The following is a 72,089-nucleotide window of genomic DNA, read 5'->3' as shown; positions in this document are numbered from 1 at the left end:
TTCTGACATCTTCTAATCTTGAATCTAATCTATTAAAATTCCTTCAGCTGCCCCCTGAAAATCACAGGTTTCTTTATGGTGTTTATTTGCCCAAAGGAATTGGGGCAGTAAGTGACTTTCAGGCCTTGGCACTGCTTGGATGACTTGTATTTGAGATGTTTGCCACCAGTTTTGTCTGGGAGGGAGGGGCACTTAGAGAATCTCTAAATATGAAGAATTATGGAAGAAATCAGCCTTCCCCTGTGGGAAGGTTAAATCAGTTTCTTTGCTTATTACAAGCTCTCTTCTAGACAGTAACCTGGGTTGGATTTTTGATTTGGATTTCACCAGGGCATGGGATGCTTACAGCAGCACTAGGCATGAACAAACTGCTCCAGAGTGACTCACTGGTGTCATTTTAGGGCACTGGGTTACTTTTTCTATCTGGTGATGGATTCAAACACCTTTGCTTGGAAGTCTTTGAAGTCTTCTCATACTGAAGGCCTGATATTTATGGTAAGAATATAAAAAGGATAAGTACAATTAGATTTAAAACAACTGATAATCTGAAAAATGCATCTGCAAGGCATTGGCTCTATTCATGGTAAGTATAAAAACTAAATACTTTGAATGATTAGAAAGGAATCAGTTCATTAAGCACTGAGTATGGCTTCATCAAGCATACTGGGGTGATCAGTCTTGACCTAGGAATGTCTCAAAGGGTCTGTCTATGCTAGTAAATTGAACATGCCCAGAAACAGTCTCTGGCAGGGAGGCCAGCTGGCATGAAACAACCCTGGTCTCTTTGAGCAGCCCCTTGTCATGACAAGACAGGGTGGATGCATGCAAGCTGCTTGGGGTGGCTTCTGGAGTGCTCTGGCCCTTGAATTCTGCCCGGGAACACTCCAGAGGAGCTCAAGTTTGCATGGGCCAAAACCATGTTAGGGCTGCTCAAATGATTTAGCAGAACTGACAGTCTATTCTGTGCCTGGGAACACTCCTGAGTGCAGTTTGATATATTTGCCATTGTTCCAGCTGGGACATACAAGTGTTTAGGTCCTTGTGTTTAGGTCCTTGATAACTTGATAACTTGATAACCTTGATAACTTGATAACTTGATAACCTTGTGTTTAGGTCCTTGATAACTGGGGGGATGTTGTCTGACCCAGCATCAATCACCTAAATACTGTTGAAGATGGAGGAAGAAATGCTGTCTCTGAGTAACCTGGACATTGGTAAGTGGGAAAGATGGGTCCCGAAGAGGTGGAGTCATACTGCTGCTTCCGATGCAATGCCATGAAGCTTTGGAAGTGTGGAGAGAAAAGGGCAGGAGTGTCCACAGTTAAGTGAACAATGTTTGGTGTGCCTGAAGACAGGAGGTGGCAGCGTCCTGTGGGCTTTGCAGCAGCTGCATGGTGTCTTCTGGTTTCAAAAAAAGAAGACGGAGTAGGGCTCTGTCAGAGACACAGCACAAGTATGCACATGGGAATGCTTATGTGTGCTCATGACCCTGGTCGGCAAACACTGAATGAGACAAGTCACTTTTGTTATAAAGGATCACTAGACCCTAGCTTTACCAGCATGGCCTCACTTTTGGCCCTTACACATCTTTCACGTGCATAATTTACTCTGTTCCACAGCATGAAAGGCTGTGATGAAACGGTAATCTGGTCTATCATCTGCATGTGTGTATGCTCATAAACCATACAGAAACATAAATATCATAGGAAAATTGTGTTTATTCAAATTTTTACATTTATGTGTATGTGTGGCATGAGGCCAAGTACAAACTCCCTTGGTGGTAACACACGCACATAAACAACGGGACCATCTGTCCTCTATGTGACTTTAATTACAGTCTGTGAATTTTAAAGTGTCACTATTTGTTAGAAACTGTACATTGAAATATAAGAATTGCCCTTAAAACAAAAAACTGTACATAAGGTGTGAATTAAAATGAGTGGTTAAATATATTAAAAATCTCTTTTGTAATCATGTGTAGGCAATGCTGGCCTGACATTACTCTGACAGTCTCAGGAAACCAAACTAGACAATGTGTCCTTTTCTTGTGTGTGTGTGTCTAGTTACCCTAGAAACCATAATCTTTATCTCTGAAGCAATGGGAAGCTGTGAAGCAGGCAAAACCACAGGAGTTTCTGCCAGGACCCCTCCTAATCCTTCTCTTATGTTATCAGACATTTAGTAAATTACTTAACGCTTGGTATTAGATGAAGTTCAGTAGATATTTTGTAATCACTCTGGAATTTGTGGGTCATAGTCTGTGCTCTGATTCAGAGGTAAAGTTTATGGTTGACTGTGTTACTTAATTGCAATTATATAGTTATATGAGCCAGAGTCACAAATACAAACTAAGACTTTACAAACCTGCAGCTCTTTCCAGGAGATTTCAACATGCCTTGTCACATTTCATCCCAACAATGGGTTCATTACGGAGCAAAAATATTTAGTCCCAGCCTCAAGCTAGGAAGCTGGGACATGGGGGATTTGTTGAAGGATGCAACAGGAGTCCCAGCAGAGCCTTCTCAGGTCTCCCAACACTTTCTCCTGGAGGCACTGCTCACACTGCCAGTCAACAAGATGTCAGGCTGCTTTGTGAGACTGGCTGTGAAACCTTGTTGTCTCATTCATTTTGTTAATTGGCTTGAGAATGGGTTAAACTATTTACAGAGATATTGTCTCCCTAGACTAACAGAACTAGGTCTAAAAGATGTGGGAAGGACTTGCCTAAGGTAAACACAAGGAAATTGGCTTTTTACATAGCAGTGAGGGACAATAAGTATTTAGGCAATTGGTTACTCTTTAGCTAAAGAGTGCTGATAGGAAGCAGACAGATTTAGGGAACTGCTGGTAGCGGAGTATTTACACAGATTCAAAATGCTTTCCTGCTCCTTGGCATCCCTCCCATTATGGAGAGGTACTGAACAAAGGAAAGATGCATATTGGATTTTTTATCTTACAGGCAAAAGGCTTTCTTTTCCACTCCAAGAACAGAAACATCTTGTCTTACAAATACTGGGAAGAGTTTTAAAGCCTGGGGATCTCTATAAAGGGGCTGGCTGGAGTGACCTGGCTTGAGGTTTGGGAAGCAGCTGTCTGAGAGGAGATCAATGGGTTGGTGGAGGTGTTCCTGGGTACACAGGATAGTGGTCCAGCTTTCACTTTCATGCCAACGTATCCCTTACTTTCCCTCAGCCCATCTTTGCTCCTGCTGTCCATATCTGCCTAGGCCTGTTGCCCCAGCCCTTACAGTTAGAAGGGGAGCAGTGAATCTTTCAGAGTTAGGAAGAAAGAAAGTGAAAAACTTTTAAAGGCATTTGCTTACCAATTGCTGCGGAATATGGTCCAGGAGCTATATACCATGGCCTGATAATCCTGCAGAGTATATGCCTTTGTCCTGCACTACCTATACAGATGAGCTTTAGCCCCTTCTCACACAAGTTGTGGCTATTAGCTGATTGCAACCCTGAGTGGCACACTCCTGTGTTTATCTCTTTCTGGTTAACTTGGCAAAACCCTGGAAAATACTCATGTCATAAGGTAAGACTTGATGTGTTGTGTTAGCTAGGGCTTTGTTAACTGTGAAAGGGTTAGTCATCAATGCTGACATATGTGCTCTTCTGAGACAGCCTCTGTATGTCCTCTTCTAGCAGAAACATGCTTTTCATCTTTGATCCTGCAAATGGCATTCTTGAACAGCTGGGTGCATGCAGATGGTGTCACAAGGGACAGCCTTGCCTTGTTTGTGGGTGTCCCAACACCCTTCCTGTTACCGGGGGTATTTTATGTCTGGATTTATTGGCTACTCTGCATTTTCAGCAAATCAATTCGAGATTGTAGAAATAGATCCCTTCTCCCTGCCTCCCACCCAAGTGAAAATACTATCTCTTTGGTCACAGAGTAGGGAAGTCTGTCTTTCCTCACCTGATGTTTTTTCAGATTTTTCTGCCAGTCTTCTTGTGATGGACATTGGGTTTTCTTGATTTTCTATACAAAAGTGGAACTTTTTTTTCAAAGCAAAATGACTTGGCAATGGCCAGGAAACCCACCTGCTTGTGTCCTGGCTACAGCACTGCAATGAGCTGGGCACTGTGGGATGAAGGGAAATCTGCTTGGCTTAAAAGCAGCTACTTGTGGGAGATGCTCTGGTCATGTGCAGGGATGGAGGCATTAATAACACAAATGGTGAGTTTGGCACCTCGAGAAACATAGGAGCTTTTTTCCAGTTGGAGCAGACCTAATGCAAAGTCTCCAAGGCTGGAGAAAGAGTTTCCTCAGAAGCCAGAGGAGATTTTGTGGGATTTCTTTAGTGCCCACAGTTACTGGATTTGGTCAAGGCTGCAAGAAGAAACTAAATGTTTTTCTATCTCACAGTCTTCCTCCAAGAAAACACGGTATTTGTGGCCAAACAACTCTGCTGAAAGGAAGCAATTTCATGATGGAGCACTGCAGAGTACTGAAATAAAGGGCCAAAATTGTAACTTTTACTGAAGCCATCAAAAGTATTGGTTCATGGACAAACAGAGTTTACTTTCTCTTAAGGATGCTTGAACAACACGATAGGCAGAAATCAACTAAGATGACTTGAAAATCCTAATACCACACATATAAACAATACAACTTTAATAGTTTTAAATTGTCATTGTTAGAATTTATTTAGCATTCTTTTCTCATTATGCTGTATTAGTTTCTCTGTAGGATAAAAAGAAGAAATGTAAGTGTTCACTGAGTTTTCCACTGTCTAAACGGTAATGTTGGCATTTTAAAAAAAATGTATAAAATACTTTCCAGCAAGTTGCAAAGAACTGTATTGGCAGAGAGGGAAATGACATTTCTTTTTTATTCTCTGCAAAAATAGGAAGAGACTAGCTACTTAGTGATCTTGACAGCCCAGTCTGAGGATTCATAATGCTTGTGAAGAATTAGATGCAAAAATCTTAAATTTATATCTTTCTGTTCTTATGGCCACGAGAACTAGTGATCCACCCATCCTCTGGGGCTGTTAAACACCAGCAGCACCTCTGATGGAGACATGCTCAACGAATGTGCTTTTAGCACTGAGTATATCTAGGGATCAGGTGCGTGGACCAGGGCTACAATCAGGCTAGGAGAGACAGTTGTTACTCTACCTCAGCATCCTGCATCGATTAATCACCTTATAAAATGTGTCACAGCAGTTGCAAGAAACCCTGCAGCAGGCATGTGTGGCATAACTAACCTACCTGAGGAGTTTCTCTTTGCTTTCCTGGATATGAGAGGGTTTCCTTGAGTTCTGCCTTTCCCAGACTAGTCTGTGACCAGCCTCAGACTATGTGTGCCTCAGCCATGGCTCAGGGAAATGCTCTGCCTCCACCTCATTTTTCACCTGAGCCTGCAGCAAGAGACAGATGATCTCAACCCATGACCTGCATGCATGCAGGACCTGGGAAATGGTGCATATAATAATTTATTGGTATGAAGAGCTGAAAACGACTGCCTATCCAGCCTGTTCAAGCATCACACAGTCACCATATCTCAGATGGGCTGAGATTGGAAGGGGCCTTTGGAGATGGTGCAGTTCAACCTCTGCCCTGGCTTCCAGCACGGTCAGCCACAGTGGGTTGGTCAGGGCCATGTCCAGTCAGGGTTGAGTATCTCCAAGTATGGAGATGTTATAACCTTTCTGGACAACCTGTGCCAGTGTTTTACCACCTTTACAGTAAAACATTTTTGCTTATGTGGAATTTGTTATTTATCAGTTTGTGCCTGTTGCCTCTTGTGCTGTCACTGGGCCCTGCTCTGGAGTCTGAATACGTCTCCACGCTTTCCCATCAGGTCATTGTCTGCATATCTTCAATTTAGCTTTGATTTAAAAATAGACAAATGTTTCTTTTTTTTAAATTATCTGCTGAAATGGCATTATAGTAGAAGGGAGGTTTTAGTGCAGTTTACAATCCACGTGTATGATTCACATAAGCTAGTAGAGGCTGGCTCTGACCCATATAACCAAGATTTGGTACTAAATTAAGAATAATGTATTATCATATACCTACTGAATTTAGAGTCTCCCGTGGAACAGGCAGTATCTATCAAATTACAGAGTCCATGTTGGACTTAATGATCTTAGAGGTCTTTTCAAACCTTAATGTTTCTATAATACTTTCACGAGGACTTTTACTTTAGGAACCCTGAATATATTGGCCATATACATACACGAGCTTCAGAAATACAGTCTGCTGCTCCACCATGTAATATGTGCTTTCATAATACATTAAAGTAAGGATCAGTCTTTTTATAATAAGGCAAACACCTAAAAATCAGTGTTATTTTATAGACAGACTACATCTTTCCAACAGACAAGGTAGGTTGTCTCTGGGGCAGGTGGTTGACTGGCAAACACATTAAAATATGTGAGGTTTGGCAAGAAAATATTTCCTGTTCTTATCCAGTAAGTGACACTTTGTGCCAGTAGCTAAGATCTTGATTCTGAATCTTTTTGGTAATGTAATGCTTACAAAGAAATTAGTAGGAAATGGGTTCATGAAATGGAGCAGGAGCTGTTATGTAGACCTCTAGCCAGCAAAGTGCAAATCTTGCTAATAGTGCATTCTTTTGGCACTTTTAGGCAGGGAAGGTGTTGCTGAAAATTCTAAAATGACATATGAGAGGTTTTTAGGAGGCATATGTTTGCGAGTGAGTAGTGTATTGTGTTGGACACAGAGAGTAGAAGACATGGTTTGTTCACCACTCAGTGTATAGAGATGAAATGCAAATCATCAAGACAGGCATCAGCCCTTATGAAAATAATTATTTCAGGCCTCAACCTTCCTGTTGTGTTTCAGATGTCCATACCTCTGCTTTGGGCTCACTTTCAAAAAATCACATGCACATTGTTGTGCAGCTGGACGGTGAAAACAATGGTGCTCTTGAGATTTCTAAGATCAAAAGACTGTTTTTATTTGACTTGATAGTTGTAGCCAAATACCTTATATTTCTGTAAGGATCTGAAAGAAGAAAGTACTGCTCAACCTCCACATGTTATTACCTAAATCATCATACCAAAGCTGTAAAAAGAATCTGCTGTGAAGGCAAGACAGACTAGCAAATGGTTAACTGCTGGTGTACTGGTAAATTAAAAAAGGTATTAGTTAACCTGCGTTATAGATCAGAAAGAGAGAATTAGTTGCTTATGTTTTGTCTTGACACTTCCAACACTACTCCTGAAAAAAAAAAAAGGGTGGAGGTTGCCTTGACTGTGGCCATTGTTCACAAACATTCTCTCAAACAGGTCTATGTGGGCAAGAAGATCTTCAAAACAGGGAGAATTTTCTAGTGAATTTCTTGAGAATTCAACCCTCAGATTTATCTTTCTTTCCCTTTTCTATGCATTGCAGCTACAACTTTGTTTTTGTCCCCCCTCCAGTTTACAAAATAATTATTTTCAATCAAAAGTTGAATGTTATCTCTTCAAGATATTCACTATTCAAGAAAATGCTTAAAATAGAGCTTCACTTTTTTGTCTTTGAATTAAAAAACTGTGATCATAGTTATATAGGCCTTAACTACAAAAGGATTCATGAGCTGTAGAGAGTTGCTATGTCTATCTGGTCAGTGTACATTCAATACTGCTTTCCTCTGATCAAACACAACCTCTCTGCAGCCTTCCCAATAGGGTGCCTTTTGTTAAAAAAGCCCTGCTAGAAGTGTTCAGGAGCTGGAATCTCTCTACCTTCCATGAAACCATATCAAACCAAATTAATTCAAAACTTGGTATTAATCAGCTTGAGAAACACAAAACTATTTCTACACAAAATTCATACATTTTTAAATCTACAGGAATGTCTGCACACTCCTGTGAAAGTATACCGTTACATAAATCCATGTTCTCCGGTCAGGACTTGTTCCTGAGTGCAAAGCCAGTGAGATTCAAGGTCTAATTGTTATTGCTAAAAGTCTTACATGTACATCTGATAGAGTCAAGTGAAAACTTTGATTTTGGTTATGAAGATTAAATGGGTGGAAGCAACCAACTATTCTACTGTATAGTCTCTGAAGAATAAGAAGTTGTCTCTCCCATCTGGAGGCAATCATAACTCTATATAATTTAATTAAATTATCTTGTTTGTGTCATATAAATGTCTTTAAATGTTAGTTGCTGACAATGTTACAACATCTCAGGTGTTTTTGCCTGTTTCTGGGGAGATAGAGTTACTTGGGAAACACTGTGATAGGTGAGTGTGGTTTAAGAGGCCCTCCCAAGGCTATACGACTAGTTAGATGCACAGCTTAAAAAGCTTTCACAAAAGCTGAAAGAAACCTTTTCCTTTTCTTTGGATCTCTTTATGTTTTGGAGGCAATTTCTGAAATAACCTTCATAAATTTTCCCCTTTTTCCATGACAGGAAATTTTTCTCTACCTGATGCCTCATACCTGTTCTTCCTAAATGCTGAAGGTGTGCTTTGAATAGACTCATGTTTTGAGTCCAGTTCATGATGAAAGTATTGAAGAGCCTGGGCTAAGAGTTGTTGTTACTGCATGACTGAACCAACTGTCAGCAAGGAGAAGATCAGGCTGTATCTGACTGCTCTGAGGACATTACAGGCTTGTGCAGAGAGGATGCTCTGTGACCCTGTGAATAATGGAAGGATGAGATTTCATAACTCTTTCATCAAGGAAAGGTGATGAGGCACTGTGATGTTCTCCAAAGGGACTTTGTTAGACACTGCTGGGAAACATACTCTTTTGAAGACATTGGGAGCAAAGCAAAAAAGCTCCTTGTTTCCCAGGGGAGAAAGAAAGGGCCGAGAAAGTAGTGGGTTGAGGAAATGTTCATGAAAGGTGGCTTTTGTCAGCAACTTTCACCTCTTGGTTGATACTGGGCGTTGGAGTGACTTACACAAACAGAGCAAGCTGCACGGCATTGCACTTTGCTGACTTTAATCACAGCAGTGGTTGCCTTTTGCAGGTTGTGGTCAGTTTTTGATCAGTGAATTGAGACATATCACTCCTGTTGAAAAGTATGCAGTGAAGAGGTAAAAACATTGCGTTACAAGAACAGAACCTGCTAATCAATCAGTAATGTCTATAAGGCAGTAATATTTAGGAGAATGTAAATTTATACCAGAAGAAAGTATGCCTAGACTAATTAAGTACAACAGATTAATGGTTTAATTTACTGGCAATTGTGTAGCCCATGGGTTCTCGTTTGCTCAGCTGAGGGAAAAACCTGGGTTGTTGGTTCTTTTTCTTGCCAGGGGAGAAGTGACAACAGCTGCAGATTTACGTATCTGTCACACTTCCCTCCTATGGATGAGGAAGGAATCCAAAGGGAGGATTAAATAAGCAGAATTACTTAGGGGAGATATATGGAAGGGCAGAGTAAGCTGATGTAGAGCTTTCCAAAAGCTAACTTAGCTGGTGGAGAAACTTCCTAAAAGTGACGACTGTACAGATGACAGGGAGAAGTTCAAGCCTGTAGAGATGGGAGACTACTTGGACTGGAAAAGCAAATGACTGTGAGATAGCAAGAGGCAGGAACAAGACAGACAGTCCTCTGAAGACCAAGAGTATAGTTTTCAGCTGAATTCAGGACAGTGTACACAATCAGCATAGGGAGCACTGCCATGCAACTGTCTTTGTCTCTTGAGGTCTTTTATGCAGCCTCTATTTGAAAATACTCAGCAAGATTTAATCATTTGGAAAAAAGGCAGCTGATTTGGTACACAATGCATGCAGTTAAGATGCTTTTGTATCAGAATTTTAATCTGGTTTCATGCCTATCTGCTAAACTATTACAGTAGTTGAAGGCTTTCTTCTTAGAGTTGCATTGTGGTATGTGACTCTTGCAGTGTGGTGTTCTGTCAAGTCACCTAGCATGGCAGGTATCTGACTGGAGCCTGCATCACTTCCCCAGCCCTTCCACAGAAAGGTTAGGACCACCTGGGCAGGAAACGGGACTTTTGTGAGAAGGGAAAACTGGTATGCAAGAAGGAATAAGAACAGGATTTTTAGAAAACTCTAAAATTGACTTCTTTGAATCAAAGACCCAATAAATTGCCTTTATGCTCACATTTCATCAACTTCTCTAAACCAAAGCTTATTAGCATGTGTGAATATGTGCATACAGAATTACAGGTGTACACCTAGAAAGCACCCCTTTCCCTCATACCCAGCTCTCCTTTGCAGCACCTGTAGGTGCTGACTGTATGCTGATAAGGATAGTATAAGAAGCTGCACAGGACAGAATAGACATCTGCATTGGACTTGAATAAATCTTTCAAATCCAGCTGTGAGGTAGAGAATTATTATCAAATTAAATATTATATTATGCAGTAAACTACTGCAAATGTTCAGAATACTACGTATATGAGGAGGAGTGCTGGAGAATTTTTTTAACAACAAACTGGAAATAATTCACAAGGCCCTACAATATTCTATGGATAGACAATCACTTTTTCTGTTCATGGCCCGGACTGACAGAAAGTTGTGTGGGAATAGATAACATTATTCTAAATCTGATGAAGTAAACCTGGTAGAGGGCCAAACTATATTAGCTGAAACAGTAGCAACTTGTGCTAGGACTGTACTGACCTGTGCACAATACTACTTGTTGGCTTGGAGCAGGAAGAAGACTCAATTCTGCCTGACTGAACAATATCCAGCAGACAATTCAGCACTGAATCTACAAGAACTTACCATAACTGGTTAGATGCATTAGCAAAATGCTTTTAAAATCTTTCTTTTGAAAGACTGATTTTGCAGTTTAACGTGAGGATTTAAGAACAGCCCAAACATGCACTCCTAGCTGATATACTGATTTTGTGCCCCCTGACATGGATGCCAGAAACCAGATGGTTCCTAGTGCATTTGGTATTACAAGTCCATAGGGGAAGGCTCTGTGCTGTGCGTTGGCAAACAGGGACAGAGAATCTTGTGTAGGTGATTTTACTGAGCAATCACTTCAGAAGAGGGAGTCACAGGGATGTAATCATGCAAGCTGTATTTTTTTCTGTCTTACACTGTGATAACAAGGGGTTACAAAAGAAGTTTGTGGTGTGGGACAGAAACAAATCCTGATTTTCCAGAGCATTAAATAGAATCCAGATTTCTGGACCACCCTTACTCTGACAACTAATGAGCAGAGTGGCTAGAATGAAACACAGGAAAAATTGTTCTAAGTGAAATAATCTTGACATCTAAATATACCATATAAATACTTTTTCCTTGATCAGTCTGACTGTCATAAAGTTATGCTAATATTCCAACTGTGCTAATGAATCCCTTACTGTCCTTTCACCTCTCGTACAGTACATCCCTAGAAGTACCTGGAGTATGCTCAGGGTCTCCTGATATTGATAATGGAATGACCTGCCATGCAGCCAGCACATGCAGCCCAGTTGTGCCAGCACTATACTCCACTGCTCACTCCAGCTGGGGCATGGGACTCTGCTAAGTTCAGTTGTGTCCTTCTCACCCTCAGCTCTATCAAAGGACACAAGGCATTTCAAAACAGAGGCATACATGAGCTAGTAGATAAATGTAAATCTTTGCTTTTGTTTAGAGCCTAACCAATAATTTCAGCCTTACCTTCTCACTCTTTTTTTTTTTTAATGTCTATTCTGAAAGGGCTTAAGAAACAGTCTTTAATTATCCAGTAAATAGAGTCTCTTGCCACTAAGGAGGAGATTTAGAAGATGCCTTTAATTACTGGAACCAGATTGATTGCAAATAGCAGTTTGCTCCCTGTTCCAGTGAAGTGAGGTTCTGGTAAAGTATTACAAAAACCTTTCATTTGCATCATCCCTCTACTCCAACAGAAGTTACTAATACATAAAGAGAGGACTTGTTTAAATCCACATATCCATGTTGTTCTGTTGTTTGAACTGGAAATGCAAGGTGAAATTGGATTCACATGATGGCTCATGAAATTCAAAGTGGTATTCTCATGGCTGATATTTTGTTATGCGATTAAAGTCTTGCAGTGTGTCTTGGCAGTCCAACTGAACAAGTCAGAAATTGGCCAAGAACCTTGTTATGTTAAATGGATGTCCTAGGTCAAGGTTTATAAGTAGTTCCAAGAACCTCCTAACTGACAAGCTCTTTCTAGGACTCCTAGTTTGAGCTGGTTTTCTTGTCTTACAGAGTCACAGAATGATTTCGATTGGAAAAGACCTCTGAGATCATTGAGTCCAGCCTTTGACTGATCACCATGTTGTCAACTAGACCATGACAATAAATTCCACATCCAGTTGTTTCTTGAAAATAAGTCTTCCAAGTAAGCACTGAAGGCTGTCAATGTATTGCTGTTTTCTTCCCATGCTTTCTCTTCCCTGCTTAGTATATAAAATTATGCTAATTTAACTTCTCTCAATGCCCCTCCTTTTTGGAATTGGGTTTAAATTTTGCTTACCTGCTTAGTGTGAAACAAGTCTTCTCCGCCTGACTGCATAAGAAATTCACAAGTCATTAACAGCTTATGTTTAAGTACCTGGTGGGAATATGCAATCTGCCTACAGTGATATGTTTTGCTAAGCTGGGGAAAAAAGTGTATTGCATACTGCAAACTAAGAATGATGATTGACCGAGGGAGATAGCTCAAGGACTTTACTCTGTCCCAAAAATCATTTATGCTTTCCTGGAGAAAGTCCAAACTCGTGTAAAATACTTCCATTTGAAATGTCTGATCCCCTCCAGCAGCAGCTTCACTGCGTTGCTTACTCTTAAAGCCAGAAGCTGTTCTTAGAACAGGTTTGACCAGTTACTTCAATTCAGAGAACAGTTTAAATAGTTATATTCTAGTGTTGTTGGATTAATCTGTCTGAAAATACCCCTATTGCTCCAGTCACCACCACAATACACTAGGATGAACCTTTACCTCTTCAGGAGTTACTAAGCAGCACTGATGCCTGGGTTTAACCCAAACACTGCATCAGTAGCAGTAGTACCCAAATTCCCAACTCTACAAGCCTGGCATTGAGAAGAACTAAAGGAGTGTCAGGAAAGTGTTTAACTGGAACAGCTATGGAAGAACACGATGAGATCCTGTGGCTCTTTCTTCAGGGGAATGCTCTCCTGCTCTTTCTCTCTCTGTTGCTTCAGAGTGTATGTCAGTTGGCTCTGCTTTTGGATGCAATTTGAAAACGGTTAGTAAATAATGAGCTGTGGAGGTGAAGGCTTTCAGCTTTTAGTAATGGCCAAGTTATAGAAGGAAGTGAGAGGATCAATTGCTGAACCGGAAAGGGAACAGAGTGGCATTTCATTGTAGATAGTGGAGAACAACACAAACAGAAAACATCCAGGCCTGCTAGGATTAATGGTTACAGTATCTCTAGCTATTATTAAATACAATAAAAGCAAGATGTAATTTCTTACTGTTGTAATAACATATATCAGTATTTCTCACCTTACACAATGAGATCTGTCTGGTGCATGCAGATGTGCCAATGAAAATTCCTATGCCCTGAGCAAGATGTCCAGCATGAGAAAGAAACAAACAAGAAGTGTTGTCAGAGCACAGAGGGACCAGAGCATAAGAAACAGTGGAGAGATCAAGTGGAGATACATTTTTGGGGCTCTCTGTTATACTGGTGTGGAGGAACTAGACATCAGGCTAGGGTTGTTGATTCTTAAATGCTCATTGTGATGCCTACTGATGCATTTCCAGTTCTTTTATTCTCCTCACAAGAACGTGATGGGAATGTTCTATTTTCCTTGCCTGTCCAAAATCTTCTCAGAATCACATAGACTGAAAACAGATCAGGGAAATGCATCAGCCTCTTATTTGGTGAACCAGCCAGATTTTGGCAACAGTGTCTATCACTGATTTTGTATCACAGATTTCTACAACAGCTCTTGAAGTTTCTAATATATTATTCCAGACTTCATACTGCAAATACTGATGTGCACTTTGGTCTCAAAGGAATTATGATCAAGTTTTCACTAGAGGAAGAAAAAAGGTTAACAGCTGAAAGTGATTTTCTTAGATAAAATAATAGCAGGAAGGTTGGTGGCTTAGTCTCTGGGCTCATAGATCTCTGGTTAGAATTGACTGAATTCTTGTTTGCCATATGTGAGCTGAAAATGGATTTCCCAGTAGGCTGGTGTCAGTATTGCAGAGCTGCATGAGAGTTCTCATGGATATGTGAAGAAGTCACTGAAGATAACAGATTACTCTGCATCAGCTGGTCTGCAGGTTCCCACGCCTGCTCCTTCTCCATAGTAAGGGTGAGGTAGTTAGAAATTGTGTGCCTCTTCATGAAAAATGGATGAACTACTTTGCATTTTTCAAGTGGTACTGTGGGATGAAAACACCCATGAAGGGGAAGTTTCTGTGGGAAAAAATTGGTGACTACTGGCTTGCTATCCATATCACGTGTCCTTCTACACAGGATTATCCTCCGGAATACAAAGCAGAGTGCAGAAAATGCCTATGGCAACTGTGTTGTGTTGCACCTCATGTGATGTGGTCCATAGTAATGGTTACTGGTTCAGATATATCTTCTCTTGGTTAGAGGAAAGATGGGTAGTTCTGGGGCTATTATCCAGCTGACTTTGAGAATATCATAAAACGGGCAGTCACCACAGTGCCAGCTCTCTCTCATTTAGTATATTGGCTGCCAGTGGTCTTTAAACATATACTCCATACAAAGGAAAGCACAGAGAATTCCTCAGCTCTTTGAATCCTTTAAAATATGGCAACTATTTCCATTTCAAAAATTTGTTCTTTCTCAGTCCTATCCTAATAGTAATCAGGCTGGCTAGATAAGCTATTGGTCTTTCATCTATATAATATGCTTTTGGCCTGAAGCCAAAACATGGTTGCTCAGTAATTCAGGAAAACCAAACTAAAAGAAACATCCACTGCTGACATAATTTCTCAGACTTTCCTTTGTGTGTAAAATATTCAGTCTAGCTGAAAGTTGCAGTAACTTCTTCAGGCAGTGCCTTTTGCTCTTCTGTTAGGAGAAGACTATTATAAGGATTATCACTTGAAGGGACAAGGTGCTTATTCTGCTCTCATTTCCACCAGCCTGGATCAGGACTAATTCTATTGACTTCAAGGATTTAGTCGCAGTGAGGGAAGAATGTGGGTGAAAAGGTGCTCATAAAGCTGCAGCAGCATTTTGCTGATTAGCACTGTTAAACACCAGCAATCTGCTGTTACCAGTGAGTGACTCTCTAGAATTAGTGAGGGTGCTCTGAACACAGCAACAATCAAGACCTGCACTTGCATGAGAGCAATGCTTTTAAAGGGATATTTGATAAAATGTATACCAGAGACTTTCCCTCCTCGTGTTGCCTTTTGAAAACCCATTTCTTCTGTTCTGTGTTGTTTATATGTTTCTCAAGCACTGATATTTATGGTGCAGTTTAACATTTCACTTCCTATCTTACTTCCATCCTGTCAAATAAAGTTTCAAGTAACTGGAGCCACTTGTCTTTCATGATCAAAGTGATAGAGAGACTTGTGTTCTCAAGCTTTCTTGGCAACATACCAAGAACAACCCCTTCTTGTGTGTAATATATAAAATATGGTTTGTTGCATGGATATATGTGTTTGAAGAAACGGTAACTGCATAGATTTGGGGAAGGTCATGAGAAATATCATTGAAGGAATACAAGAAAAACTAAAATTGGACAGAAAAAGACCTAGCTTTGCTATAGGAAAACAACAGAGATTCATGAACTGTGAGATCGGAGAGGACCTTATGATCCTTAGCTTGACTGGCTATATAATTTAGGCTGCAGATTGTCATTTAGTGTTTCTTAAAGTGAGAATTACTTTTGCTCTTCATAAGCTTTCTCAGTTTGTGATATTTGCTCAGTAATTTATTTAAACTCAATTACAATCATATAAAATGCAGAGTAAATCTACCAGCTATTTTGCTGATTTCATATGCTCTGGGTCAGTGACCTGCAAACCCTTTACGATCTTTGTGTTGTGAGAAGAACTCAAGGGCTGAAGTCATGATGCCCTCTGAGTCTCAAGAAAATCTACAGGTCAATAACCTTTTATTTATGACCTTTCAACTGGCTTTAGTGGACCATGAAGACCTAAATGCCAGGTCTTTCAGATTCCTGTGACGCTTCAAGCCTCCTGAATCTAATTCTCTCTGAGAGTTTTGCTCTCATATATACAGATCACTGATACTGCAAAAGCAACTCGCAGCCATGTGTGAGTGGGAAGATTTGGGACATCCAGGGCTGTGCAGCTAGTGCTACACAAGGAATTCCAAGAGTAACTCACAGCTATGTCTCACCTAACCAGTCCTTTCCAGGGAGAAGAATAGGGATGCAGATTCCTCATGTGTTTTGTCTGGATGAGGCCAATCAATCCATTGGTCACAGAGAAGCTTCTCTCCCACTCTACTGTGTTCTCCTTTATAAACTCCACTATTTTCTTTTAGCCATTCTATCTTTTCCTTTCTTTCTAAGAATGACTTGTTTAATTATGCTAAAATCAATCATCTTTTCTCCTCACTGTTCTATTAATTTCTATTTTGCAGACTTCCAAAATGTTATAAATTGCCTAAGGGTCATTTTGAAGATAACTTCAAGATATGTTGACTTTGAGGGGCTGAGGGTGAAACTCTAATTTTGTTCAACAGCACCAGTGTGCAGCCGCTCTACTGGTGGAGAGAGAGGCCACATAAAAACCTGAACATAATATCCTTTTTTTGGACAAGGATATAGAGGAACAACCTTTTTTTTTTTTTTCCCTCTTTTTTCCTCTCTCTCTCTCTTTTTTTATTTATTTATTCTTTTAATTTTCTTTCTTTCCCCCAACCCCCTCCAGCCCTGAAAAACATCTTGAAATCAAATAGGCCCTATGTTTTAGGGTCTCGTTCACTTCAGTCAGCACAATGGAAGTTAGGGGTTATTGAAAGGACTTAAACTGGGAGTTGACCTCTGAGACTTGTGTCTTGTTCACATTTTTTAACATGTGCATACAGATGCACATACACACACAACCATGCTGAATGGGGAAATACTGCCATGCAGAGTCACATTCTTCAATTCTGCTTTTCCTCCATCATCAGCCAAAGCCATTGTCCTACTGCAGGGTAATGGTCTCCCTCCTGTCTCATAGAGAAGGGGAGACCCTATGGAAATGACATCAGTCTACACTGACTATTTCTGGTGTCTTCCCAAGTGAGATTATGAAGGAGTATGAGACCATTGGGCCACCTTGGAGACAACCTCCCTCAAAACCAATCCTACCAGGCACTGAGGCTGAGAACCTTGCTGGTGTTGCAGCTGAAAACTGTTCTGCCGAGCACAGAGGGGCCAATACACTTATGTGCACTCTGGTGGGTCACAGGTACTGTCTAAGTGCTAGCAGCAGCATTAGTGCAAAGGGAATAGTATTCCAGAGCTACAGCTGTAATTTCAGAGCAGATAACTGTTGACTTACACTCCTTTGTTGGCTGCTTTGTAAGGCCTCCTACTCTTTCAGTATTAGTATGTCAGAGAGACAGTGCTGTCATTCCTATGTTCATGAGGGCTTTCCTTAAAACTGAGAGGTTAAATCCTATTAGCACATTTAAAAGTTGACTTCCCCTTCATCTTTTTACTTTGAGATAGTTAGAACATGCATTGAGCTGAGTTGTGGAAGACTAGTAGTTATTTCTACCATTTAAGGAGGCTGTGGGATGTCTGTCATGGGATGTTTTTCAGAACTGGTTAGACAAAAATCTGTCAGGAATGGTTTAGGTAGAGCTAAGCTTGCCTTGGGGCAGGGTGACAGATGAGGTGACCCCTCTCAGCCCCTCCCAACCCTATTTTGTACAATCCTTTGTCTCCTTATTGGAATGCAGTCAGTGTCCAGTTTGTGCAGAACAACTTACATGTTCAGTGTGGTGGAAGAGCCTGAATTCCCTGAGTACTGCCCTAGAGATTTGGTGCACTGCTCCAGCAAGAGGTTGGTTCAGTGCAATTACTGCCTTCAGTGCAGTCATTCCTGATGGCTCGTAAGGAAAAAGGCAGCCTGCTTGACTAGAGGTATCAGGAACCTGGGGTCAGAATGACAATTCCACACTCTGCAAAACTGCCTGCCGTGGCTGTCCTAGGACTTGCTAGTTGCAAGGCTCAAGTAGACCAAGTTTCTAAGATTGTGGTTCTGGGCTGTGGGTTACTGGAGGAGGTAGTAGAGTAATTAATTGAATTATTCAGGTTTGGCTATCTGGGTCACTGAAAACTAGTTATTTTCTAGGGAGTATTTCAGGGCCATGGGATCCTAAAGCATCTATGGCCCTTCTGTGATGCACTAAAAGCCTGGAGGAGTATCAGCTATGACAGCTCAGCCCTATCTATCCTTCCTGTTCTGAACTGTGGGCATGCTGGAACAGGCTGTTGTGGGCAGCAGAGTTATGGTTGCAGTTCTTTGGCCAGCTCCAGGGTTGGAGCATGACAAGACACTTGCCATCTTTATTCTCCATCTCCTTATAGGTGCACAGAGCACCACATTTAGTTTCACTGAAGAACACTGAATCTATTTTGTTTTCAATGTTGTACCAAGGACTGGATATTCTTAGGAATACTATTGAAATAATCTGGAACTCTTCAAGAGAACCACACAGCTGTAGTTTTAGGATAATCACTAGGTACCATTTGGTTTTGAATTCTAATATGCTGTGATTTTTTTTTTAAAATGCAGGTTGGTATATCTTATACCATCCCAGCCTGCTGGTTATGCAGATAGAGTCTAAACCAGAGCCTTCTGAAACATAGCACAACCTTTCCATGGACTTTGGTGGGATGCCAGTAACCTTGCTGCCTGAGGCAGACTGCTGCTACATAGGAAGAAACCAGGGCTTGAACTTTAGGAACTTGCACACAGAGTCAAGGAGACCTTATTTGCATGACAAGCTCAATGGTATCAGCAAAGTATAAGGATAAACTTGTCTTCCTCAGAGGAAGTTCTTACGAGGACTGAGTGAAATTTTCCTTTCATGACAAACAGTATTTTAAAATGTTGGTTTCTTGAAAAGGAATCTCTCTTGAGGAACACAGCAACTCTGTTGAAGATATAGTTAGGAAAGGCTTCTCACAAAGAATTGGAACTTCAGGACTGGTTGCGAGAGGAAAGAGGGAGGATGAAATGGAGGAGCATATACATCTGACTCTACTGGATCATGGCAAAGACCCTGTTTTTGATTAGGTTGGAACTAGTTGCCCATGGAAATAATTCAAGAACAGGGAATGTATATGGTGACCCTTCTTTGCATACTCCCCACTGAAAGGCAATGCGAAGATGGAGCATGGAGCACATTCAAGTCAGAGAGCAGCCCAGTGATAGCGGCTCTCATTGTCAGGTCCTGAACCCAACCTCGGGTCAGGTATAACAAAAGCTGCAGTCTGGGCTTCCCAGCAGGTGAGTGCCATGAAGAATGTCACTGACAGTATGTAGGTGCAGCTCTACTCTTTCATCAAACATCCATTCAGATTTAAAAAGAAAAATGCCATGCAGTTTTCCAGGATGTAGAATTTGCATACTGTGGCCAGTTTTGTCCTTGTTCCACTGTGGATGCTGGAGGAGGTATCCTGGGAAATGTAGTTCCCAGGTACTCCCACACCCATGGACAATGAGATACCCCATGGTGATTGGTCAAGGAGTCACGCGATGTTCTGAGGTGCATATATAAGTCGTTGTCTGATTTGAATAAAGAGGGTTTGGTGTTAAACCCCCAAGCAAGCTAGCTGGGTCCGTGTAATTTATTTGCATATTATATTAATAAGCCACATTCCACCGCTGCCGTCACATGATATCATGCTAGAGTCAGAAGTACCTTTCCCAATCTGCTGTCAGGGAGCTTTGTACAGGAGTGCTGTCTCCAGCATCTCCTTGTTTGCTCTTCCCATCAGATAAGGTTCTTCCTCATGCTCTTAGGTGTGGTGGTACTATATCAAAAGAGACCATTAGCACCTTTGATACAAAAGCCATGCAGAAGTGTGATCTACCTCGGTAAAAAAGCAGTACCTATTATTAATGGGCAAATGTTAAGAGCAACATCTAACACAATCTGGGCAAGTGACTTGCACAGCTGTTTAATAAGTGTGAACTTAATAGGAATGGGAAATCTGGATTTCTCTTCCAAGACCTGAGGCAGGTCCTCTTGTGTTGCTACCTATTTTTGCTGCTGGCCTACCACACTGTTTCCCATCTCAGAGTTTGGTCCTTTCCTCAGGGATTTAGATAAGTCATTTCATTGGCCTGGTGACATATGCTGAGTGTGACAGCAAGAAATCAAAATGTTGGAACAGAGAATTCATGTGAAATTATAGCAATATTATTTTACTATGATGGGTTACTTTCCTGTATATATATATATATTTCTTTGAATATATATTTTCCTTTATGATACTTTTGTGCTACATTTTATGTAAGTGAAGGACACAACAAGAAAAAACGTATCCTTTTTTCCATCCTATTTAGCACTTTTTTTTGGTGCTAAATTGAACTAAAATCTGATGTTTATTCAGCAGTAGAAAAACAGTTTGGAGTGCAAAACCGAGAAATTATGTGTTGCTAATCGCACAACAGCATGGATCTATGTGTCTTTAATTTCTAGCTGGCTTTAGAGTAACACCTTGAAACACAAAATCGATGGGCTTGCATTTAATATATAGAGCCCATACTAATATATATAGGCTATAAATAGTTTCCAAGTGCAATTTTTTTCCTGACTGCAAATAATACAATTAAAACTGTAATGGGAAAGGTTACAATCAAAGGTATCCTTGACATGGTTGTGCACAATTCTCTTCTTGATAAAATACTTTTGTTACCCAGGATACTTCTTCCTCACTCCAGAAGTGTAATACTCAGGCTTAACATAAAGTGACAGGCGGAGAGTCATGAGGAAAACACAGGCTCAGCAATACAAGAAAAGCACGTGAGAAATGTGCGTTCTTGTGTGAGAGGTCTTATGTGTGATGTACATGTTCACATGTACAGATGACTTGTGAGAACCGTTTCAGGCCTGGAGAGAGCAGAGGGGCAGAGGGGAGTTTAAAACAAGACTGAGAGAGCTGATGTTTGGGTATGGTGCTTTGGTGGTTTAACATTGCAAGGTTAGGGAATTAATACCAAGTTAAGTCCTGAAAATTTTTTTGCCACATTGAGTCCAAATGAGACTGGGAATAGAATATGCATTTAAGGGGGTGATGTGGGGTAGATGAAAAGGAAATTAGTTGCTAAGGTCTCTGAGCCATGGTTCCTGCCGGCTCTGGTTGCAGTCGCTAAGGCGATTGCTGTTTCTGCCTTTCCAGCTTCCCTCTTGCCAAAGGTACCACACTGCATAGCCCTGCCCACTTGTTTAAACTGCTATTGAATCACGTGGGTTCAAGTTGTTGGGCAATCTTTGTGATTGTCTTCTTCTTGAAAAGTGATACAATTTGAGTAAGAGAATGGAAGTTTTAGCCCATCTCAATCGTTGCCATTGAAAACAGCACGAATTGCAAGTAAAAGCCTAACACCCTCTACCTACAAAAAAATTGAAGTTTGCTCTTTTATAATCAAAAAGATAAATCGAATAATGTAATTTTCCTCACAGCCTCAAGTAATCAACATTGGCACACACTTCTGAACTATTTTATTCTACCTGGGTAAACTTGAGAAATTCCAAACCAAATTACTACCTCTCCTGCAAGACTTACACTGTAGAGTCACCAGAAGAGACTTTGAATGACAAATTATTTCTGTTGTTCTTCTGAAAAGCCAATACGTTACACAGCCCGCCCTTTCTTTCAAATCACCTGGTATAATTTAATATGTCACTTTATTTTTAGTGACAAAGGTAGTAACTTGTTATTATTGGTAGATTGTAGGAGTACAATGACTAATCCTTTAGTCAGTTATTCCCCTGCACCTTTTTTAAACCTGTAACAACTTCACATTATGTAATTCTTACTAAGACAAATGTGGCTGAGACACAGGCGTTAGGGAAGAAAGGTTGCAGAACAATCTTAAATGAACAGAGTAACCCGTAGACATTGCCTCTTACATTGCCTCTTACTCATAATTTTTCTGATTTATAATATTGGATCTTATGTATTAGATCCCACAATCTTAAGACATGAGGAATGAAAGAAATGAAAATGTCATTTGTTTCATATGCTTGTGAGTTATGTACTTTTAAGTGGATTCTGCTGCTCAGTGAAACAAGTATTCTTTGACAGATTGCTCTGCTACTGTATTTGATTTCAATTTCACATTGAATAGCACCAAATGAAATCTGTTATGCTTTAAGTTGTAATGTGACTTTCTCCAGCACTATCCTCAAACTAAGAGGAGCTGTTGACTCCCTTGAAGGCAGGGATTTCCTGCGGAGAGACTTTGACAAATCAGAGGATTGGGCAATCACCAATCATAAGAAGTTCGACAAGGGGAAGAGCCGAATCCTGCATCTAGAATGGGGCCCCAGATGTTTGTACAGACTGGGAAATGAGATACTGGAAAGCAGTGCCATGGAAAGGGACCTGGGGGTATTTGTCAATGGTAAGTTGAATATTAGTCAGCAGCCAGGAGGGCCAACTGTGTGCTGGGGGTCATCAGGCAAAGCATCACCAGCCGATCGAGGGAGGGGATTGTCCCGCTCTGCTCTGCACTGGGGTGGTCTCACCTTGAATATTGTGTGCAGTTTTGGGCACCACAATGTAAGAAAGGTATTGAGCTCTTAGAAAGTGTCCAAAGGAGGGCAATGAGGATGGTGAAGGGCCTTGAGGAGAAGCCGTGTGAGGAGCAGCTGAGGGCACTTGGTCTGTTCAGCCTGGAGAAGAGGAGACTGAGGGGAGACCTCGTTGCAGTCTACAACTTCCTTGTGAGAGGAAGAGGAGGGGCAGGCACTGATCTCTTTGTGGTGATCAGTGACAGGACTTGAGGGAGGGAATGGCCTGAAGTTGTGTTGCGGGAGGTTTAGGTTCAAGAGTCAGAGTTCAAGAAGCGTCTGGATGATACTCTCAAGCATATGGTGTGACTCTTGGGCAGGGCCAGGAGTTGGAGTTGATGATCCTTGCGGGTCCCTTCCAACTCAGCATGATCTGTGTGACCCCAGGCCTTTGTTTTTTAAGCTAAGTGTTTAAAAATGAAATTACTACAGGGCCCATATTTATAGAGACCTAGCCCAGGCAAGTACCCTTTTCCTCCGTATAAGCAGCAGGAAGAAATGGAAACTAGGAATTAAAACAGTTTTGTCATAGGGACCCAACTTTTTAGTGTATGGCAGAAAGATCCTGCTTGCTTCCAGTGAAAACCTTGTGAGTCATCTGACTGCAATTACCTCATTGCAGCTGAGATCCTGAGGTCATCCTACCTTCAGAAGAGAAACCTATTTCTGGAAGAATGTGTACATTGCTAGACTTTTTCTTTGTTCTCTTCCTGTTTATTTGTGCATAATTTGGGAGAAAGTTCAGATAACTTTTAACTTGTATGAAGTAGGAGGACACTACCTCCATTTCAGAGGACCCAGATTCCTGATAAGGCTTGTCTCCTCTCAGCTCCAGGGATGCAATGAGTGATTATGAGGTGTGGATTTGTCTTGGCTGCTGTCTGGCTTTGTTCACATTGGCAAATGTGAATTGTCTGTGGAGTGAGACTATTTCCCGAGTATTTGTTTTACCCACGTGATTGTTTCCCCTAAAACTTTCTTGGAAAAACTTGTTCTGTCTCTATTGTCTCCTACTATGTTTTATCATTTAAATGTGAGTACCTTCCTTTCTTGTTTTGATCTACTAAATACCTTGTATCTTGAGATACTCTTATTTGTGCAGTTTTGTGTATAAGCAGGCAGACTCATTCATTAATCCTTAATAATCTTGGTTCTACAAAGAGCTAATTGAGAACCAAAGGCTGATAACAGCTGTACTCTGGCATTTGTATTACTATTCTACCTCAGCTCCTTCTGACGTCAAAGAAATATATTGGAATGTCTCCATCAATTCCTGCCATAACAGCGGAGTCTTACTGGTCATTTTTTACATAGAGAATGGTGGTTTTTTGTTGTTGTGGCTTTTGGCTTGGTTTGGTTTTTCAATTGAGCTTTTTTGTATCTATAACTCATATGTTATCAACCAGTAAACATATGATTCTGGAAAATTATGGGTTATGCAAGTAAAAGAAAAGAAAGTTTATCCTAATGATAATTTTATTCTGTTTTTCTAATATACAATCCTTTTAGATGTGTAAGTTCTGTAATGTATGGATTGTGTGCACAGAAAAACACAAAATCTTTGAGAGTTATTCAGTTTAGAATGCTGTTCTGTTTAATTCTGTTCTGTCCATAGCTTTTCTGTCCCACCACATTTTATATCACAAAACCTTTGGTCAAAACAGAGTCTAAAGAAGAGCAAACTGGTTTGGATTACTGGATTACATCTGTGCTCCATTAGAATCAGTAACAATTTTTCCACTGATTCCCTGGAATTAACTGAGCTATCTACTTAAGGAGATAATGTAGCTGATCAAAATATGACTGCTCTCATATAATTTCTGCCTAAAGGATGACAACATTTCACTCTCTTCCTATGTATTTGGCTTTCTGTGATCAGATCAAGAGATCACAGTATTTATGAAGCATGAAGTAATTCATGTGGACTCTGCAATCCCCGCAGTCCCTTGCTCACCTGTGTTCATAACTTTCATCCTTTGCTCTTCTAGAAAATATGAAGCTATCTGGAAACAACTAGAGTATCCTGTCCAGGACTAGAAGAATGAACAGATGTGGTCAAAGAGAGGCAGCACATTGTGTGGTTGCATTGAGTTGAACAGTTTGTGCCCTTCAACTGATTTTTCTTCAGCAGTGGATGGGGCTGGAGAACAGCTGGGGCAGGGTGCTTTTATGGGATGTCCATATTTCTGTGCAGTAGTTCCAGTTAGGGACAGTGGGACACCTGAATCCGCTGTTGGTATTGCACACTGCACAGTTGGTTAATGCAAGCATAGTATATTTCATGTGTTTAGGAAGTGGGAATTCTTTACATTTCCAAATGCACTGCACAACACATCTGCTAGAGTTCCAGTGTCTTCTGGATGTTCTGCACAGTCTTATGCATGTAAACTGCATGTTCAAATGGACTTTCTTGTGGGGCTTCAGGACATTGGCTGGGTAAGACATGCTGTTTTGGTGGGGCTGAGGAACTTGCAGGGGCTCTGGTCAGAGGCACTGTACCTGTTTTTCAACCTGTTTTAGGTTACCATTAGCTGAATTATTCTGGTGATAGCACTGGAGTGGGTTTTGTCATGCTGGTGCAATGTGTTTGTGCAGAACACCACTGCTGTATCATCTGTGACTTTATAGTATAGTTTGAAAGTAGATTTAAAAGCCCTTTGTCTCAAAAAGTTAGTGTTCAAACTACGTGCTTGGCAATGCTAGTCTGGAGAAGCTGTATTATCTCCTCTCTTACCAAGCAGATTTCCTAAGAACCAACCTGATCTGAGGCCTCTAGCAGTAGCTAAACTGATTATTCTGTGATATCCTACATGTTTGTGTAGCTGTGCTGGCTCATGTTATGGATATGGGAAGGATAATAATTGGCAGGAGGACAGATAGGAAAAATCTTTCCCATCTGAGGATGTTGTTCCATATGTTTTCTTCAACAACAAAGGTAGCTTGAGAAATCTCTCTCCTCAGCCCCTCATGCACTCATTCTTTCCCACCCTCCTCTGCAGCGAACCAGGTTGCAAACAGGAGTGCATAGCTTACTGAGGGTACTCAAGGCTGTGGCATAGAAAAGAAATAGGCAGCTCTTGGGAGGGAGGAATTAGAGCTTCTAAACCAGCTTCGCCAAGAAGAAAATATGTTGTGAACTACATCCTTCAGCACTGCTAACATAGCCATTCCCATGTGTACATGACTGCATGAACCATGAGGACAGTTTTGTTCAAGAAGTACAGAGTATACAAGAGAGATATTTTAAATGGACAACAGCAACTAAGCAAGTTGCATATGGACTTGGAGAATGTGGCAAGGCAGAACACTGATTAGTATATCTGTTTGCTTGGCATGGCTAGGGCTTGGGATTTATGTGAAGAAAAAAAAATGAGGACTTGTGAGTAACTTGATTAATTAGAAAGCCATGTCTGATGTCTTGCCTACACGTGAAGAACCATGGCGGAAGGATTGAAAGGAGTCACTGAACTGGCATGATTGGAGGAATCAGAGAGCTGCTGTGGTCAATCTGGCAGCATTAACTAGTACACATGCTGTGTGACAGGTGCTATACTGAAGACCATCATGATCCTGAAATATTTACATGGTAAGATGCAAGACCCAATGCAGATGTGTTGGGTTACAGGCAGCCTCAAAGATGAAAAGTTTAAAGAGAACTGGCTATCCTGGTAACAAAGTATTTACCCTAATGAATTCACTTGGAATGCTTCCTCTTCAGAGAGTTCATATGCAAACCTTTGAGGTGTGTGATTGCTTGCCTCTCACTAGGTCTTAGAGGCATATTGGGCAAGAGACTCTCCAGCTTAGTCAGAGTTTGGCAGGTAACTTTTTTCTCATGGGTACCTGAGCTATTTTTAGATAATTCAGCTGGCACCTTTTTAAAGGCCTGATAGTGGGTTAGGAATGCTGATCTCAAGAATGTGCGTTTGTTCCTTCTTCAAGGCAAGCAACACTGTCAGGGATCAAGAGGGAGATTTATAAGCCTTGCTTCAAGCAGTGGGTTTTCCTGTCATTGTTTGCAGGAGGAACAGTAGGTGTAGGAAGGGACATGCTCCCCCCCTTATGTAAGCCCTGAGGCAAAAACTTTTGCAGATAGTGACTATGGGAACCAGTTCTTTCATACTAGCTTGTCAATAAGATATTCAATATCCCCTCTGGAATGTGCCTGCAGACGGTTCCTGGGGATTTAGAAGTACCGAAGATGATAACAGGAAATAAAAAATGACACCTCATTTTGGCAAGGGCAGCATGAATTCACCTCTGTGGAGATAAAGGGACTTCCCTACATGCTCTCTTGGAAGTTTTGAATCAAGACTTTTATCAATAGTTGGGAAAAGGGCTCACTCTCCATTGCCACTGCATGGCCTTTCTTCACCATAAGCAATTAACTCAAAGGAAGCATAAAGTTCCAGTGAGTTTATGGTGGTAAAGCCTCTCCTTTCTAATTTAAGGCATTTTGTTTGTAAACTGAATGTCTAGTAAGACTTTACTGGATTGTTAACTAAAATATTTTGGTGACTGTGACCCTGAGCAGGTCTCAGTGTGTTTGATTCTGTGTGCTTGATTCTGAACAGAATGGAAAGGCAGCTGCTGTCCCCAAAAAGCTTGTGCACTCTGGATAGTAGACAGACAGCAGCGACACGTATACAAGCAAATGGGTACAGTGTCTTGTGAAGCACACTCAGAGAGACAGGGGACTTGGCCCCTCTGCATTCTAAGCCCCAGGTTGAGATTTTTGTTTGCATCTTTGACAAGGAACACTTCTCCAAAGACATCCGAGGAGGAGCTCTGTGGCTGTGCATGGGGCATGTTCCAAGAGCAAGGGCACCAGAGTGGGTGGTGGTTGGAAGGTTGCAGTCAGGTTATAAGAATGCTATGTGGAGGTAACATCATGGGAGAAGGAGGCTAGCACCCGTTCTGTTCTTCAGGATCTGATCCTGCTTTCTATGCAAACAGCTGGCAAAACTGGTGAGTTTAATGGGACCTGGCAGGAGCAGCAAAGGCCTGGGAGCCAGATGCCATCCTTGGTGCCATTTGTTGGAACTGTCAGGCATCTGGTAGGCAGTGTCACACGGGTTCCTGAGGGGCAGCAGCTGCCAGGCCTGTTGATGCACACTTTGTTTTCATCCCTGAATTCCTGGGTGGTCAGGCCTTTTCCCACATGCATACCAACTAGTGCATGGGTGGCTCCACACCAGCTATGGTGCATGCAGGCTGCTCCTTGGCAAATGTCAATGTGCAGCTGAGTCTGGGGTTGTAGGAGGATGGCGGGGAGGGATCTTGAAGATGCTGTGGGGAGCAGAGGAGAGAGAGGGATAGCTGAAGCTGTCACTGTGGGAGAGAGGGGACATGGGGAAGAACTGAGGGCGTTATGGTGTGGTCTAGCTGGGGAGGTTGGGGGACCCTGAGATGCTGTGGGGAGGATGTAGGTGAGGTAGATTAACTGCAGTCTGAGTGTGACCTGTATTGGAGATCTGTGGTGTTGTGTAGAAAAATTCAGCAAAGCAAGAACATTACAGTGAGGTGGGAAGGAACATAGGCAAAATGTATATAAAAAGATGGGGAGGGGTGGATGAAGGATATGAAAACATTAATGGTGTGTAGGAGGTATGGAGTGAAAAGCATGGAAGTATTAGGGACAGCCTGCCCTTACAGATTTTCAATTGCAGATTTCTGGGCATATCTCCCTGAAAACATCAACACTAGATGATTATATTTTTAATGTTTTGTTATTTTAATTACATTAGTACTGTTTGAGGATGGGTGGCTTGAGAGACTGAGTTGCTTCTTCAACTGAGGAATGGAACAGTACTAGAAGATCACAGAAGGATAGTTTCCTGAGATATCTGCTGTGCCTGTGACTGTGGTGTCTCACTGCCACTTGCAACAGCACTGTAAGGAATTTGAATGCATTGTCACTGCCTTTGCAACTCGTTATGCCTTTGTTTACTGCTGACTTTGCTCAGCAGTTTTGCTACAGATTGACTTAGAATAGGAGACATCAATAATTAAAACTAAGGTTAGGAAAATTGTTTTTCTGCAAGAAAAGCATCAGTGCTTGTTAGGACTGAAAGAACTGCAAAGAAGGGTGAGGAGAAGGTCTGATTCAAGTGTACATTTGATTCTGAACATACCCCACACATGGATTGTTTTCTCAGAACTTCATGAGTGACACTAAACTATTGTTTACTCTTTTTGAGCCTTAGTTTCCTGCCTCTGCCTCAAATTCCTACCTTTGTGTGTGTCCTGGGAGGATGAAGGCGGTGAAGTTCTTTACTGTGCTACAGGCAGCCATGAAACATACAGTTCCCTTGGATTATTTTTATCAATTAGGGTAAATCAAGCAAAGAAGCTGAGGTTGGATCTTTACTGCCAGAAGCTCTTTTCCTCAGAAAAGAAAACCCCTTGATCCCAAGCCCCAAACATGACTGAATTTCTCTGCTATCTTTCACTTTGGCACAGTAAACCAACAGAAAACAGCAGAAAGCTTGTCTCAGTCCTTTTCACTCTACTCCAGGTAATCATGTAATTTTAATTCACCTCCTTACATGTTTATGCTGTGATATGAGCTGTGGGCTTCAAGCACATACTGCAAAGTGCCCAGGTAAGAAAAAAATTCTGTGACTGACTTTTTGCAGACACTTAACTTGCAAGAGGGTGTTTATGTAGGATACAGTGGGGACCTGTTTTCCCAGCTATGAATTGAACTTTGAATTCAAAGGTATTGAACTTTGGCTGGTCATCTATCATAGTAAAAATTTTACTCCTTTTGCCACCCAGGCTCATTGCTAAATCTACATAATCCTGAAGTGTAATTTTTAAGTGTGATTTATCATAGTGATTAGATTTATTGTATCAAGTCACTGTTGTAAAGCCCCTTGTTTTTGTAGGAAGTTGGGGCTATAAATATCCTGGGAACAGGAGAACTGGAATGGTATTGCCCAACCTATTCTAAAGGCTTTTCCATTTCAAAGCGAATTAGAAGAAAAAGCACCAAAAAAACCTGCCAAACAACCCCCAAAACAACCTGCCCCCAACAACTATCACATAACAAAATCACACATAATATTTAGTTATCTAATGGCGGTAGACAAAAAAAAAGTTCAGCATAAAACAGACTGTAGGAGCTAGAAAAAGAAGGCATAGATTCATATTTTAACTGTGAGAACAAGAACATTTTCAGAGTGATTGTCAGCTTCCCCAGATGTAAAATGCAAAGGCTCTGAATTGTATCATTGCTGGGAAATCAGACATTTTTCTCCCCTTCCCCTCACTCTTGTGGGGCATTGTGATGAAATGAGAATACTGCAGATATTTTGGAAAAGAATTGATCAATGCCTAAGACCATGGTTTGCAGCTGCCAAAGGTCTGGATTGTATTCAGAAGATTGTAGGAAGTCATGTAAAACAAACATGAAAAAGAAAAACAAATGTTTTTCTGACATAAACCCTCATAGTGGTGTTTTCATTTCAGGGCTGTCATTTTGCTATATCCCTGGGATAGTAGTTTGCAACTGAGTGTGCACACGTGTGTAGCAACTAACAAAAGCCTTTACTGATAGAAGAATGTCACTAAGTGATCTGGGTCTGGGTATGTGAGCTTGTTGCTTGTGGTTCAGAAGAAAAAATATTTCCTTTCCCGCAGCCTAGATCTTGTACACAGGTCGCCTTATTCCCATCAAGCTTGCCAGACACTGCTTCCTCTCTCACAACCAATATTTCCTTTGTGGAATACAGGTGTATCTTGCTTCTCTAGGGGAGAGGAAGGGCAGCCTTTCACTGGGGGAAGAAGGGCCATTCTTGTGAAGAAAACTCTTTCCACGTTGGTCCGGGAGGGCAGACAGGCTCTTTGCAGGGAGGCTGTGCAGGTGTGCAAGTGTGCTCTTGGCAGGAGTGCACCTTGACAGCATTCGTGCCACAATAAATCTGCAGCCCTATACACTCGGAGGAAATGGGAGTTCAGTCAGGGTTCAAGAGTTGTCCTCAGGAGAGCTGGCTCTCCTGGTGTTTTCAGCAGGGCTTTTGAAGTATTTGACTCTGAAGTGCCGTAATCACAGGAAGAGGACAACAGGAAAACTTGCCTCAGGAGAACTGGTCAGTGGGAAGAGCTGGTCTAGCAGAAGTAAATAAAAATATTTTTATTGCCTGTTTTTATATGAAAGAGAAAAGTGGGAGGTAGAGCTGGCAATTTCCTTAAGAGTTCAGAAGAGTGAGGTGGGATGGTGGTCCCTTGCCATTCCGCATTTGCATAACCTTTGATGAACAGCAGACTTGTGTGCACTCCAGAAATATGCAATCTAAGCACTGGAGTTGCAGTTCTGTCTGATCCTTTTGACATTGCACTGAGAACACTGAAGAAACAGCCCGAGGGCTTGAAAAAATCAGTTTCAGTGTCTTCACTCATATATGTAACTTTATTTTTTTTTTGAGAGAGAAAGCCTGACCATGACCAAAATTCAGCGGTTGTATTAGAAGTAAAGACCCTGTTTGTGTAAGACAAAAAGCAAAAAAAACTCTTGAAAATCCATCTTGCAGTCCAGAATGATGAGCGATTTTCATGACTTTGAGCTATTTAAGCATTTTCTTCATTTTAAAGCACTTCAGTTTAAAGTTGAACTGCTGAACAGGATGAGATAGATCCAAAAATGAAACAGAATAATGCTCCTCTCCAGCTCTATGAAATCTCTATCAGGGCCAAAGGTTTGAATGTATTATATGAAGAAACAGCTTTCATCTCGTACAGAGGCTCTATTGTGCTTCAGGGAGAATTTTGGAGTCATCTAAATTTTTACTTCTTCAGTAGGCAGTCTTTGATGGCTTACTGTGAAGCTACTGGTCTGCAGTCTTATCGGGTCAGACCAGAACTGCTCCTCTGACACTGATAGGTACTTGGGTTTTGTCCTAAACTGTGAGCTGAGAAACCAGGAGCTTGCCTAAAAGGTTGCCAGATCTAATGCACTTTTACTGGGATAAGGAGGAAATACGGCGCTGGTAAACAAATATAAGAGCCTATTGTGACTTCGACTTAGAATCACCAGGAGACCAATTAACACCTCTTTGTTCGGATTAACCATTATAATGTTTGCAGCAAGAGCCTTAAATTGGTACTTTCTTGTAGTTCAAAGTGTGACTACATTGCAGTTACAAGGGAAGTAGAGATCAAAGCTCCTAGAACAAATAATTACATGAAGGTAAATTCCATCTGATGTAGGAAGCAGCAGAAGTCTCCCAAGAACAGCAAACAACCTGACCGGGAGCAGCCCGTCGGGATGTGAGCCGCACAAAAGGCGGCTTTCAGAGGCAGAAACGCCTCGGCCGGATTGGGATGGGAATGGATGGGGTGAGCCGGCCTCTCGTAAACTACTCAGTTGTGCGGCGATGCTCTTTGCTGTGTCAGCAGCTCCATTATTAAGCTTTTTATTTTCTGAGGTTCATCACTCAGCTGAACCGGTGCTAATATGTAGCATAGAAATTCAGTGTGGGATCTCTGTGCTTGGCTGGGAATTTTAAAGGTAATTAAGGAGGAAAAAGCCCATTGTGCTGTATTTGGTGACTGGTTTATTTTCTTGGTGTTGGTCCTGTGCCCGGGAGAAGAAGTTTGGGGGGGAGGGAAGAATGGAATTCCCCTCATTGCCTCCACGTTCCTCTTGAGGCCTTGCCAATGAGAAACTTGCATTTAAATAAATAACTCTGGGATTAGTTGAAATCTCAGCTTCGATGTAGTGTGCACTTAGATGATGTTGTCTCTAATTTAGTCTTCAAGCTTTTTCTTACCTAATACGAAAAGAGAGACTCCAGGCTACGAGTAAATGGTTAAAGGGTTTTAGTGGTTTTCTGAACAAATATTTATTTTATTTCTTTATTTTTTACTGAAAAGCACCAATGAAATGTGTAAATGACAGCTGAAGAAGCTGTAAGTTTGCATTGCTTCAAAGAATAACAGGTTATATAAGGAGAAAAAAAAACAACCAAAGAAAACATGGAAAATTTAAAAAAATCTCACATCTTGCATTTTGTCACTTTCAAAGCGTAGTATTTCTTTGTTATTTATTTTTTCCCCAGCTTGATTCAATAAAGGGTTAAAGTGAAGGAAATGTGTAGTGAAAACAACAAAAAATGTCTTTTTCTGTTGGCATATGGATGAAAATTATACAGAACAAATACACCTGTGTTAAAAATGAAATAAATTATTAAGATCCCTACAAATGACACTGCAACTGCTCTCCTTCTAATTAGAAACTGAAGACATTTCATTCCATAAACAGTCTCCTAATTATTCTGCTAGCTTATAAAAGATGTATTCCTTCAAAAACCGGGCATCATGAAATAATAAGCTAACACTTCAGTATGAGGTTGACTCACCTGTTTTCTCTCAGCTTGTGCTGAGCTGACCACCTGTATTGCTGTCAGTCTCCTGAGTCAGATAAAACATATGTCATACAATTAAATATTTATTGTGTCTGCAGGATATTCTGTGTGAGATCTGCACTTGGTTTGGAGAAGGTGTGTGCTAGCTGAACTGGTCCAAAAAGCTGCACTGACAGCCTATGCAGAGCTTGATTCAACCTCTTTAACTTGACCTGACAGGAATTAGTATGAATACAACTATGTACAGTGTGTTTTTAATGATATGAGGTTTGAATCCATTTAATTAACCTAGTTTAAATCAAATACTAGTTACAGTACTGAATTTTTTTTTCCCAAATGTGTTGGTTAAAAGAAAAGGATTTAGGCCAAGATGTTTTTCCTCCCTTCTCTTGGGCAATGCAGAGATTAGCTGCCACCTTCTTGATCTAGAAAAGAGTACCAGATCCCATTGATTTTACACGTAAAACATCCACATGGGAACAAGAAAAACTATTCCTACAAAAACTAAATTATTTCTAAGTAAGTTCCCCTCCCTCCTCATCTGCCCCAGTTTGTCTTTTTGCCTGCTGGGAAAATCTGCTACAATATTGACTGTCAAGTTAGTGTTCATCAAAGTAATTTAACTTTTTGAATGTAATGAACATTTATCAGGCTGTTAACCCTTTTTCTGCCTTCCTGAACTACTGGCATGCTGCTGGAGCAGTTGAGGGGCTAAGCTGGTAACTCTAGCTGGCCAGGGACAGGCTTTCTGAGCCCACAGGAATGCACATGGCTGCTGCCTAAGTGCCTCAGACTGGCCCTGGCAGACCTTTTGCCCAGTCAAGCCCCTTCTCCCTTGGGCAGCACAGCAGCATGGTCCTTCAGCCTTTAGAGACCCACACCAAAGGAGCTTGTGATGCTCGTGAGATTAAGACAAAGGGAATTTTGGCATGCCTGTGATAAAGATCTCGTTTTTTTTTTCCCCTGTAAGGACAATCCAAACAAATCGCTACCAAATCGGAAACAGAGGACACTCAGTTTGAGTGCGGGTGCTGGGGGGTTTCCATCCTGGGAGTCAGTGGGTCACCACTGGGATATCGTCTCAGTCTCCGGGATCCTGGGAGCCTCACTGAAGCCAGGGCAGCCACAACAGGAAGGTAGGTGTGCCCTTCCCTCTTCCCAGCATGAAAGACTGTTTTTAGACATGACAGAACTAATGTTTAGGTCAGGTCGATGTTTTGACATAGTCTGACAAAAGCCAGGAAGTGTACTCTTTGTGCTGACCCTGGGCACCTTGCTAACTCCCACATATTTGTTTTCACAACAACGCTAGCTAAGGGCTGGATTTGACTTACGAATTTCCTGGTTTATGTCAGTTTGCCTTACAGCCATAACCTGGTTTGAACATATTTCTTTCTGTATTTAATATTAATGCTGGAAGTGCTATTTACAATAGCCATCTTCTAATGAGTGGGAAAGAGTACAAAGCCTTTCTGGAGGGGAACATAAAGTGTTTGAAATTTGTAACAGGCATAGGGACTGTTGGCAGAGGATCACTTACAATAAATGATCTTTTTGTTTTTACTCATCAAGAGGTCAGTTCCATAAAAAAGAACACTTCTTACTTTTTTAGATGTTCTTATCACAAAAAGGGCTATTCTTCTATTTACTGCCTTGCAGAGGCAAAAAGGGAATTATTTGTATCAAAGAATGATCAAAGAATGATTATGCAGCATGTCTTAAAAGACCATGTAAAAATAAAGAATATATTTGTTGGGACATGTAAAAGAGGAACTCTTGCTTAGTTCACTGATGAATTTGACAGTAACAGCTTTTTATGACTCTTTTTCAACTCTTTTCTCCTCTGAGGTCTGAGTATAAAAGAAGTTCCTTCTTTCATGAATTGGGCAAAATTCATGCTTCTCTTGAAACCAATAGCACCGATCACTGGAGATGACTTCCCAGCAATATGTTGTCACAGAACTCAAGTTGCATCTAGAGCAGTGTTTTATAAGCAGTAATTGAGACAGAACTACCTCATTGCTTGTTCTGTGACCATTCTCTTCTGTTACAGAAGTGGTTGTCCAGAAATTCAAAAAACTAAAAGGAGCAGGCAGAAAAAAAAGTCGTTAAAAACTGATGAAAGAAGACAACTCAGGATGACTGAATTCTCAGAGAAAATGAGATGAATGCCACAGTTGCTGAATCGCAGGTTCTATCACCTTGCTCTGTGCTTCTGAAAATGGTCTTGGCATGTTGTATTGACTGGGCACATTCAGTTCCTTATGATCTTTTCTCTTGTGTAAGGTGTCCATAGGGTGCAGGAGAACATGTGTCAGAATTCTTTTCTGCGCAATTTCTCCACCTTGTAATTGAGTTAGCTAATTTTTTTTTCTCTTTTTCTGTGTTTTTGATGGGAGAAGATTCCTCCTGGCCTTTGCTGAGATGGCTTTAGTAGACCTGCTTAGCAGAGAAACAATTTCTCTGTTCTCCTCCCAGCCAATCAAAAGGAGTTGCCTAGAAAGCTTAAAGAAAGAGCCCCTTGCAACTGGCTTAGTTTCTGATGCTAAATAACTTGCCTTGGTGCAGCCATCTTCAGTCTTCTCTGGGATTGCAATGCACAGCACAAATTCTAGTCATGTTTTCATCTGGTGCAAACCTTACATTATTTTGTAATATAATGGCTATTAATGCAGAACATTGAATGGTAAACAGAGCCCACATGGCATGTACTCCTGCTCTGCTTCTGCCATTATTGGTACTTGATTGTTTCAACACAGCTATAACTTGCTGCTATTTAGGCCATCAGCCAGCCTCAGGATGGTGGAGGGATAGCATGCCAAATGGACCCTTGCAGGGAACATCCTGCCTGGGAGCTAGCTGAGCCGGTTTTCTGGGGGAGTAAGGCAGACCTCATGACCTATTGTGGAAGGCTGTCAGGGCAGGAAACTGACACAGGGCTTGACACTGCCTGCAGAGATTGTGCTCAGATCCTAGAAATACAGAAATTGTCATTTACTTGTTAGCCTCCTGCTGACAGAAGCTCCATTTCCCTTTGTTTTGAGCTAAAGGCTCCTTTTCCCTCTCTCAGCTCTTAAAGGTTTCTCCATAAGACCAAAATAAGGAGTTTCTCCATAGAAGAAAAGGGGTTTTGGACAATGGGTATAGTTACAAAGGAGTGAATGACAGGCTTCCTCAGCCTGACAAGCAGCTGGAGTAAGGAGCCTTTGAGGGCGCAAATAGAAATCATTGTGCTGGGTGTTTGTGTAGTCACTTATTCATTAGATCTCTTTTCCCTTAGTTAATGAACTTATGCAAACTGATCCTGTTTCTAATTCAGTTGGTGTCAGTCACAGTTCTGCAGCGTCTGGGACAGATCACTGGATTTCTAAACTAATCCCACTCAGGCCACTGAATTTTGCTTGCATACTGATGCTTGTCTGAGGTGGATATCTTTCAGACTTTCCCTCATAAAGGCATTCAAACCTGATTCAAAAGCAAGGGGAGAGTCTACCATTCCTTTAGTAAACCAGAGTGTAGTAAACCACATTGTTAGGCTATTTTGAGTATTTGAGGTTATATATATGTATATCTGACTTCACCTTTTACCTATTGCTTCTTGCTGTGTGTTTCCCACCTAGATAAAAAAAGTGTTTTAGCATCCAGCACTACTCAGTCTAATAGAGTTGTTCACAATTCTATCTCTTTTTTTAGAATTATTTTTGTGATTCTTTGCTGCCTACTCTCCAGTTTCTCAACATCCCTTAAAACAGAAAGGGGAACAAGGATTTTGCTCACAGCAGCACTTCATACTCAATCAAAATTGTGACCCGATGTGAAAGCTACTGATGGAGAAGGACTTCCTCCTCTTTTTGTCTGTTGTGGCTATGTATTTTCTATCTTCACTTTGGTTTTGTCCCTTATGTTCCCTGTGAGTTGGTTTCATTTGTTCATCCTGCAGAACATTAGCTTAGTCATCCCTCACCTACTTCAGAAAGAGAAAAGAAAACAGTTTTCCACTAGGTTAGCAATGTGAATCAGCTCTGGAAGGATTTTAACATGTGTGGAGGGAGTAGGAACCAGCAGACAAAGCAGGAGTGATGGAAGGAGGGAGGAGAAAGAAAGTGGGGTGACAGAGGATGCTGAGATTCACTTAACTGATAATCCTGGTAAGTGCTTCTGAGAAGCACACATGCTGATCAAAAGGACAGGGTCCAACTCGGAATTCAAATATGTTTTATTTCAGAAGTTGGAAACCAGAAGTTCCCAACCAGACACCTGCATCTGCAGACATAGTTGCTGTTGGCTATGTAAGAGAAAAACTTAGGTAAGGTAACTAAAGCCATAGAAACATAATGGGACTTTGTAGAGGTTGAACTTGCACATAGATACCTCAGCTTTCTTACCAGCTGCTTGATGGAGATCTTGACTCTCCAGGAGAAGAGCTGATGGGTTCTGCTGAGGCCCTTGCATGTGGCTAGTGCCTTCTTCTCTACAGAGTTTTAACTTGGCTAAAAATTTTACTGCTCCTCTTATTTAAATAATGAGTATGGCTGAGTAACTTTAAAATACTTTAAAATACAATTATAGAATCACTCCTAATGTCTAGATGTACTGAGTTGTTTACTGTTAAAGATCCAGCACCCAAATAATGTACATTTCATGGCTGATCTGTGTATAAGTGTATATATATATATATGTACACTTTTGAGAAGCTCCTGTGAGCCTAAAGCCCACTGGAGCTTAAAGAGTATTAGCTGTGTTCTCAGAGTGTATCCTCTGGTTTAGTTTCATCCAAAAAGAGTTCAATTCTATTCTCTGAGACCACTTGCAGTGCAAATCAAAATACTCTTAGTAGGGACTGTCACGAAACTGGTTTTAGAAATGTGTCTCATACGAAGTAAAATGCTAATGTAGGCACTTCCTTATGTTCTTGATGATGATGTAACTTCAAAAATGAGCATGGTTAGAATAAAACTGCTTTCTTTTCCTGATAAACTACAATGCCTTGTTTTGGAGACTGCCAGGACTCCTGGGTGTGTTCTGCAAAGTATGTACATCACGGCAGTGGAAGATTAATATTTGCTTTTACAAACTTCAGGCAATATTTGGGATTTACTGAGGTACATGCTAACTAACCACATGTAAGAAAGTCTCTGAGTTTGGCTCCCAACAGATAAACTAGAATGAACAAAGGTAAAATTGAATTAAATCATCACTTTAAATACAAGGAAATGAAAAACATCTCTGAAAAAACTTCTCTAAAGTCAGCTAGGAAGCCCGCAGCAAAGCTGTTGAACTCTCTTAAGAATCAGAATAAATTGTCCTGTTACTGTGCAGTGCTGCATATTTCTACGTACAACTGTGATGGTTTCACTCTAGGCCTTCCTGGAGACCAGCTTCCCGCCAAGTCTCTGAAACTTGACAACAACAATCCCTGACGGAACACAGAGGGACATATTGGCATGACTTGCATCAGTGTATGAGCTGGATAATAAACCAAAAGTCAAAAGGGACTTCCTGTTGAAGGAGTTACAGTAGAAGAATCCTATATGTAGTAATTAAAAACAAATTCTCCTTTTCTTTTTATAGTCTGCACAGATGAAAAGAAAGGCATCCCACAAGAATTTGAGGCTACTACAATAAGCCTGTAGACTGCTCACTCTTGATTATATCTCTGGACTTCACTGCTTGTACAATAAATACATTTGGATGAGCACATTTGAATATAAGCCACAATTTTTTTTTGCTAGAACAATAACATAACAATACTCAGTTTACCATAATCAGCTTACTATCTTGGAATAAACAGGTTTCCAGGGCCTAGTTTTCCTGCAGTATGACATGCTATTGTCTTCAGTGTATCTTTACATTTGTCAGCATTGGCATTAGTGCAACTAACTGATCTTCATTTTGTTATTTTCTGTTCTAATTTTAAGTGCTACACTGTTTTCCTTCCTCACAGTCTGACATTAATCACTTCAGGAAACACTTTGCTTTGTAGCCGGAGGCCCTCAGTCTTGCAAATGTTCAGTCAGTAGTGATCTGATAAGCTCAGTGCTGAAAGTACTTCGTGAAAAAAGGTTTCATTTATCTTGAATATTGGGTAACAAACTGTCAAGGTTTCTTTTCCTTTTTAATACATTATTTCTATACAACTTAGACATCAGACAGGACAAATCAAGAAAGTTAAAAAATGCGATTGAATGAAAGATAATACTGAACTTTTAATTCTTTTTTGTCTGAAAAAAGCAAAGAAAATTCTATACAATTAGGTCATCATGATTGGCTCACACCATTCAGTTTGTTCCTCAAATTATCCAAACAATGCATTAATATGTGGCTTCTTTATTTTGAAGTTCTATATGCTAGCATAATACTATAACAAAACTCAGTTGTTAATTATGATATTAATGCAGGTGTAAGGTTTGGTTGCTTAAAAAAAAAAAGCAGCATAACTTGAATTCTAGCATGGCTTTAACTCAGATAAAACTAACAAGGCCCAAGGAAAAATAAAATGGAAAACAGATTATAAAAGATTAAAAAACCAAGTATCATTTGCCAAACACACATATAAAAATCTATGAATTTTCTTGATTTGTGTTTTCAAACCTTGAAGCTGTTCAAAAGGCTTTGAAGTAGTGACTACTTGTTTAAGGAATTCCAAAACAAGCCCGTGGAGCTCTAGTTCTTTTAAATTAAAGAACCGTTCCCTGTTTTCTTTTATTTTGTTTTTAATTCACTTTTACATTAAGTGTTCTTATTGGCAGACACCCGACTAATTTCTGGACCTCTGTACTTCACCAAAACAGAACCTGCACTGTCTATGAGTGGAAGACTTGTGTGACTCAACCTGGAAGAGTGGGGAGCTCAGTTATAATCCTGCCTTAGTCAGAGGTGTTCCCATGAAGCCTAGTTCCATTAATTAACTAGTCTTTAAATGGGATTAATAGCATGGGTTTAACTTGTAAAGCTTGCTGGATGTGAGAAATAATATTATGGGTTATGGGAAATGTACCAGTGGGCAGAAAATTAGAATATTTATGAACCTTTCTCTGGGCTACACAGCAATTCAGATCTGAGAAATGTTGACACAGCAATGTTCAGCTCCTTTTGTGCCATAGTTTATCAATAAATGGTCTGGCTTGTTCTGACCTTTATTTTCTACCTGGAGCTCAAAACACTGTATTTGTGTATCAACAGGAATAGTGGGAAGCATATTAATTGCAGAATTGGTAGGATTAAGGATGGAACTGATAAAAATACATATATAAGGCACAAAATGAGAGCTCTATGGTATACTTTGAAAACAAAACCTCAATTTGAAGACTGTGGAAGGGATTAATTTTGTGGACTTCGTATTTCTTCATTAACAGAAGTTATTCTACAAATAAATTCTACGTTATTCTAGATTTATTTACTGGAAATTTGTTTTGAAAGGCATTTAGATAACCAGGCTTTGTCATTAAAGCAAGCATAAATCACAGCATGCTATTAAGTGTCTGTACACAGGAAAATAAGTTAAATCCTCCCTCTGATGTTCTACATTTGACATGCATTATGGTAATTGACTGGTTGTTGTTCAATTAGTATTCACTTCCTGTTTTGACTGTACTAACGCATAGTGAATATGATATAAATAATGAATATGTCCTTTTATGAATAAAGAGGACAATTAACCAAACAGCATCATAAACCTGACCATCACATTCTTACTTGGTCTTTCTGCTGTAGGCTTCAGTGCTGGTTGCAACTGATGACTGCAAGTAAAGGTCAGTCCTCTGATGATAGTAAAAAAAGTGGAACCTGTGAAATGTATGCTATCACATAGCCTAGTACATTGGGCTAGAGGGATGATGAGGAATCTGAAAGAATCTGTTATGATTTTCCAAGAAAAATACCTTACTTTAGAAAAAATGAGCAGCATTGTCATTCTGATTCACTTTTAGTTCTGCAATTGCTATTGACATTGGGAAACTACATAAATAACACAGAAAAAGTTGAGACTCATGATATTTATTGGTTTCTGCTTCTAGTTTTTCCTGTTGTAAGGTATGTGATTGTAGTTCCAGTTTGTTCTTAAATAACCTGTCTCTCCCATGTCTGAGAAAACACAATATTTAGACAAACAGGTCCTATTCCCTAGATGGTACGTTTAAGTGTTACTGCGGCACAAACAAAAACTACTGCTGGGCATACAGCTTACAAATCTTGCTCTCAGCTGGGCCAGCTGAGGGATTACTTGCCTACTGATGCTGAAAGAGCTGTGTATTGCAGTGTCTTAAGAAAAGCCTTCTTCACTTTGTGAAGAAATTGGTTCATGATTTTGCAAAGCAGGCATCTGGTTGATGGTGTTTCATTGAGCTTTAATGGAGGAAAGCCAGGTCTGAAAAACATTATTGTAGTAGTATCAAATGTTTTAATAAGTTATAGACTTTCTATGAACCCAATCATATTAAAAATTCTTTTTAAAAAGAAATGTCACAGAAAACACTCTATTCAGTGACTTTGTTTTAGTCTAAAGTCAAATAAGTCAGAGTTTAAGAAGGTACTTCCTGAGGCCAAAGAGCCAAAAAGCTAGTGCTAGTACTTTTTATTGATTTCTTTAAGGAAATAAGAATGCACGTTCCACTAATGAAAACAATCCATCAGTCATTCAGAAGCCTACTTCCTTTGCAGTCATTTGGTGCTACATCATTTAGAAACCAGACTTGCTCTGGGGCTCATACTCTTCTTTTGGATTAATACAACCTGACTAGTCTTTCTTTGATTATATTAAGCTGAAACTGGACAATAGTTCTTTACCTGTATGTATCCTGACATTTTATTGCTTCTATTTCAGACTCGAAAGATTATTTTTTGAAATATTTGTCTATTTTCTTCCCCCAGCAGTAGCAGTTATGGTAATACTTATTGCTGTTTCTTATAAATCTTGCTGAACTTTCTTTGTAAAGTATTTGGTTTAGGAATATAAGATTATTAAAAAATGAAATTTAAAAATTATTTTTGAAGTATTGTTTGTGAACTCTATGCTTAGGTTTAATGTTTTATTTGATTTGAACTAGAGGAAATAGATTTGCCACAAAGCAAATCTTGCCTATTAAAAATCTTTTGGTTTTCAGTGAACAGAGCACCATAGCAAAACTTTGAACATTAAGACCTATTCAATTGCCCTGGAGAAAGATTGCCATGCTATGCTTTATTTTGTTCAGTGTGTAAGAAAGGCATTAACAGACAGGTTGGACTATTTCTTAACCCAGGGTCTGAGCTGAACTACAGGTTAGATGCAATGGTATATATTTTGAAACATTAGAAACCGTTTCAGCTTGCAAGTCAATGAAACCAGGAATAAGTGCTGAATGCTATTGGTTACTGGAAGTTTAATATCTGTAATTTATCAATACAGCTATTTAGCACTGAGAAAACCACTCTTCAGTTTACGAAGAAGTTTTTTGGCTCACACAGCCTGGCAGCATTGGAGACTGGTGATTTTCATGTCACCATATGATGCACAGATGAGACACAGGTAGCAGAAGTTCAGTCTGTCTCGGGAAGGAAGATGCCAAGAATGTGGTGTGCCTGAAACTACTGGTTAGGAGAAAGAAATACAATATTTGAAAGAATGGTGGGAGGAATGGGTTTACTGTGAGCACATTTATGGAACCACACACACGTGAATTGCAAGTCAATTTATTTTCCCTAATCTGTTTATGTACTTCTTCTAGAACTCAACTCTACTTGGTTCCAGCCAAAGGCAGTGTGACTGACACTTCTCAGAATTATTCATCTTAAGCAGGATTTCACTTCAGCTGTGGCTTTATGAAGTTAATAGTCATCCCTGGGTTATATTGTTATCAAAATTTTCAGCCCAAAATATTTAGGCTCCCAATCGGTACTGATGTTTGCAAGTATCTCTGTAAGACAGTGATCAGAACAACTTTTTGAAGCTAAACAGCCTTTGTACATGGCTCAGGCTATCTTGATTTTAAGGAGTTTCTGTCTTATATAGCTTGTGGTTTTTAACATATACTTTTGTATGGTAGGGTTGCATTTTGTCTTGCCTTTTTGAATCACGGAATATCCTGAATTGGAAAAGAGCCACAAGGGTCACTGAGTCCAACTCCTAGCCCTGTGCAGGACAGCCCCAAGAATCACACCATGTACCTGAGAGTATCGTCCAAATGCTTCTTGAACTCAGACAGGCTTGGTGCTGTGACCACTGCCCTGGGGAGCCTGTTCCAGTACCCAAAACTGTTAGCCAAACCGAAACCTCCTCTGGCACAGCTTCATGCCATTCCGTTGGATCCATGTCATTCCCTCAGGTGCTATTACCAGACACGAGAGAGAAGAGATCAATAGTCCATTGAGTCCTTAACTAGCAAAAATTTCATCAGGAAAAATGTCTTATGCATACATACAACTCCCATTGCCTTTTTCAATCTATCTCTATATTTCTGCAGGGTAGCATGATGCTTATTTTCCCCAAGTAGCCAAGGGGAAAGGAGTAAGAGACTTGCCCAAGGTCATCCATGGTGGTTTTAGGTGGTGGACCTGCATCTTCCAAAGCTTTCGTTCTTATTGCTGCTTGCTATCAGTAACAGTAACTCAGCCCTGCTAGAATTGGCCATGTTTGTATTGTATTTTAATCAAGAGAATAACTACTCCTTTTAATCTTCTGAACCAGTCCCTTTAATCCTTTAAACCTATTCAAATTATGCTCGATGCACAAGGTACTAGTGATAGCTCTGGGAGTCAGAAATCTACCTATGGGAAGAGGGGGTCCCTCTGTACAACAGTGAAATAGAAAATGGTCACTCTGAACCCTGGTTAAGATGTTTCCCTTCTTATTATCTACCATGGTGCTTGCATTTACATTCTTGGGTAAGCCAGGTATTCAGTGCTGTAACTTGTCCTGTCTGTGTGTATTAGGTTATACTTTGACTCTATAGAATACCCTAAGTTGACTGTACTATGTCTTCATTCTATTATTTCTATTTGACCTGCTTTTGGCTTGGATAGAGTTAGCTTTCTTCCTAGTAGCTAGTACAGTTCTGTGGTTTAGATTTAGGGTGAGAATAATGTTGAGAGCACACTGATGTTTTAGTTGTTATTGAACAGGGCTTACACTACATCAAAGACTTTTCATCTTCTCATACCCTGCCAGAGAGGAAGCTGGGGGTGCACAAGAAATTGCAAGGGACACAGCCAGGACAGCTGGCCCCAACTAGCCAAAGGGATGTTGCATACCATGTGGCATTGAGCTGAACAGTAAAACTGAGGGAGTTGGCTAGTGAGTGAGGACCTACTCCTTGGAGGCAGGCTGGGCATCAGTCAGCAGGTGGTGAGAAATTGCATTGTGCATCACTTGTTTTGCACATTCTTTTTCTAATTATTATTTTTCCTTCCTTATTTGTTCTATTAAACTGTCTATGTCTCAACCCATGAGTTTCACCTTTTTCCTGATTCTCTCCCCCATCCTACTGTGGGAGAATGAGTGAAAAACTGTGTGGTGTTTAGCTGTGTGCAAGGTTGAACTGCAACCATATTACTACAGGCTGTAGTTCGTAGTGAGTAGGCAAGATACTATCTGGTCTTTTCAAACAGCTCATCACCTGAGTTACAAATACTCCAGAAAGTCCTTGCCCACGATGGCAAAGTAAGAGCTAATGCAGGAGTGTAAAGAAGACCTAAATTAACGAGACCATTTGGATTTTCAGCAGTATGTTTCCACAATGGTGGAGTGCAGTTCTGTGGTATTGCTGAATGTAATTTAGGCTTCAATTAAATGGTGGTGGGTATGGGTATTCTCTAACAGCAAATAAATACAACCCCTTTGTTTAAAATATTGAACTACCAGACCAAGCCATTTTCAGCAAAAAATGGTCAGGATGATGGTTTTGCTCTGAAAACTGAAATTAGATGCAAAGTGTGGATTCAGGAAGAGCTTTTCCAAGATTGCCAGGTGTTGTCTTACTGCAAAAAATGCATAAATAATGCAGATAGAAATTTGTTCAGATTATAGGAGACAACAGCATATTGAATTATGCCAGTCATGTTGAGTAGAAGTAGCAAGCTTCACAGAAGTTAGTTTTAATAGATCTATGCTAATATTTGGCATTTCATAAAATTGTAGCTTATTATCCATAGTTTGACAGTGACCACATGTTTCCCAAACTAAATACCTTGAAAGAGAAAAGCATAAAACTCTCTTGACAGGGTAATTAAAGTGGGGGAAATGTTATTTTAAAGTTTAGGGAATGTCTGAAAATTTAGTATTGTGAATGAGGTATCAAACTTTTAACTATTCTTTGTACATAAAGGCTCTCCTTCACAAACCTGCCTAAAATAAGACTGCTGGAGGGAAGGACTCTCATCTACTTTCAGAAAAGGAATAAACCTTGTTCAGAAATTGACATGATATTGTCTACTCTATCCCTGGAGGAGATTCTCCATTTCATAGCAAATTGTAGGGGATTAGCAGTAGGCTGCTGAAGGGCCATAGTGCTTCACTGCTTAGTGGTTGGCTTTTGGATGAGCAAATTCTGACTAAAAAATCAACCGTAACTTCTACTCTGAGTAGAAGTGCTGCACAGTCGACATTCAGTGTGAATCTTCTCTAGTCAACAAAACAAAACTACAGTAATTGAGAGCTCAGAATTTGTGGGAAAGATTTATTAAGAATTCAGGCTCCAGAGATCCTGAGCTCTTGCTAATTTTGAAGATAATATTGACTTCCAGTTGCAGAGAATGGAGCACTTTTCAGTATCTACTCAAACATTTGAACGCTCCAGTTACAAAGTTTGCCTGGGTGTTGTGAAACTCCGCATTAAATTCTCATCTGAGGGTGGTGTTTTCTTTAATGAGCTAAGTCTGGTCAGACTGTCTAGACCCAGACTATTTCCATAGGGTGACATGACTTTGCACTCTGATCAGTATTCATAGTGCCACTTCTTTTTAATATGACAAAGTTCAAATGGATTTCTATTGCATCAGTGTACCACAAAGTGTGTATTTCGCATTCCTCCCCACTGTCTATGTTTATGTGTGTCATACCATAATCCTTGAAAACAAAAAAAAAGGCCTGATTTCTCCAAGGATTTGTGTTGTGTGTGCCCTAAAAACTACTGTCTCCTTGCAGCATCTCATTTTCTTACCATGACCTTCTCATTGCTCTTTGCAGTGCCATTCCCCCATCCCAATACCTTCCCAGTTCCCCTCACACTGGTCCAGTTGAGTACTGGTGTATATTACTATTATCTGAAAGCTGGGTATGTGCAGATCAGCTGGACAGCACCTGTGTGCTTATGGGCCATCTGGATAAAACTTCTCTGTTTTGATAAGGAAAAAGTGGTTTTAATTCACCCCCTCAGATGGTGATTTAACCAGTCTTCTATCCAAATATGAATTTTCACAACATTTCTTGGAGACTTTTATTTCTGAGTCTTCATCTGTATTTGACAGACAGGTAAAAGATGGACAGAATTGAAGAAGCTGTTATAGGTAAAGGGGAGAGACAGATTGACACTTTAAGGGTTTGAATAGGTCTCACTTCCCCAGGAAACGCCAGAGCAAAGAAACTGAAACATAGTTCTGTGTGTTCCTTGAACTACTTGTTACTGCAGGCCCTTAAAGTTGCATGAGGGAGTGGTCCAGTGAAGGGTGAACCCCCACTAAGTCAAATAGTGTTCCAATAGTAAGGAGTGCTACGGGGTCATACCAGAGAACTGGGAAATTGAAGAGTACTCCTCTCTGAGCCCACCAGTAGTGGATGCTGACAGAGAGATCGTTGAATATTTCAAATAGTTCTTGCTTACTTTCTCTGATTCCTGTCTTTTGTGTTATTGGAGAAACAAGAGAACTGTGTTTTTCCCAAACTGAAGTTTAAGAAATATGATTTTAGATAGACTGCTGAGAAGATAAGCAAAGCAAAAGGCATAGCTGTAAGTGTGAGATTATTGTGGATTGTGGTTTAACCCCAGCTGGCAACGAAGTACCATGCATATGCATGCTCACTTAGCCCCACACCCCAGTGGGTCACAGACAACTGGAAAAATGTAAACCCTGTCAGTTGAGATAAAAACATCTTAATAATTGAAATAAAGTAAAAAGCAACCACAACAACAATGTAAAAGGAGGTAACAAAAAGAAAGGAATAAAACCCTAGAAAAACCAAGTTGTGCACAATGCAATTGCTCACTACCTGCTGTTTGATACCCAGCCTGTCCCCAAGCAGCCCTTCTGACTATTTCCCTCCAGTTTGGATACTGGGCATGACATTTTGTGGTATAGAATATCCCTTTGGGTAGTTTGGGTCACCTGTCCTGGCTGTGTACCCTCCCAGGTTTTTGTGCGCCTGCTCTCTGGCAGAGCATTGGAGACTGAATAGACCTTTGATTTAAGGTAAGCACTACAAAGCAACAACTAAAACATCAGTGTGTTTTAAGCTAAAACTAAATCTACTAAATCCAAAACACGGCACTAGGAAAAAAATTAACTCTGTCTCAGCCTAAAACAGGACAGTGGTAGAGCCACTTGTAATTGTCCAGCACATACAGACGTATTAATTCTGATCTCAAATATTGTACTGGTGTGTCAGCATGACACTACTTAATTACTGTGGCCTCCCAGGCTACTGCAGCCAGTCTGAGTGTTTGGGTGGCATTTTCTATGGCACCCTGCAGACTAGGGAAATTCTCCTTCATCCTGGAGATTTAGAGTTATTCCCAATAAAGCAACTGGAACTCACCAAAAGACACTGCCTAACTCTGAAGGTGCTTGCATGTCAGATTTGATTGAGAAGCCAAAATTGGATGAGACCTGAAGTAGAAAAGCCTGTGGCTTCTGCAGCTCTGGAGTTTCTGGTCATTCCTCTTTTCAGCCTTTCCCCAAGGTGATAATTTTGTGTAGCAGATTGAACGTCTGACCTGTTCTGAATTTCGTCTACCTATGTCTATTGGACTGAACTGCAGCAGGTCAAACTTGAAATCAATGTAAGTATCGGCTGAAGACACAAGGTTTCACACTTAACCTGGGCAGCCTAGTCCCACCTGGGTATGGAATGTGCAGCTGTAGCCAGATAACAAAAATTTCACTCACAACAGACCACCCGTGTCCATACCAAGGAGGTTCTGATGACTTCAACTAGCTTTCCAGACATCTGATATCTTTTCCCAGTGAATACACAGTGAACTATACTATCAAGATCTCTTTTTTTTCTTAATAACAAAGTTATTAAGATATTACAGGGCATCCAAAGGAGGGCTATGAAGGTGATGAAGGGCCTAAATGGGAAGCTGTGTGAGGAGCAGACAAGATCTCTTGGTCTGTTTAGCCTGAAGAAGAAGAGACTGAGGGAAGACCTCATCAGAATCTACAGCTTCCTGACAAGGGGAAGTCAAAGGGTATGCACTGATCTCTTCTTCTCCAGTGACAGAACCCAAGTGAATGGTATAAAGTTGCGTCAGGGGAGGTTTAGGTTGGATACTAGGAAAAGTTTTTTCACCCAGAAGGTAGTTGGGCACTGGAACAGGCTCCTCAGGAAGTGGCCACAGCACCAAGCCTGACAGAGTTCAAGAAGCGTTTGGATAACACTCTCAGGTACATAATTTTTGGGATTGTCCAGTGCAGGGCCAGGAGCTTGACTGAATGACTAGGATACCTGACTTGGTCCAACAGTAAAAAGCAATCACTATGTGGCTTTTCTTTTCCTGCCAAAAAAAAGCCATCTTGTAAACCTAGAAGACCAGGAGTTTTGATATTAAGATACCATTGTATGGCTGTTTACCTGAATCAGGTGGGGATGTGTATTTAATTCTAAAGATGACAATGTAATATTAAGTGGTAAAAAACCAAACCATTTTTTTTAATTACCAAATTTTGTCTCAGTGGCAGATTTCGTGTGAATGCCAGAGTAGCATAACACTCTTGAGCTATAAGCAATGCCCAGAACAGCAAAGAATTGCATCACACAGCTAAAAAAAATAGGTTCATGAGAACTGCAGTCTGTTACAGGCAAAACCGATGTGATAGATGATCGTCAACTCCAAAAAGTGCCATGCTACCCTGGTATACCAGCAACAACCATGACAGAGCTAAGCTTTACATGGTTGCTTTTTATACAGCATAGTTATAGTGGGTTTGCATGGCAAAATTTCAATAGCTGGGAAGGACTACAGCTATGGCTTCTGAGTAGCTACCAGAAGTTTCTCCCACGTCAGACAGAGCCAATGCCAGCCAGCTCCAAGACACACCTGTTGCTTGCCAAGGCCAAGCCCATCAGTGACTCTGGGATAAGGTATTTAAGAAGCAAGGAAAGTTATTGGCCAGAAGAAAATTACAGAGGAGTAAGAACATGTGAGAGAAACAACTCTACATCTCAGGCCAGTGCAGAAGGAGGTGGAGGAGGTGCTCCAGGTGCTGGAGCAGAAATTCCCCTGCAGCCCATGGTGAAGACTGTGAGGAGGTAGGCTGTTCTGCTGCAGCCCATGGAGGATGGTAGTGGCACAGATATCCACCTACAGGTCATGAGAACCCCATACTGGAGGATGTGGAGGTATCAAAAGAAGATTGTGACTCCTTGTGAAGCCCACGCTGCAGCAGATTTCTGGTAGGACTTGTGGCCCCATGGAGAGAGGAGCCCACACTAGAGGAGGTTTCCTGGTAGGGCTTGTGACCCTGTGGGGGACGCACACTAGAGCAGTCTGTTCCTGGAGGACTGCGCATCATTGAAGGGACCCATGCAGGAGCAGTTTTTGAAGAACTGCAGCTTGTGGGAATTGTACAAGCTTGTACAATTAAAGCTTGTACATTGAAGAAGTTCATACAGGACTGTCTTCTGTGGGAAGGACCCCACACTAGAGTAAGGAAAGGACTCCTCATCATGAGGAGTAAGGAACAGCAGAAATGTGTGATGAACTGACCATAGCCCCCATTCCTTGTCCCTCTGCACAGCTGTGAGGAAAGAGATAGAGAATCTGGAATTAAGTTAAACCTGTGAAGAAGGGAGGGGCAGGAGAAATGTGTTTTTGAGATTTGGTTTTACTTCTCATTATCCTGCTGTGATTGAATTGGCAAGAAATTTCCCCAAGCTGAGTCTTTTTTTTCTGCCTGTGATAGCAATTGCTGAGTAACTCTCCCTGTCCTTATCTCGACTCATGAGCCTTTTGTCATATTATGTCTCCCCATCCAGCTGAGAAGAAGAGTGACAAGAGTGGCTTTGGTGGGCACCTGTCATTCAACCAGGGTCAAACCACCAGAGTCCCTTTTGATGCCTAACATGGGACATGAGGAATTTGAGATAAGGTTGGTAGTGGGGAGTAGTAATGGGCAAAACATGGACTGAACAATGTGAGAGAGTAGAATGATAGTGAGGAATTTCTGTTGTAATTGTGGTAGTGAGTGGTGGATTGTGTCTAAATTGTCAGCTTCCATTCAGGGTTGTAATAATGTTATCTTGATTTTGGTGTGGGGAATTATTTTCTTTTTTGGTTGACATTTGTTGTTGACATGAGTGAAGATTGTGTGATGAATGTGGATTTTCATGATAATTCTTAAATATGTGATTCACCGAGGTAGTGGTGAAAGGAATAGTACTTATGTCTCACTTGCTGTGACCTGGAAAAGACTGTGTGTGGGGGGTGGGGACTGCTACCAGGAACCCAGGGGGTTGTTGGCCTGGTATGCTGATGAACCGCTGAGGATGGAGAGCAGGTCTGGGGAAGTGCTGTGAGAGAAACATTTCAGAGAAGCTGAAAGCCCTTCTCTGATTAATTAATTCTCATTTCTATGGCTTCCATTTCCTTAAGGTGACAGACAGTGCCACACACTCCTCTGAAGTTAGCAAAATGTAAGACCTTTTAAATATTAATATTTCTTGGGACCTCTGGGGTAGGTTCACCACCTGCTACCTCATATAGCAGCTGTCTAAAGCAGTTTCGGTCACTTACTTTTTCTATTTTAAAACCTTTATTTTGCTGAACTCCTCATCATAGGCTGGTAAGACTTCAAGGGACTAAAAACTATGCAGCTTCCCCACTACAAGTGATGTGAACCCTAGGCTGTACTAGTGGGTATACTTCATATGTCATCTGTGCAGCTTTAGACTGGACAGTTAAGCACAATATATCTTCACAAGGGCATCACAGTACTAGATTATGTTGGCACACCTAATCCACTTCTTTCTATCTGTTTCTACCTGTTTTCAAAGCACCTGGGTGTCTCATAATGGGTTTCTTTTTTTGACACAAACAAGGGAGTCTGATTGCTCCCAGATCACAGAGAAGCTGGACACTAGCAAAGAGCAACCAACCTGGAGCTGTAAAAGGACCGACCAAGTGTCTCATATGTAAGAGTTTGTGTAGTTTGGTTTTGTGAGGATTTGTCCACTTGCCTTAACTTTGAGTTAACTCTAATAAAACAGTGCCATGTGGGTATCACTTCCAAAACACTTCAGTTAGACGTGGAATACAAACAGTTCCTTCTGTTAATGAATTCAAACCCAAGCTGTTTAGTAAGCAGCTGCACAACCCTTATGTATCAGCTTCTTTCAAATGTAGCTGGAAGGAATTTTCTTAAGACATAATCTCAGTCTAGCTTTGGTACTGGCATCACTGTAAACCTAAAATTTGGAAGACAGATTTTAACTGCTGTGTCTCCTCCCAGAAACACCATCCAGCTATTTCATGTATACACCTTGTCTTAATCATTGTTAGCCTGTTAGTGGTGAGAACTGTGTAAGCATCATTTAAACTGGGAATAAACCTGTATAATGAGCTAAATAACATGCAAATGCAGAGACATGCAAAAGTGCATGACACTAGTTTGTCTGTTACTTGTGAGGTATTTCTCAGTATATGAAGTAATTTGCTATTGCTCACACAACTATCATTTTAAAACAGCATCCTTACTTCTTAAAAGTTGTACTGAGGCGAGAGGTTTTTCTTGGGCATAAGCTTTCGGCTTGTTGAAGATCTTATAAGAAGAGCAGAGCATTTAAGAGAAGTTCCCAGACTTCTGCTCTTAAAAGAGACCAGGTGGCTGCATGGTTATGGAAAATAGTACTAAAAATTGTGTGTGTGCAGCACAGAAGGCTTTGAAATACTGAGGGTGGTCTGGAGAGACTCTTACCAATGCCTAACTTTCCTTCTATGTCACAGTGACTTATCACAAGCATTAACTGTGAGTTTCTGGTTAAAAACAGGCTTCCCTTCATACTGAAAATTATAAATGCAAAACCACTTACGAAAAGATGAATTAAAAGGACAAGTAACTAGACTAACATCACTGTGCTCTGAAAGCAGATATCAGTGGAGCCTTTCAGAACACCATGTGAAACTTCAGACGGGTATTTCTAAAGCATAACAGGCGGTGCTTTCCTATAAACCCTGAAAATCATTGCCTCTAGCACCCTTTACTCCTTTCAGGGGAAAAAAAACAGACTGGCATACCTAATACCACAGGGCATTAACACCTTTTGATAAAATGCCTGCCAAAATTTTGTGCAATTTGGCATTTTACTATGGTTTGTGGTGCTTACAGGAACCTAGCTTCTTAATGTGGGCTTGGTGAATCTTATCCATGCTTCAAATTATTGCTTTGTTTAACATAAGCATATTGAAGGCATCTATCCTTACTCGTGACTAAAATCATGTCCTTTTTGAAAGGTGAAAACCAGCCCTTTGATCTTAGTATGATAAAGCCTTCCCTAAAGGGCCAAAGACACTTGTGGAGGGGGGGGTGTTGGTGTTTGGAGGATGTTGTCGGGTTTTTTCTTTTTTTTTCTATGCTGTCTCTGTGCTTTAAGTTTATCAAAGATTTAAAAATAAAAACTGTGCTTTCAGTTGGCATTTCCAGCTCAAACAAAAACAGTAGGGAAGAGAGGCAACATAAGCTTCAGTGTATTCTTACAATGTCAGTTTAACAACAATAACAAAATTACTCCAAAGCTCTGAAATGTGAGTCACAGTTTAATGATTTAATAGAACATGAACACAGAGATATTTGGATTCAGATTCAACTCTGGATTGTACTTGGATTTTCAGAAACAGGTCTTGGCTATGTGTCTTATTTTTCGTACCCATAAAATACAAATACATACCTTTTATTCCTTCAGAAACAGTTATAGGAGTTTTCTGATTTCTGATACATTTTTTGTGTCATGTAATAATAGAATAGTTTATGTTGGAAGGGACCTTTAAACCTCATCCAGTCCAATCCCCCTGCAATGAGAAGGGACATCTTCAACTAGATCTGCTTGTGCAGAGCCCCATCCAACTTGATGTTGAATGTTTGCAGGGATAGGGCATCCAGCACCTCTCTGGGCAACCTGTTTCAGTGTTTCACCACCCTAAGGTAATAATTTACCACCCTCATATCTTTTGCCATTGGAATAAAAAAATGCACTCTTGGACAGCCAGTTACATGGGGAAGATAATCTACCTAACTATACTGTAATTTGATTTAATGTCTTCCAGGCACAATTTGAAATCTCTTCCCTTTCCATTACTTTTGACCTTAAAGATCTTCCAAGACAATAGCAGACATTCATAACCAAATGAATCCTAGAACACCAGAGACAGCTAGACAAGTCAAAAGCAACTCATGCAACTTGAATGTTCATAGCAAATTTTCTCCCTGGGACTTCCTCAGGCTTTGATTTATTTTTCCAGGCTTTTGAATATGAAGAGTATTTTAAGACAAAAGATATATGGTGAACAGTTCCAGGGTCGTAAATTGAAACTGCCTATTTGACACCCAGGATAGATGAACTGATATCTCTTTTTCATTGTCAATTACCTAAATGTATGTTACCTATTTAAAGGTTATTTCTGCTGGAATGCTGGAGAGAGAGTCTATTCTGAGTCGGATTTAGGTGACATTTGCAGACGATACATGCAGATGATAGAGCTAATAAGCCTCTGCACCTTGGCTTTTAAAATATCACATCAAACAACATCACTGCTTATGATGAATGTCCTTAAATCTAATGCCTCGTGGAATAGTACTTCAAATTTTGTTTTCATCACTGTGTTTTATCTATAAATATACAAAACTACCTGAACAAAACAATCATAGGGAATATTATGTGCATTTTCTTTGCATAATTGAATCACATTTTTGTGCACAGATATTAACAGTATTCAAAACCAAACAGCAGCAAAGTTATTAAGAAAATCAGTGCTAGGATTTTTCTGCTGCATCTCTGCAAAACATCAATTGATCATCAATTGATGGCAGGAATTCAACAGAATTATTAATTGCATTGCTGACTGAAATTTTCATACTTAGACCTTTTATTAGATCTATTTTTGTTGGGAAAAAACCTTCTCTGTGAAAGGGAAGCTAGTTGAAAGCTGAGATTTGCAAAGCTGAGGACTTTTAAGCCTTTTTCCCATCAAAACAGTCCCTGCCTTTGGAAACTTACTGGTTGGGGTAATTAATGCTTTCTGCAAAACAGAGAATTCAGACAAAGCTGAAATGGAAAAAACTATACAGTGAACTTCTGCTGTTTTATGCAATGTGAGTGGGATTCTGGTGTTTTACATAGACTTGAGAAGATGAGATCAGTTCCGGGTACCTGGACCCATTCTTAAACTATGGAGATTTTTTTCACAGCACTGTATCAGAGTGAAATCCAGCATGCATCAGGATTCATTGGCATGCATCAGGGTACATGCATCAGACCCACCACAAATCAGCGTGTGGCCCCTTCCCCCTCCTCCAGCAATGCTGTTTCTATAGGATTATATGGAGATACTTCTGGCCAGAGCCTGGTATGCTCCAAAAGGGAACCTTCTCTGGACAGCCAAGGAAGCAGGATGCTACAATGTGCTGTGGTGTCTAGTCAGAGAACATAGGTACAGGGTGAGTCTCTGAGATGGAAGGCAGAATGTGGTCTCCTTGTAACAAAACTGGAAGAGGCCACCACTGCAATTGCTGTGGAACAGGACTGGGAGGGCAGGAGTATATGAGGCTGCTGATTTTGCAAGTACATTTATGCAGAAGATCCAGACTCTGAATGACAATTAGAAGGCATTCTCCATCTGTGCTGCAAGAAAGAATATTAAAAACATTTTCAGAGAATGATAAATGTGGAGAAAAAAAATGCAACAGCAGAAATAGGTGTGGGTTAAGCGCTAGATAAAGTGGGCTGTTATCACCAGATCATTAACAGCCCACATTGAGGCTGAGAACACTTTAATAAACCCATTCAGGGAGGATTACTGCTATTAGGAATCAGTGGCAGCACTGTGCTTTATATGAGCAGTGAGGGCTATATCCACTAGCAACAATCTTTCCTGGAGCTATTTTATGTCTGCTGGTGCATATGATATTTTTCTTTGATCATAGCATAGTGGGTAGTTTGATACTTATATTTTCATCATTATAAAAATCCAAAACCAATCAATGGAACTATCGGAGGTATGCAAATCAGCGTTATAGAGAAGATGGGCAAGCATCCAAAGTTGGAAAGTATTTGAAATGTGGCAGAAAACTGCAAAGTTAGGGTTATAAAAAGCTTATTTTTATTCTGTTGATCTCTCTCTCTCTGCGCAGAGTCACAGCCAGGAATTTCTGCACAAAATCTTTCCTGCTTTCTTATGAGACACAACACATGAAAGAGAGCTGAATTGCACATCTTCTTTCAGGCTCTCTGCAGTGCAAAGTGTCCTGAGGTCTGGGACTGCCCTAATGTCATGGAGAACTGCTTCAAACAATGGAGCAGATTATTTCTGTAAATGGTAATATGCAGTAGGTTCTATCCTTGAGATGTAGAATAAACTGCTCTACTGGTTTAATGTGAATGTGGCAAGGGCTCAGTTTTGTTACAGAGTTTGGGGACTTTTTTGCTGCTAATCCAATAAAAAGAAAGTCCTTTCTTCCCTTTCAAAAGATATTAACTCTGAATCTAAAGGTGTGTTTGACTGACATTTGGGAGAGACTATGTTTAATATAGGGCCACTGAAACTTATAAAAAAATTAATATGTAATACAATTTTTGCAGAGTGGATTCATTCATTAAGAGGATTTCTCACTGATCAGTAAAATCTATATTAGTGCACATAGAAAAGAAAAACAGAGAAAGTATGGGACAAAGGAAAGGAAAAAACGGGGAACAATTTGATCTCCCCTTCCCATGGTGTGCTTCAGTTATTATGACAGGCATCATGTTCCAGCAATGAAGCCTTTGTCTAGCACAAGAAGAAATTTCCAGGTGAGACATGAGGTGAGAAAAAAATGCCTTTATATTTCATTTATATTGATTTATATTTCACGGGCCTTTCTGCAGGATCACTTTTTCAATAAACCTGTACAGACCCAACAAAATATAAATAGTAAGAAGTAATTGGTCTCTAGCATTTTACATTAATAGTGAGGATCTGACTTTTGCTCAAAGAAAATACGCAAACGTGTCGATGCAGAACAGTGACAAAAACTAAGCAGGCACTGTTCTGTATGCAGAAGACTGTCTTGCACTTACAGGCATCATTAATTTTCAGTTTCACTTGAATCTCACTGGCCTAACTCTGCTGCCACTGGGAATTATGCTTACTGATTTCAAAATGAGCCAAGTTAAGGCAGTGCTCTAGAAATCCCAACTCTATCTCTAATAGAAGGTTAGTCCCTGCTTGAATGGAGAGCACTTTTCCTTCCTGAGTCCTGTCAGAAAGAGGAGAGCCCTTCCACTACATTCCCTGGTGCCCTGATCACCCTGGAGTTCAGTACGGCAACTGAGTCTACTCTCTGAAAGAGACATTGCAGATTTAAACCAGACATCTGAAAGTCTTTACAGCACAGTCACTGTACTGAGGTTATTAAATCTGGAATTTAATCTGTATGGAGAAGTAGTGGTGTGTGGTTGGACTACATTTCGACACAAGCATGTCAATGAAAAGACTATGGGAACTAGATATCACATCAAGTTGTTATTCATTTATGACCGTTTCAGTTGGAAATGCAGCTTCTCTTCAGTGACTGTCTCACTGACACACTGTGAAGTCTCCCAGCATGCTTTTGTCCTGCAAGTAGCCATGCTCCAGCAACATCCAGCTTCTAGAAATGAAATGTCATGAGCACTGAGATACATTAGCTGCTACTACTACAAGATCTGGTGTCTGTGGCTTGTAAGTATGTCCTGGTTTCACAGGAGCATGTTTTTGTCTGAGATGTTGATGTAAACATAGCTTGTTTTGCCTGATGATTATATTTTTCCATGCCTGTCATCATGTGCCATTCCTGTGACTCTACTGCACTCGTGTTTTACCCCTCTTCACATGCATTCTCTTATCACATGACCCAGGGAGTCATGTTATATGAAACCTATTTTAGGTATTTTGGTGGAGACTATACACCTGAAGTAACAGCAAGCAAATTGCCATGCCATCAAATAAACAATGTAGGAAAAAAAGCTTTTTTAAAATGCATCAGCTTATTTTGTTTAAGAAATTATCTGGGCTTTGATAGGTCCCTTCTGCCTCGTCTTCTGTGTTGTCTGATGTCATATGGTATAACCTGTTGACTCTACTTACAACTTCACATTCCAAAGTGTATTTAAATGGAAAATAATGCAGAGTTATAGCCAATCAAAGCCCTGTATAACTTGTTTTTCAGTTTGTTGAACAAGAAAATAGCTGTTTTGCTGAAGTGTAGTGTTCTGGGTCATAGTAGTGTCCCTCTTGTAACACAAAGTGAATGACATTGGTCATGAGAAAATGTTATCAAGCAGCTTTCATTTACGTGCTCAAGGAATTATTTATGTAATGTCTACTACAGGTTGCTTATAAGAAGTACATTGTAACAGCTTTATTTTTTGGTCAAAGTGTGCAAAACATGTCTGAGTAATTAGAGTCAACACAAGTCCATGAGTTGTTACCAGTGAAATGCCCTGGTTATGTAGGAAACATTTTGCAGCAGTTTGATATGGAAAGCCAGGAGTCACTTGGATAATTTACTGAGTAGCTTCTAACCTCTCCTATCTTTGTCTGAAAAGATGCTGTTGATTATTTGGCAAAAGCAGGTATCTAAATTTCTCTAGTGTTTTTGCTGGGGTTATGACAGTAAGGCCCTGACAGAGCAGCACCATAAATCACAGGGTAGATGGGGCTGTCACTGCCAGGTAGATACGCTGGAAGCTCAGGCTGCCGTGTGAATTTCAGCACTGTAGGAAGTCACGGGTGCCAAAAAACGTTGCTCCTCATTTATCTAGGTGTCACTGTACACTGAATGAATGTCTCTGTCTACTACCAGAGAGGACATAAAGGAAACTGCTTGAAAAAATGTGAGGGAAAATATAGCACTTTGTGACATACGGCAAAGCCTATCAAAAAATCAGGTGTGTAACTCCTTTCTTGCTCAGTGAGGATGGCTAGCCAACCTGATGTGACAACCAACCTACCACAATTGCTGACATGCCTTCAGCTTCGCTGAAGGTGATGTGGTACCTGTCATGCTGCCACCCCTGTGCTACAGTGCCCATTAAAATACACACCATGCAGAGTTGTTCCACACACTGTGGCTATTGTCCTAACTGGTTCAGTTAGAAAAGATGGAGAGACATGTAGTCACAGAGTGAAATGTCCTATCCATGCATGTTAAATGGGGACCCCACTGGCTTACACTGTGTCTCACACTGGCAAATCCTATACTTGATGAAGTAAAAGGGAGTTTTGGAATTGATATCAAAGAGCAGAGGCAAAAAATGAATTGCCAAAAATAAGAAAAAAAAAAGCAGATTATTTTGGGACAGGCTAACTATCTCTGGCCTGGAAGAAAGAATAGTCTTTTGCCACACTAGAAAAGGTGGTTGTGAATCATATTTTCCCTCTGTTACTGCTGGCCAGGGACAGATTAGACTTTGAAATAAATAAAATAAATTCCAAGGCAGTTCTTGGATTTATCCCAGCTGTTCATGGTCTCAACCAGAGACTGCTGGGTGTCCAAGTCTTTTCACAGGGCTCAGAATACTATGAACTTCTGATGGAACCAGGATGCCTTTTTCTGCTCCTGTCTTTGAAGAAGAAAACTCTTTTGTGATGGTATTGCCTGGGTCTTTTGAGAGTGCAGGCTGAGGGATGAGATAGGGAATGAAGTAGAAGGGACTATTGCTGAAGAGGAGGAATGAAGAAGTGGGCATTTATGAGGGGAGGGGAATGATGATGTCTCCTGTCTTTGTCTCACCAAGCCTTCCTGTATTTGAGCTAATCCTAAAATGTGTAACTTCCAGACTCTTCCCACCTCTCTCTCTTCAACTATAACTTTTCTGCTTCTGCCTTCACTCACAACCTGCTCACTCTCCTGGGATCTGCAAATGAGTGTAGGGTGTTGGATCCAGCACATAAAGACAGACAGACTCATCATTTCTCCTATAACCTATGCACAGGAACATCTCACTTCTTTACCTGCAACCCTACAGTGGTGGTCTCCACCCCCTACCCTCTAGCCCCAGCATATCTGGCTGTCCAGAGTTCTGTAGGGACAGAATATTCAGTGGGTTTCCATCTGTCAGTGACTGGGATGCTTTGATTGCTCTGGCCAGTGCTACTTGTGACTCCTCCTCAAGTAGCTCCTGCACATTTTTCTTTCTTTGCCTATATGCTACAAATGTCAGTGTGAATGTGTGTGTGTACATGTATACACGTACACACATACACATTAGCCCTGAGTGTGCAGCACAGCCTAGGAGTCAATATACATACGAAAAGTTTGATGGATTTGCTGCACTGTTTTCATGGCTCTGTAGTGTTGCCAGTGATACAATATGGGTAACAATGCAGGCCAGACAGGGCATCTCACTGTCCTTCCTCTACCAGAGATGAGAAGGAATTATTCTCCTGGAGTTATAAAGATTTCTATTATCTGCAAAATGGATTTCCTGAGGGAACTTGAAAACCTCATCTATAAGGGACCTGTGGAAGACCTTGGAGCTCAAAATTCTGAATCTGAACTTGCCATTTTTTTTCTTTGTTTGTTTGTTTGGTGGAGTTTTGTTTTTGTTTGGGGTTTTTTGTTTTGTTTGTTACTTTTTTTTTTTTTACTTTTTACAAAGCATACAAAGGGTAAAAAGGGAGGGATTATATGTCATAGCAAGTTTGTAATGTACCAGTTAATGAGCAGGGATATACTAGGGTCATGGATAAACTTCCTCTTACTTTATACTACTCAACCTTCATTTTACAAATGCATTTTAGAAAACTAGCATTTATTTACTTTCAAAGACATTATACTTAGTTTGGAATTGACCCAGTAGAGACACCCAGAGTCCCTCTCTTGCTAAGCTTATGCTGATGAATTACCAGAGCCAACAGTAACCTCAAGGAACTCTGTTTTCAACAGAAATGAAAATGTATGAAAAGTTTATAAAATATGTGAAACAACTTAAAGAAAAAGTGAGCAAGTCTGGCCCAGACCATGTGGAGTTAGTATCTCATTATCTGAACCATTGCTGGCTTTCAGTGTATGTGATAAAGTGGGAAGGAAAAGAAGACAAACATACTGAACAGTGAAGGGATAAAAGGAGTATAAGGTGTGAAGGGAGGCTGGATGTGCTTTGTATGCCTTGTGACACACTTTTAGTGAGAAAGAGAGAGGAGAATGCAGACCTCCACTGCTGCGGATGAAGAAGCATCAGCTGAAAAACCAGCCAGTGGTACCAGGCACGTGCTCACATCCTGTGCTGGGAAGCCTGTGACAGTGATGTCGGGATGTCCTGCAGGTGGCTGGGAAAGAGGATGATGGAACAAAGCAGTCTTTCATTCCTTGCTCTGCAGAGGTATTCTCACAGTCTCAACTGAATGTATGAATCAGAAGGGCAAACACATACTGTGTTTTCTGTCTGGAAATTCAGACTTTGTGTCTTCAAAACGCTTCTCTGGCACTCTGGAGGGTTACAATGGTGTCTATCAACTACTTGCTAAATTGGGGTGAAATTCCAATTTCCGTGGTGATGTTCAAGGGAGGTAGGTGCAGATATGGATGGGAAAGCAGTTCTGTAGAGACTGGAGAGCAAATGCTGTGTCTAGGAAAAATCTGCTCTGCTTTTGATCTCCTTCCTGTCATACCACCCTTATGTCCTGTCATAAAATACCTTGAATGGTTCTGGTTTTAAAGCAGTTGGGAGCAATTCTGAAATACCAACAGTATCAATACTTGGAAAAAATTTTTTGAACTTGGCCAGGCCTCTATGTCCTTAGTTGTGTAACCAGTTTCATCAATAAATAGATGTCAGATAGAAATAAATGTATTGAGGAAATAATTCACAGTATCTAGGAAGTTTTATTGTTCACAGAAATTACTATTTCTGCGGAGAAGGTGGTGCTTCCACAAGCGCAATCACATTACAAATGTTTCTTCTGTCCTTAAATGGTATTTTATTAAGTTCAAATATGCATTTTTTTTTCTCCTTTACACTGCAGAAGAAACACATTAAAACCAAAATAGGGCAGCTAAGGAAATTAGCTTCCTATATCAGATGCTTCCATAAAACTGTAGTGCCCATAAATTAATAATCTGCTTTGATGGACTAATGGGATTCTATAAAGTAGATGTCTGGCATGCAGAGAAAAGTACTGCCTGTATTTAGAAATGGTGGAAAGCATAGTTTGACTAATCAAAATATGGTGACTGAAGTTCTTGCACATGTAACTCCAAATCCTGCAACTGCTTTCACTCTGTTTTGGCCTTAAAGCTTAATGGCCTTAATGGAGATCACCTAATGTTTCACTTCATCTACACTCTCTGAATTTTTTTATCCAAGAGCAACAATTTCAGATTTTGAATAAAGAAAACATATGTTGGGCCAACATATATATAATTCCAGAACATTCTTTCAAGTTACTTGACTGTTTTCTTTGTGTTTACATCCTTCTCTCTTTCCTGTTGCTTTTTTCCTTCATTATCTCTTCAAAGTGAGATCTCTAGCTTGCTCATTTACAGTACCTGGAAAGGCTCTCCTGTCTGTACATGTCTCTAACTCTCTTGAAAGTCACTGAGTTGGGCTGATTCCTGTGGTGGTGAGAAAAAGGTAGACATAAAGAGTTGTTTTGAGCATTCCAATAGGATCAGAGAAAGTCACTAAAAGCATGTAAGGAAGATATCGGGTTATATCCTCTGGGGTTTTATCCTCTGGTTGGTTGATTTCAGATTGTATGAAAATTACCTCTTGTAAGTTATTGCTTTTTCTTATTTTTTTTAATACCCTAAAATGTTTTAAAAATATCCTAACTTAAATGATGTTATTTTAGCTAAAGAGCAAGACTGTGACAGAAGCCTGGCTTCTGGCAATGTTGCTGTTGCAAATCTTCTGTGCAGCTTTGAGAGAACGGCTTAAAAACATTTTTATCTTTTTTAGTTTCTTAAGGATTTAATCTCAGCAGAGAAAATCATAACTAGGTTAAATTTCTCACTTTGTAAAATAGCTTGATGCCTATAAATATAGTGCTGAACTTAAATGGAGAAAAAGGAGCTGATGTGAATCTATTGCCAAATACAGTTCTTGGCTATAGACCCCCACTCCAAAATTTGAAGACTTTTCACTTCTTAAAGTGTTATAGAGCAGATGTCATGGTATTTCTCATTACTATCCTTGACTGCAGAAGGCAATTTTTGTAAATCTGTCACCTTTATCTTGAATATTACTTTAAATATACTTTTTTACAGTTTCTTCCGTGGCTTCCAAACGACTTGTGTGTGGAGAAGACCAGGCAGATTTTTCTGTTTTGAACACCAGTAGTTCTCAGGTATTCCACATTTGCAGAAAGACAATACCGGGGGAAAAGCATCAGGATAGATAGTATGACAGTCTATACAAATGATCGTAGTTCCTGACAGCTCCATTTTCTTCTGCCATCTGTGTCCTCAGTCTTCCTGGAAATTATGATATATCAGCAGTTCTATTTTATTACCCAAAGCTAAATCAACTTAGAAGGATATTTGATATGGCAGCAATTTTGAAATTTCCACAGAAAACCTGGACTTATAATTACTAGTATGTGCATATTTAGTATCAGAAAATAATTTCCAGATTTCTGAGTCTTGAAATATTTTCTCCAAATTACTCTGACCCTTTAGAATTGATTTTTAGGAAAAAACAAACAACAACCAACCAAACAAAAACAACAACAAAAAAAATTCACCCCAAAACCAAACCAAAAAACCCACTCAAATTCTATCTGTTTTATCCTAGGAGGAAAGAAAACCAAAACAAACATAGAGCCATGTTTAAACCTTTCAGTGTCCTGGAAAAATCCTTGAGACTCCTTGCAAGATCCTGGGGGAGAAACCTTTGACCCACTGTTTCCTGTTATGTTGTGCCAACAGCACCTCCCGCTTAGCCACAGGCTTATCCCATCATTTGGTGGCATGGATTTTCTACATGAGTCATGAGTGAATCTGCCTTGGTAGGTAGGTCAGAAAGAAATGTAGTATTATCTGTGGACAGTGCACTTTTACTGGGATATGCAGACCATCGTTCATTCAATATGCAAGTGTTTGCAGTGTGGAGAGCTAGAAATGCCTTTCATGGATAAGTCCTATGTATAATAATGCAAGTTCTTATGTATCTTGTGCAGGGATTAAGTTTGGAGTAGATCAGGATTTGTATGCATTCAAATCAGAGGGAGATTTTGACACTGGTTTCAGTGGGACCATTTCAAACAAGCTGCAAACTAAGATCCATAATGCTGTTTCAAACATTCCCAAGTTCTTTTCTAAGGAATATCTGTATTTGTTTCATCTCTGTGGTTTTATACTATTCCCATTACACATTATCTTCTTGTCAAGTGACCATGTTTTTCCAGTTATGGGGCAGTAAGGTGTAAAACTTGTCTCCTATTTCTCTTCATTTATTTAAAAGCAATACAGGACACCCACTGGCACAAATGTTCATGGACCATCTACAGGCAAATATTTTGTAACCATTCCGCCCTTTGTTTCTGGATGCTTTTGTTTCATCTTTCAATGTCAGAATGTTGAAAACACCCTGAAATGCAACATTGATGATGGACTCCAGTACTTAAATAAAAACATGGATGACAGATCCTCTGGGCTTATAAATGAACATAACTCCAGAGACTTTCACTACCTGAACAGATGATTCAGGAATGCAAACTTAACATTTTGGGATTTGGGGTTTTTTTTAATTTTCCAGTTCATGTAATTTGGTGAAACATAAAAGAAAGAAATATGCATTTGTGACTGATTTTTCCAACTGAATGATCTTTTTTCTCTTTACTCTGTGATTTTTATACAGCTCTTAATCATAGTTTGTAAATTATTCACTTCTAGGTACTTTAAATTTTGTTAGACCTGCCCCCCAAAGTTATAACAAAACTCATTGTATCCACATGAAATGAGGGTAAACTATAGTCCCTCCTCCCACTTATTTATGCGTTTTATATCTGCTTTAAACTACAGCTGCTAACACATCTTTATGATAGAAGTGGGATGTAGTAGCACATATGTACCATCTACTGATGGAATATGTACCATGTGCTGGAACATGTGGGCGACAAGGGCAGCGTCATCAGCGTAGAGCAGCTCCCGGACAAGATGATTTAAGGTCTTAGTGTGGGCCTTCAGTTGCCTTAGGTTGAAAAGGCCTCCATCAGTACGATATCGAATGTAGATACCATCCTGATCATTGAGGTCTGCCGTGGCCCTTTGGAGCAAGCAATATGATTTTGCTGTCTGTCTGTAGGGTCACATTAAGATTTTTGTAACAGCAGATGAAAGGTTATTCTCTTTGGAGTTGACTGACTCATTCTAGGAAATCTTTGTGCTCTTTGACTTTGTTTGACCCTTGGATTTTATAAGGTTGGGGAAAATTAGGTTGATCAGCCAGAGGACAGATGTGGAACAGGGACTGCTTTGAATGAGAATTCTCCTTAAGAAGTTTGGGTTATAAAAATTCTACAACTTCCATAGATTAGAGTAATAAGGGACACAGCACATGTTTAATAAAGAATAGAGCAGCCAACTAAATTTTTTTTTTCTCTTCAAGACAGGTTAATCTGAGAAAGGGTTGACTCTTCAGAAAAGGCAGCTAAGTCTTCTTTATATTGATTTTTTTTAACTATTCTTTTATCAGGTTTTAAAAGGTACAACTTTTTGAAATGAATATGGAGAGTTGCAGGGTGATCTTGTGATCCTGAAATACAAACTGGCACATAACATTCAGTATACTAAGTACAGAAGACATACATGTAGGACAGAGGGAGAAAGAGGGGCAGATGAAGAGAGAGGACATTATTTATGTGCATCTATCTATCTATCTATCTATCTATCTATCTATCTATCTATCTATCTATCTATCTATCTATCTATCTATCTATCTATCTATCTATCTCCACCATAAGAAGGCCCAAAAATGTCAGCCCAATAATTGGATGGGATCAGAGGAGCAAAAACAGCACTTGTAATCCTTAAGGGAGTTGTAAGGAACAAGCCAGAAAATGTCATTAATATGTGACATAAATCTCTAGCATATCCATTTTTGGACAATGTGGGCAATTCTGATCTCTTCACCCCTAGAAGAACAGGTATGACAAGAAATACCATAGAGAAGGGAAGCAATACTAACAGAATGGTCTCGAGTATACAGAAAGGTTGAAGAGAAGCCCACAGCTCAGAGGAAAATGCCCTGAAAAAATTTTAAGAGAAAACATAAAATAAATATGGAATGATATTTAATTTTTTACCTCACACAGCAAAAACTAATTAACAATTAGGGTTGATTAAATTAGATCTAACTGGAAATTTTTCACTTCAGGAGTAAGACAGAGGAAGAACTCATTGGCATGAGACATGGTGGGTCACAAAAAGATCTATAGAAATTTTTGGAGGATGGTTTTGTTTGTTGCTACTAAATCTAGAGGTGTGGATCTTGTATCTGTGTCTGATTACTCCGGTGTAGCTAATAGACTGACAATAGAAAGGTGTACTGGTACACATAGTTCTCTGCATGCTGTAGCATTTGTTACTGGTCTCTTTTGGAAAAGGGACACTGGCTGAGATAGACGTTTTCACATATTTTTTTATGGCCTGACCTCGAAGACTAATTTTGAAGTGGCTACCAATGTACACTGCATTTGTAATATACTGCTGTATACTACAGAGCCTGAAGGATTTACCTTCCCAGGAGTGCAGCTCAAATGTCTGTCCTATATGCTAAGGCACGAGAGGGACATGGAGTGCTCTGGCATCTGTGTAGTTGTAGGGCATTGCTATCAAGGAACTCTGGCTGAGGGGCTGTTCCTGAGAGGTACCTGCACTGTGGTGTCCACAAAGTTGTGGAGTCATATTTTAAAATCAAAATCTATTGGATTTTGATTTGTTACCATATTTTCCTTTTGGAACATTTTGGATTTTTTTTTTAAAACCTTTTGTTTTCTTGCAACACTTTTTTCTGTGCTAAAGAAGATTATTTTTCATCATATAATCTCCACTTTACTATTCTCATCCTCTTCTTTCTGGACTGGTGAACATTGTAAACACCTTAACACTTGAGAATGGACTTGAATGCTCTCCGGATGGTAATTTGAGCTAGGATATTTTGGAATAGCTTTGGTCACTCTAGTGGTCCTGATGAGCTCTAATCTTATGAAGACACATAACATATGTAGCATGACTGTTTAGTAATATTTGCTATGAAGCTTTGCAGCTGGCCTTTAACAGTACTTTGAGGCAATATTTGAGTAAATGAAATAAAAGTATTCCCCATACTGACGGCTGTGTCCTAATGCTGACAAACAGTTCTATAGCTGCTTGGTTTTGTTCACCTTTTAACATCCACATACAACATTATCCATCATGGAACAATGGGTGTACATTCCACTCAAAGCACACAGCCGAGGCTGTATTTTGCAGGGCATTGAATCTGACAGGTTCAAGGATTGTGGTGGACAATAAACAGAGCATGAACTTAGAATGTGAAACTGCATGGAAGGGAGCTTGTTCTTTGAATGTGTGATCAGAATGGCAGACAGTAAGAAGAATGGAGCTCAACAGACCTTGTGAATGGCATTGGTCAAGGTATTTGGAAAGCGCTCTGCCCAATATTTTTAAAAACTACGTGCATGATTGAAAATAATTCCATGAATAAAATTGTTTTGGAAAGCTTTTACCTTGCGAGGGATTTATGTGTGATGATGGTTACATACCAGCATTGAACTGGTGAGTTGACTTAGTTTGGCTACTGTTGTTTCAGACCACCTCCTGTGATCTGTGAGCGCTATTCATTTGTGCCATTGACTGTTGTCAGACTCTCTATTCACAAGTTTAGCATCCACAGCCTCCTTGCATTTCTTCCCCTTAGGTGGGAGCAGAAGGTGGGACCTCTGGCACATGTGCAGACTATGAGTGCTCAGTAAAACCAGGACAGCTATAGGTCACTCTGCATTGCTGACCATACATCCCATGCATTCAGCCAGATTGTGCAGTACAGCCAGCAGTTGCCTGTGCAACATGCTGATACAGTGAGACTCAGCCCATGAGATCTAAAAGCATGGAAAAGAGTATTTGTGATTACGGACAACTCTTTAATCTAGTAGATAAGAGATTCAGTCAGAGGCTAAGACTAGATTAGAAATTACTATGGTTAGGCAGTGAACGATGCATTTCAGGATGCTGTGGGTTTGCTTTTTTTTGATATTTTCAAATCAGGGCTGGATATCTTTCGGTGGAACAATATTCCAACCCAACCATGAGGCACTTGACTTAACAAAAGAACTGCTTAATGACATTCTACATTTTGTGTTTTTGCACAAATCCAGGCTGGATAATGACAGTCTTGAAATCTGAGACCCTGATGAGGTACATTGTCTTCATAGCCAATTATTTTAGTTATTCATGCACTAGAACAAAATAAGATACCCTACAAAGATAGATACACTACAAAGGAAATTATGTCTTTTCATTGCTATCTACTTTTGATAGGCAGTATGTGAAACTTGAGCCATATTTTTCCACGTGTGTTATAAGATCATGCCAATAGCAATGGCCAAAAGTAACAGCTTTCTTTCTGTCAGCATTTATCCAATTATTTATGGTCAGACTTTGTTGCAGGTTGATTGTCAGCAGCAGCAGCACTTACTTCTTTCTTTATCTAAAGAAATACTAAATTTTCATGCCTAATTGAATTCCCTTTATATTAGAGCACATTCAGTGAAGCCCCTCTACCAAGTTCAGCAGCATTACCCTTGTGCAAAATGGGCATCCACATTGACATATTGAACCTTGTATTTTTAAATTATTTTACACTCAGCTAAATATACTGCTTTTGTCTAATTCTAGAAGAAAGCCAGCAGTTGGATGAACTGTAGTTCAAGGTTTGCTGGTTTGATGGAATGGTCTGCTTTGCAATAGTGCTCATCCTTGCACTCATCGTTTTGTATAGAGAAATATAACAAGAATTATTTAGGGTCCAATGTCTGAATGAGCTGCACTTCGATGTAAATGTTTTGGCATTGGCTTTCACTCTGAATGATAACTGATTCAGACTTATCTAGAGACAGAAGCCAAAGAAGTGCCTCAGGGACATAGCAAAAGGAAAGAACATTTAGGCATCATAAGGGTTCCTGTTTAATACTTTCCTGTCTGAATAGAAAGTGGAAAATCCTTATCCTTTCATGCACTATTGTTTTCTGTCTTTGCCCCCATTAGTGGTCCCAGCTATCCTCCCTTTCCAGATCATTATCTGTAAATCTATCAAGACTTTATCCTTCTTTTTGCCTTTTGGTAACAAAGCACTAATACCTTCCCCCCTCTCTTATCTTGATCTCGAATGTTACTGATGTTATGTTGACATCATAGTCTTGTATATGAAAAGGAATCAAGTGTTGCTCTCCAGAGTGAGAAACTGTAGAAGTGATGTATGCCCCATCAGAACTGACATATGCAAGCAAATGATATTTGGCCAAGATTTTGCTTTCTATATGTTCATACTGAGGGATAAAGTAGAGAAAATAATTCTAGAAGGAACAGGAAATAAGATTTAAGATCAAAGACTTCTTTGAAGTTTCTAATTTTTCCAGAAAGGCTTGTGGATAAACCAATCAAATTCAGCCAGGAATCTCATAGGAACAACTTTCAAACTTTTAGAATATGTGAGTATGTATACATCTGACTTACAGAGGATTTTTTGAAAACCATCTGGTGCATTTGAAATTTCGCATGTGTCAAAAAGGTTTTGATTCTATGGGATTTAAAAAAGTAATGTCTTCTTTTTTTTTTTTTTCACTGAGAATAATATTCTTGTAACATAATTTTAAACCAAATTAATTTTTTTCACACATAACATTTTTTTTATGATTGATAACAATCGCCATAGTTTTATAAAATACTGTTTAAAATTTCTAAAGTACAAATATTCCAAACAAACCAAAGGAATAATGCAGTATATTTTGGTGATATGATCCAAACATTTTATTTGATACTGTTTTGAACTTCTTCTTGCACATCCTGCTACATGACAGAGGTCAGAGTTTTGCTTTGGACCATCAACCAGGTTATTGTGTAGACTTGTGTGAATAGTCTTTCACATACTAGTGAAAAGAGTACACAGATGCCCTTCCTGTTCTTGTCATTACAATTTCAGGCTGCTTCTGCCCTTAACTAGCTCTGGAGAGTGAGATCATACTTTGAAAACAGAGAAGAGAATTACAACCCTCTCTCTCTTTAAAAGAAAATTGCCATGGGAATATAACACAAGCCATTGTTTCACAACTTGGACATGGAGAATTTAGTGTTTGTAACACTTATTTTGTAGAAGCTTCTACAAAACATCTCTAACTTAAGTGGTGGGGGGTTTTTTCCCCTCTCCTTGACCTAACAAATTGCTCTATTGGGAGAATTTTGCAACAGCTGGATTGTTCATTAATCAATGGTAAATTAAGAAAATGACCTAGGATTGGTTATCAGCTAGATTTTCAGTATATTGAAAAAGTTACATCAGCCTCCAGAAACTGTAACATAAGGTAGTATAACACAGACTTCCCCAATTAGAGATCTCCTGGGGAGAAGAAGGAAATGGAGAAGAGAGATTGATGGCACCACGTTTTGTGGAATGGCATCTGTGAGGAGTCTGTATCATAGTAGTTCAATTTACAGCTATATAGCTGTGAATTTAATTCCCATGCTAGTACCTGAGTAGCTGTACCACACTGGTGTTGTAATCTTGTGCTAGTCTTACTAGAGTAATAAAAACCAAGCCCTACTAAGCACCTTGTGAGATGATGTGTACCTCATCAGTTTTGACAGAATATAAGTGCACAGTTCCCTCCATTAAAACCACATTGACATCTTTCCTGATGATTCAAAATACCTGAAACAAGTGGTCTAGAAGACCGTTCCTAGAAATCCCTGTAGTGGTGTCTACATCAGTATTGCTGTAAATAATGTTAAATACCTTTCATTTACCGTTTTTCCTTTAAGCTTCAATTGTGGATTGCCTATCATCCAAGACCTGTGCTTCTTTCCAGTAACTGTAATGCTTGTATATGAACTTTTTGCCAGGCTTCCTAAGGAACTGAAGTTTCTGTGATAACAGGGTCTATCTCTCCAGTTGTGTATCAGTTCCCTCTGCCCTGGTAACTCTGCAGTTTGCTAGCCAAATTTAACTGAGTCTGAAGGAGATGATAGAAATCTTAACATGAAATACATCCTAATGTGGTGGTGTGTTTTTTGTTTGTTTTTGTTTGTTTTTTAAATTAATAGGTGGAAAGAAGAAAGAGATCTTAATTAGTGCCTCATTTAAAAAGGTAGTCATAAGTCAGCTGTTTGTCAAACTGTTTAGTAACAGTCATCCAGTCTTCATGTATGAAGAAGCCAACTGACCACAGCACATGGGTGACATGAAGGAATAGAGTAACTGAGGTTACTACACTGGAAAGGCAGATGAGGACTTGAATCTGTAAGAAACCTGAACAGTTTTTCTTTTCACTAAAGAATGTACCAGTTTTATTTGCTGCTGTGTACTTCTATCTGCCATATTGTGACTCCCTGTGGAACTTAAATTCACCCCACATAGGAAGTTTTTGTAATTTTTGTTTTAGAATTCATTGGCGTAGCTACCAGCATTAGATTTCATGGTTGAAAACTTTTCTTGTTTTATCATCTTGAGACTTACTTTTCCCAAAAAACTGCATAAAAACAAAACAAAGCAAACACAAACAAACAAACAAAACAAAAACCAAAACCAAGAAAAGAAGTGAAAACCAGCCCAGGTATCTCCAGAATTCTGTGCACAAAATTCTGCAAATCTGTGCTTATGTCACCAGTTGGTGTTAGGGCACCACAGATCCTTTCTGTATGAGGTGGTTTGGGCAGTATTACCTCAGCTCTCCGAGCAGAACCGCACTAGTCCTTTGTACCAGTTGCATTTGTTTTTGCTCTTTATCTCCAAATTCCTAGTTGCTGTAATTCTTGAACAGCTCATCCCTTCCTGTTTGTCTATTGATATGAAAAAAACATCTAAAGAAGTGTCAGAAATTTCTCCAACAGACAAGGCTTGGGCGTAGGAGAAAGTGTTGGAGCAGGACAACTAGAGGAACTAGGTCTTAAGGACACATAAAGCAATGTAGTCAGGCTTCTTGTTTGGAGTATGCTGATAAGGCATTTGCTCCTCACTGAAGGTAGAGTGTTTGGAAGAGGTTTATTCCAGTGCTGCTCTGGCAGCTGTAGCCAACAGAAGTGCATGGAGGTGACTTGCAGGGCAATAGAGCCCGCGGGTGGACAGGACACTGTGGGTAGCATGGCTGTAGGGCAGTACAGGCAGGGGAGGCTCTGCTTCTGCTGCTAACTACATGGGGCAGTCAGCAGTTGAACAGGGAAAAATGAGCTCCACAGAATCACTCTGCTGCCAGAAGCAGTGCTATTTTGGGCTGGTGTCAGTTGGCAGTCTGTTGTGTCCTCCCTGGCTGTCAGGTCTTGGGAAGGCCGAGGGCTAGTGCTGTGGTTGGCAGGTGAGCATGCTTGGAGAGAAGGGGCAAAGGACACAAATATCCCTCATGCATGTCCTTGGGAAAACTGGAGTGCAGCCTTCAAGACAACATCCTCCAGTTTGACCCTGAATGGACTGCACAATTTTGAATAAATAAATCCTGTTCCCTGA

The sequence above is a fragment of the Manacus vitellinus genome, unplaced genomic scaffold (assembly GCF_001715985.3).
Source record: "Manacus vitellinus isolate BGI_N305 unplaced genomic scaffold, ASM171598v3 scaffold_18_pilon, whole genome shotgun sequence".
Lineage (NCBI taxonomy): Eukaryota > Metazoa > Chordata > Aves > Passeriformes > Pipridae > Manacus > Manacus vitellinus.
This window is presented reverse-complemented; position numbering follows the sequence as displayed.